We start from the raw sequence: 72,089 nt of genomic DNA, 5'->3' as shown, positions 1-72,089 counted from the left end.
GTGGTCTCATTTGTAAGATTGTAATACTAATACTCATACTATCTCACTTAGTTGTGAGGGTAAGATAAGACAATGACTATAAAGCATTTTGTATACCTGAACGTTCCACATGTGACAGATATGTTCTTTTTGCCCTGATTTCTAATTTCTGCAGCACCTAGTTTCAAGCTTAGATATGGAGAAATTTCTCCATTCTCTTTCACTTTCAATTGAAAGCCCTTTTGATCAGATTATCTTTATCTGGACAAATATGTTTTTCAGGCCCTTGTTACATGAACGCCAATCCTGTTAAAGAACCTGCCCACAGCTGTGATCCAGATTCTAAATCTCTCTCTCTCTCTCTCTCTCTCTCTCTCTCTCTCTCTCTCTCTTGGCTGAGGCAATTGGGGATGTGACTTGCTCAGAGTCACACAGCTAGGAACGTTAAGTGATTGAGACCATATTTGAACTCAGGTCTTCCTGACTTCAGGGCTCTTGCTCTATCCATTGTACCATCTAGCTGCTCCCTCCAAATCTTATTTTTTAACAACATCTTCTTACCTAATCTATTGGTCATTTCTCACATTTTACTGTCTTTTCTAAAGTCTCCATCTTCAAGTGGCACCAGGGAGGAAACCATTGTGGCTAGACTCTCTCCAGTTTCCTGTTCATGACTTCATAATTCCTAGAGATGCTTAGAAGAATGCTGTTCAGGTTTGACCAGCCTTTCTACAAGATGTACTGGATCCAAACCCCAGGGAGGTAGCTTGTCCCCCAGTGCTCATGCCAGTTTGACCTGTGGTCATTTCTCTTCCCCAGAGCCAGGAGGCCCCAACCACTGGAACTCATTTTTTCTTTCTGTGGTCAATGACAAATATATCTGTCCTGGCTGCCCCTGCCAGTACTTGCCTTTTTTTTTTCAGGGAGAAGGACTTGCTCTTCATTGATTCCTCTTTGCCTCCTAGGGAAAGATACTTAAATCTATTCTAAAATTCCAGGTTTATCAGTCCTTCTTTTTGCTTCCATTCACCATCCATTGCTTGCTTCCTTCTACCTAAAAAAGTACAGAAAAATGAAGAAGTCCTCAACCTCACCCCTTCTCTTTCTCTCAAGGCCAGCCTGAATTTTGTTCAAAAAGTTTTTACCAGATGCTAGAAAAATCACAAACCTAGAGTGCATGGTCCGAGAATTATCTCGGTTCTATATTCTGAGATTCAGATAGCAAAGCTCAGTTCTCTGTGGCTCACTGATAATAACTTCCTATTTCACTTCTGTTCACTATGTCTGGAACCTCTGCTGAGGGACTTCCTAAACGAGATTTGTTTTATCATGGGTTTGGGAGCTTTTACTCGGTTAATCTAGTATTCCTTGCCCAGATACAGATAAGCTGCAGTCAACAAAGACAATATCTTTATGTACAGAAGAGTTTTTCCTTTCCCCCTCTATTTTGTAAGAATGGAGACAATTTTTTTTATTCTTTGTTTCTGTCTTTGTATCAAAGGACAGCTGGGTGCCTCAGAAGATAAGAGTATGGGACTTGGAGTAAGGAAGACCTAACTTCAAATAGGATTCAAACATTTACTAAAAGGGATCCTGATCAGATCACTTAACCCATTTCCATCAATTTTCTCCTCTATAAAGTGGAAGCCATAATAGCACCTACCTCCCAGGACTGTTGTGAGGATCAAATGAAATGACAATCTTAAAGTACTTAGAATAGTGTGTGGCACACAGATAGAAATGGTAGCTGTTATTTTTAAATTTTTATCCCCAGTCCTAGGTATGTGCTTTGATTATGATAGGTGAATAACAAATGCTGCTTGGATTAGACTGAGTTGTTGAATATATTTTATATCTACAACTTGACAAAAGTTGTTAATTGTTTCAACTAGTTTTTTTAAGTTGATTTTCTAGGGTTCCCTAAGTATGCCATCATATCTGCAAAGACAAATAGTTTTGTTTCCTCATTGTTTATTTTTATTCCTTCTATATCTTGTTTTATTGCTATAATCATTAAAATATTGAATGATTTTTTTATTTAATAGCCTTTTATTTACAGGATATATGCATGGGTAACTTTATAGCATTAACAATTGCCAAACCTCTTGTTCCAATTTTTCACCTCTTACCCCCCCACCTCTCCCCTAGATGGCAGGATGACCAGTAGATGTTAAATACGTTAAAATATAAATTAGATACACAATAAGTATACATGACCAAAACGTTGAATGATATTTCAACTCAATGCTAATTACTACTGTGATATTGAATAAGAGTGGTGATAATAGACATCCTTGCTTCATCCCTGATCTTTTTGGGAAGGCTTCCAGATTATCTCCATTCCAGATAATGCTTGTCCTTGGATGAAGATAGATGTTGCATATAATTTTAAGAAAGTCTCTATTTATTCCTATGTTTTGTAGTATTTTTAATGGAAATTGGTGTTTTATTTTATCAATGGCTTTTTCTGTATCTATGGAAATTGCCATATGATTTTTGCCATTTTGTTATTGATATGGCCAATTATTCTGATAGTTTTCCTAATGTTGAAACAGCCCTGTATTCTGGTATAAATCACACCCAGTTACAGTGTAAGATCTTTGTGAGATATTGTTTGCTAATATTTGATTTAATATACATTATTATGATATTGATTATGTGAAGACTTCATAAAGAAACCCAGGGTGCAGCTCTTTCTTACTGCTTTCCTTTTCTTCTTTCCCATCCCCATTTAGTTTTCCCTCTTCCATATGCCAGTCCTCCATGTTCTTAGCTAAGCACAAAGGAACACAAATAGGCCACAGGTCTCCCTTGCACTCAGGAAGGACCTATCTTGTGTCTAACCTGGATCTGAGACTCCAGTCTCCTTCCCTCTGCCTGTTTCCCCTCTGCCTCCCTCTTGAGAAACAGTGGAACTAACTGATCTACATTTTATTGTCTTCTTTGCAAACCTCTGCCTCTACTAAGGACCCCTGACAGTCTTCAATTTCACACTTTTTCCAGAGGCAAGCTGCTTCTCAGAGGGACTTACCTTGTTTTGTTTTGTTTTTTTTTTCTTTTTATGATCATAAACATAACTTGAACAAAACATATGAAGAATCCGAAGAGTAATTTCCTCCCAATCTGGAAGCAGCCTAGCCTGCTCGCCTGATGCTGACTACATATGAAATTGATTCCCCAGAATTACTCGTATAATTCCCTAAGTGGTTGTTATGATGTCATGTTGACAAAATTATCTCAATCGGGTAATTTCTCCAGTGGTGTGTGCTAACATACGCCGCTGCCGCTCAGAGATGTGGGTCTGAACGAGGGCATGGTGGCTGAGCACCGGAGCAGGTTTTAATGCCCTCCGTAGATGAGTTATTCCTCTACGTTTGCTTCCTGTCTCAAAGGGTGAGCTCATTCCTGCCATTTGGAATTTGTTGTTTCCTTCTGGTTCAACTTGATTTTCTCCTTTGTGGGGAAAAAAAGTTCAATTCCCATTTACCAAGAGTGCACTAACCTCCTCTGCATCTTCCTGACCTGCTTTTCTCTAAAAGAGTTTATGACGCCCCCCAAAAGGTGCCCGTGGTGGATCCCCAGCTGCCGTGGTGCTGCCTCCATGCTGGAAGCCATAATATTAGCAGCTGGAGCCCTACTAAAATCTCTCCCTTAAGAGAAGAGGCAGGAGAAGGTTTCCCTAATGTGCTCAGGCTCTCAGTGAGCAGCGAGGGCCCCTCTGTCCCTGGTATTCCCTGGGGACAATACTAGCTGGGTCTCTGGTCTCTCCTCTGCTACTCCCATGACCCATGCTCCTGAATTGATGGCTGTGCTTCGGAGCTGAGCCGCAGGGTGGAGAGTGAGCTGGGGGTAGCTCCCAGGGAGCCTTAGGTCTGGACATACTGAGACCGAACACAGGAGAAGATGTATACTGAGGCTCAGCAAAACAGGGCCATCTGTGACACATCAACCCACTGCCTGGCTTTGCCCTGTCCAAAGCCTCAATGGCCAAGGTAGATCCCCTCCTACCTCGACCTCCTGCTGGAGTCTGACTGCCCATAGTCTTGGCAAAGGTGATTATGCTGTACACACCCATGGGAGGAAAGAAAGGTGTCAAGAGCACTGGAATCAGAGGAGCTGGGTTCAAATCCCAGGTCTGCCTTTTGCTGGGATTTGGAGACAATCTCAGGTTCTCTGGGTTATGGGTCTCATTCTTTGTAAAATGGGGGTGGTGATCATAATGGCTGATCTCAAAGGGCCCTCCGAACACTAAAGCCTCAAACCCTTGGCCATTGGTCTCTGGGACCAACTTCAAGCATCTATCCTGTCAGCTGTGGCTCCTAGGGTCCTTCATGTCCCAAAGACAATGACAATGGCCATCCAAGCTTGGCAAAGCACCAGTTGGGCATTATTGCAGGTGATGCTCACAACCATCCTATCCGGTTTGTAGATTAGTAGATGAAGAAGCCGAGTCTGGGAGGGTCTTTGTGGTTAACAGATCACAATTGTCAGAGGTGGGATTCACCCCCAATTCTTCCTAAAAGCAAGTCCAGTATTCTGTGCCTTATCCTATATCACTTTCATGTCTGTTCCCTAGCCAAGAAGGGCTGAAGTTTATTATGACCAGAAATCAAACAATGTAAAGCTCAGAATCATGATCTAAGCCGATTCCCCCAATGTCACTTGCCTGTATTACCTTGAGCTTCTAAGTTCTAGATCTAAGTTAAATAGATGAAACTATGTTTCTGACCTTCCTCACTCACCTCTTCCACCTATAGAGCCAGTATTTTTTTTTAATGTGCTTAAAACGACTATGAACAGCTAACCAGATTTCCAAGACAGCAACACTTTTCTTCTAAAGATCAATAACCACGTGAGGCAGCCTGTCTTTTTTCTCTGTTTCTGGCTGGATCAGAGGTATTGGAGAGCCATCTCTACTGGGCATCAGGCCCATCATGGCCCCAGACAGCAACTGCCCATCCATTGTGGGCAGAGATCAGGAAGGCCATGAGATGACATTCACACTCACTCAAGTGGTACCACCCAGTTTACCTGAAGCTTCAGACAGTCCAACAAAGGTTTTTTCCATTGCCATTGTGAAAATCTTCTCCCTAGGGTGATCAAAGCTACTGATGGCTTCCTGCTATCCCAGAAGCTTCCCCATAATTATCCTGCACTTGAGAAGGCCCTGGGGGTGATATTAGAACCAAGCAGGGATTTTCTGCAGAGCCCCTTTCCCATTCCTCTCTGAAAGTAATAATACAAATAGCTAGCATATGTAGAGCATTGTAAGGGTCCCAAAGTTCTCCCATTTGAGTCTCACAACAGCCCGGGAAGTAGGTGCTACCATAATCCCCACTTCCTTCCCAAAGTTACCTAGTTAGAATCTGGAGTAGGATTTGATCTCCAAATTTAATGCCAGAGGACTGTAGCTCCTAGAAATCTGGCTGCCTCACAAACACAAAATCATTCAAGACAAACTTTCCAGAGGAGCAACATAAAATATCTCAAATCCTTCTCCCTTGTCCGCTTAGAAATATTAATGGGAGTTTCATTCCCTTGGATAAATTGCTACTATACAAATTTCAGCTTCCTTTGTAAATGATTTTATTCAGGTGAATTAAATTAAAATTCTGGGTCATAACTTTCTTTGGCTGATTAAGTGATGGATCATAGTTCAAGCTGTTGGAGAATTTGGTTTCTTCATCTTTTTTTTACAAACAAAGAAATTGTTCTGAATTGCAGTATATATATTTACTTTGGTTACATTTCTCCAAAGTCAGACTTCAACTGTTTACCCAAAGTTTATTCTGTAGAAATGATTTCTTCTAAGAGAGAAAAGCTCCTCTCCTGGTCTTCTCTTTTTTCCCTAAGGAGAAGAGGTGAGTAAATAATGGGTTTCGGCTGTTCATTCCCAACAAGCCCTTAGCTAATGTTCTTTAGATGATAAAGACTGGGTGTCCTAAACCAGTTTTCTCTAGGTCAGAGGTATCTTGTCATTACTGAGCAAAATATACATCTTTATATTTTCCAGGGTCTTCGGGCTTTTTATTAGTAAAATCAAAGATCTCACAAGAAAGGTTTCCTGTATTGTCTTGGTCTTATAAACCATGAGCTCCAGGAGAAAGACAGTTATTGTCTTGCTTAAGATCACAGAATCTCACATTTCAGAAGCCAGCACTGTCTGTAGCTCATAGAGTGAGCTCCTTGCCCATTAGAAACCCCTCTGGGTTGAGTCCCCCCTGCTCTCCTGGGCTAGAGGAAGAAGGGGCTCAGTTGCCATGAGAGGAGCCAGGGCTGCCCAGTGGAAAGTTCATTTGATACAAGTCAACAGGCACACAGAGTGTGACAGAGTGGATTGAGAGCCTACCTCCAAAATAGGAAATTCTGAGTTCAAATCTTTCCTCAGACACATGCTGAGTGTGAGATACTTGACCACACACACACACACACACACACACAAACAGCACACACACTTCAGGCAATTCTCTAAGATTATAAATTACACAACCAACTAAATCTGCATTTGTGAAGGGAGCATCTTCCCTGGTAGTTTGTTTAGAAGACACAGCAGAGAGAATAGTAGGCCCAAAGTCGGGAAAACTCATTTTACTGAGCTCAAATCTGGCTCTACTTACTTACTAACTAACTTTGTGATCCTGGGAGGATCACTTCACCCACTTTGCCTATTTCCTCATCTGTGAAATGTGGTGAAAAGGGAAATGGCAAATCACTCCAATATCTTTGCCAAGAAAACCCCAAATAGGTTCATCACTGAAATGATGAATAATTACAATGTTCTTTACACTAATGAAATCATGTGACTCTCCTCCATCCTCCTGTTCCATAAACAAAAGTGATGGAATCTATGCTAGATGCTAAGAGAGAAAGAGATAAGACAAAACTGTCCCTATCCTCAAGGATCTTGCATTCTATTTTGGGGGGAACAAATATATTATAATGTTTTAAAAGTTTGAGAGATATACTTTCTGGGTAATTGATCATTTTATCAATCATGCTATCATATAACTAAAAAAAAGCTCTAAGTGACATTCTCCAATGTCAAAAATCTGTCATGGAACCTGTTCAATGCTGATATGCCCTTGGAAGAGTGGTGTTCCTCAAAGTGACAACCATTTCGATTAGTTAGCCAGGAAGGGAAGAGAATAAATATGATAATGAGCTGTGAACCTATTTTAATGAGTGGCTGAGGACATGACTTTCACCATGCCATTTACTTCCAAAATACCCCTAATATATAATAAAATAATAATATAATATAATACAATACCCAAAACCCTCCTCAGGTAATCTAATAAAATAATTTATCCCAATCAAACCTGAGTAGAAAGTAATGGGATCTGGGTTAAATCTGAACCAGATTGAGGAGAAAGTTAATCCAATCTCATTATCAGCGTTGTCTTTTAGATGTTTACTTGGCCTAACAGGGAATCAGGTTTCAGAAAGGGATAAGTCCTGTGTCTCCCCACAATTAAAAAAAATAGTTTTTAATAGTTACTTCTCTCAATCTACTGAGAAAAGTAAGGAATCACAGAATTTGAAGGCAATAGGAGCTCTCTGCTACCACCTAGTCCAGCCCACACAGTAATGGAATCCTCACTACAAGATGCTCTATGCCAAATGAGGATCAAGTCATTTTTGTCTACATTACAGCCCTCTATAAATCATTGTCATCATCAACATCATCATCACCATCACCATCACCATCATCATTATCATCACCACCATTATGATGATGACAATCATCATCATAATCATTTCAGTTCCTGAGAAGCTGTCACCTGGCCTCTGTTCAAAGGAAAAGGATGACTTTTCCAAAGCCCTTGAAATTTTGCAAAGCACTTTTTGTACATAATCTCACTTGGTTCCCATTACAACCCTGTGAAGAATTATTCTTAAGGGCTGTCGTCCCCATTTTACAGAGAAGGAAGCAAAATAGCAGGGTTCTAGCCTCCTCAGGCCCATGGACATCATAGGAAATGCCTTCCAAGACACACTTCCCATGGAACCATAGTTCAGGGCAATGTCCAAATTCACTGGAACTTCAAAGTTGGTCAAATCTCCAATGTATAAAGGAGCAGGAATGTTTAGCACTGGAGAAAGAAGAAGGATGCCAAAAGTTCCTACTAGGCACAATTCTTGGCTTAGATTAAAAAAGTGAGATGTAATAAAGGTAAGCCTAAAATTCTATACTTCAGGCCAAAAAAGTCAATTTGATAGGGAGTAACTAGAAATTATGATTATTATTCTTCATTATCATCATCATTTTCATTGAATTATTGATAAGAAAGATGAGTTTGCATGAACACTTTCATTGAATTATAAAAATCAATAATTTTACTTGTTCAATATTCATCTGACATGAAACATTAAAATAAACAAGGGAATGGCTCAGGTCTAAGATCATTTCTGTCTAAACTTAATTAAAACAAAAATAAGAACAAAACAACTAATAACAACAGTCATAAAAGGATTAATTTAAAAGGCCTCTCTTGGACATTTCACAACCTGAGTCCTTCATATCTTTCCAGTATTCTCATACCCTGAGGTACCGATGTAGCATGATGGACATATTGAGCCAGAAGTCAGAAAGCCATGAGGTCATGTGAAGCTTCAGCTGAGTGACTTTGTATAAGTCATTTAACCCCTATCTGCTGCCTCACTTTTCTCAACTATAAAACAAGGAGAATAATATTATCGACCTCCTATAACTGTTGTGAGGATAAATGAGATAATATTTGGAAAGGGCTTGGCTCAGTGCCTGGCACACCATAGGCGATTAATAAATGTTTTCATTTTCTTCTTTCCTAACTTACTCAAGCCAAATCAGTAAGCCTTTAATAAGTGCCTACTATGTGCCATGAACCATCCTAAGTTCTAGAAATATAAATTTAAGCATACATAAGTATGAGCCATTTTGACTGTCTTCCTTCCCTGCCTGGCCCTTCCCTCTGTCTGGAATGCTCACCCTCCTTTAAGTTTCTCAGTTTTCCTTTTTCTTCTGCAGCAGATCCTATGTAGCACTCTACCATTTCATCATCCCCTCTGAAACAACCCACTCTGGATGGATCTCCCAGAGCGTTCCATCCTTGTCATCTCCCCCTTTGGACTGGTTACTCCCTGAGGGTGAGGGCTTTTGCCTAGTATCCCCAATCCTTAGGGAAACAAGAACTCTGGCTCAGAGGAAGCATTTATTAAATGCTTGTTGGTTGATTGATGGATGACCCCTAAGTTGCTGTTCAGTGCTAAAATTAAATGCTGTATGTCTAACCAAGGTGACTTTCTCATTGAAATCTCTTCCAACTTTTAGAAGCACTCAATAAATATGGAAATAAATAATTAATGACAATTCTAATTGACAGCATTTAGAGAATGTTGTAATCTTCAGTGTAGACTGGGAAATGATTTGAGTTCATACCTAGAAAAGGGTCACAACACTGAGGTATACATAAGGGGTAAGAGAAGTAGGCATTCTGGTAACAACACAATTAATTTACCCAGAGTCCCAGGTTATCTTCTTTGGATTAGCTCTCTGAACTAGTCATCATTGTGCATATTTATATAGGTCTTTAACATCCACAGAGCATTTCCCAAACATCATCTCCCAGCTACCCTGTGAGGTAAGACACCATTATTACCCCCACTACCGACGACTGAGCCAGAGAGATGAGACTTTTCCAGCATCATATAGATAATAAGTATCAAAGCTATGATTTAAGCATAGCTCTCCATTGAGATTACATTTTAACATCCACTAAAAGTAACTCCAAAGCTCTTTCCAGGTTCTTAGAGAACCACAGACAAGTTACTTTAATGCTCTAAAGTTGTACCAATTCTCATATGATATGCAGATCAATATAGGATTTATGCTTTCCTCAGTAAGAACTCCCAGAGTGGAGATTCTCTCTAACAAAACAGATCATCACCTGCCTGTGGTTCTGTTGATAAATAGATGTTAAAGTTGACTGAGCCTCAGAAAGGTTTGAAAAGTTGTCTACAGCTTGTAAGAAGCAAAGATGAGATCTGAGTGATGCAGTTTGGCTTTTCACCCACCACTCCAAGCTGCCTCTCCGCTCCTGAAGGGACCCAATGATAGCAACACCTCTAGGGAAGTTCTTCATCATCTACAAGGGATTCTCTTTCTGCCAGGAGGATATCACGGTATATCTGAGTGTCGGTGATATTATGTGATTTCCATTTCATGACAGAGTTACAAGAATCCCACCTACCATGTATTCACCTTCTATTGAGCGTGGACATAGTTGTCTGGCATCTCTCCATAGAACACGAGTTCCTTGACGACAGGACCTGTTTTGTTCTTTTTGTAGCACGCCACTTAGCACAGTGCCTGCCACATAACAGGTATACCAATGGGGTCTAGCCTGGCTAAGGATCGAAGCCATTTCTCTCAGCTCTTTCATGGACTTTCATGGAAATTCATGGAAAGAAAACCTAGATTTTTGACTGAGCCCAAGGAGCAGCATTCAATTCGTTAGGTGCTAACAATAGCAACAAATTACACACACATACATATGTATACAACAAGTTATATGGATATAATGTGTTTATATATACAAGAAATTATTTGCACACACATATACAAATGTATATAGAGAGATATACATATGTATATATACAACAAATTATATATATACACACATACATATGTATATAACAATACATATATTTATGTATGTACATATAATTTGTTTATATACATAACATTATATATACATATATAATTTCTGTATATTATACAGAAATATATGTATAATTTATATATGTATGTTTACACACATGTAACATACAATACATATATTATAATACATTACACATTGTATCTATAAATGCGTGTATGTATGTATAAAACCTGCCTGGAAGTTGGGAGGCTGTCTTGTACTTTTCTGTATGGAATAGGGAAGAGAAAAAGGAAAAAAAAGAGGAAATCAGTGATTAGCACAAACTGTGATCAAATCTGCATCACCTGCAACTGGTACTGGTTCTTTCAATGACTATTCCTTAAGGAATAAGTATGGGAGATTGAGAAACATGTTTGAAGGACCATCCATAATACTTGGGTTGCTACCAGTTCTAAAAGTGACTTTTCAATGAGTGGAGATGAAGTTCAACCATCCAAAACACACTTTTGCAGCATGTGATGAAATTATTTATTCATTTCCTTAAATTGCAGAGCATTCATAGCCAAAACAAACAATCCAGTTCCTGCTGACAGGCAGCTTACATTTTAAAGGAGAATAAAACACAACAGTAGATAAAAATGATAGGCATAAGAATGAGGGACACCTCCCGCAGAATGTAGTGGCTTCCTCCATGCTAAAAATTCACACTGGAGATAAGACTGTGAATAAGGGAACATTTCAAATATTTAAGAAAAGTAATTATTCTCAAATGCCCTTAAGCATGTCATGGGGAACATTGAAGGCTGAGTAAGAATTAAAATTTAAACGTTCCTCAGACTTTTGGGACATGCCTTATATTATTTTTATCTTAAATCATTCTTCTTTATTTGTGGAAGGAAGTTTGAGCTCATACAAAAGTAAAATTGCACTACACTAAATTGATAAATAATTTGGACTTTTCATAAACTTAGAAAGTCCTTTATTCCTGCTAAAACTCATTTTAAGTGAATTGAGTCTCCCAGTAAACTTTGATCAATCTTTCTTAAAGACCCACAGTAGGGTTGTAGGCATGGGTGCCTAGAGTTTGGGGGATGACCTCCATTTGGTTTGAACAGTTGTCCAGTTTGGCCAATATTTGACCTAAATCCATGATTACCATGGAGTAGATTCATTTTAATGCTGCTCTCTTGGGCACAAGGAGATGAAGCCTCTGATTTAACGTTCCTGCAACAAAATCCACCTTTAAAGAATTTTAAGGAAAACTTGCTATGTGATAAATCATCCTGGGATTTCACAAAGCTTTTCAGATGGTAAGGACCACTGTTTTCCTCTTCTGAAGTCCACAGAATCTGGTGGGTAAATACCTTGGTTCAGATCCTATCTGAGATAGTAATGACTATGGCCATGGGCAAATTGTATCAGCTCTCACTCAGTTTTCTCTTCTGTAAAGTGGGGGTAATGATACCTACTATCAAGAGTTGTTGCACAGATCAATTCAAATTAAATAATGATGTAAAAGACTTTGAAGATCTTAAAGCACTAAATTAGTTGTTTCCTAGGTATTGTTAGTTCTCTAAATACTTATTCTTAGTAATCCAATTTCCTAGGAGAGGGCTCTCAAAAACTCTATTAGAAGCTCTGATAAGAGCCTATTAAAAAGGTGAGCTTTAAGTAAAGCCTCTAGCTAACTCAGTAAAGGGATCTCCCATGGTTTTGTCTTGAGCTCCAACCTTCCTTCCTATCTCCTTTCCTCCTGTCCTGTCCTCCTTTCTTTCTTGATGATATCATCAGGACCCATAACTTCAAATATTTTTCTGAAAATGACTTGATCCACTTAACTGCTTACTGGACAGCTCTTCTTAGATGACATCTAGGTCAGGAGTCTCATCAGTAGAAAAAATATATACATATATATATTTATATATATATATTAATATAATATAATAATATATGTATATTAATATATATATCATACACACACATATATACTTGCTCATAAATTAAATTATATATATATGTGTAAAATATTGTATGAATACATACATATACATATAAATGTATAAAATTTAGAAACAATAGAAAATTTTAAATATGAGATTAAAATGAAATAATGGTTTATGATAGAATGTTACAGGGTCCAGTGGAGTTTATTGAGTAGGGGAATGACAAAACTTTACTTTGGGGAAGTGGAGAGGATGGATTGGGGAGGAGAGAGACCTGAGACAGACAATGAGAAGATATTATAGCAGCCTAGGAGGGAGGTGATGAGTGTCTGAATGAGCATGAGTGGAGAGAAAGGAAGTACCTAAAAAGGAGTTGATGGGAGGTAGAAAGGACAGGATCTGATAAGTGATTGGATTTTTGGATAACTTCTAGGCGTAAGCCAGGATGAGACCACAGTTAAGAATCTAGGAGATCAGGAAGATGTTGGTGCACTCAACAGAAATAGGGGAGCTTAGAAGAATGTCAGTTTGGGGGAAAAGAGAGTGTCATGGACTTACCTCACTGGAGATATGTATGGAACATCTTATTTAAAATGTTCTAGCTAACTGGTGAACCATGTCTGGAGCTTAGGGCTCAGTATCTAGATCTGAGAGTTTAGGGCTTAATATCTAGATATGGGAGTATCTGCAAAGAGATGATAAAGCCATGGGCACTAATGGAGTCACTCGAAAGAGCTTGTATAGAGGGGATCTGGATACCATTCCAGTTAGGGGGCTGAGCATGGATAGACACTGACAAATGGTCACTAGACGGTTAAGTTAGATAGCGTGCTAGCAGATGGCAGTGTCACAGAAACCCAGAAAGCAGAGACTAACAGGAGGAGCTGATGATTGCCAAGAGGAAGTCTGAGAAATAACCATCATTTCGGGCAATTAAGAGATACCTGGTGACTTTGCAGAGGACAATTTCAGTCCAGTGAACAGTCAGCAATAGAATTGAGAAACTGAGAGAGGCTGAAGTTGATTGTGCCCCATACAGACATAACCAAGGTCAGAGGAGGAAGGAGTTTGGGTAAAAGATGAAGCATGAGTAATTTTCCCATGCTTGCTCATGCAAACTGATACTCACTACTCTTTCCTCAAACCAAAAATCAGGTGTGTGGTGAGGGGGAAGTGTAGGGTGCAGAGAAGACTTGGTCCCCAAACCACTGTCCCAGAGCACAGAATCTCCAGCTTTGTAGATTGGGGGGGGGGTGATGGAAAGGGATTAGAAATGTACCCATTTAGCTACGACAGCTAAGTCATTTTAGAATATAACTAAATAGCTAATATCAGTGAAGGTCAGCGTGGTGGTCAGGGAGCATGAGGGAGTTTTGAAGGGAAATGTTATTGCTTTAATAGAAACAAGTTCCAGGTTGACTGTGATGGGAAGGAGGAGATGGAACATGGCCCATTTCCCCATGCTCTTATTGGTGTATCTCCTACCAGTTGGATTCAATTCACAGCTTCTTTGGAACTTACTGCCTGCAACATCTCAAATTTGACTCTCCTGACTCTTTCTCTCCTCAGTCCTGACACTTGGTCCCCTTTAACCTTTTGTCACTCCTATCTTTCTAAAAGTTCTGGTATCTTGCCTTTCTTCCCATTAACTCAGCCAATACTTATTTCATGCCCTCAGCATTTGTTCATAATCATTCCCATCATCATTATTGTCACAATTATTAATATGGAGCTTTAAAGTTTACAAATAAAGTTTGATCCCCAAACCCAAGCTCTCTTCCTCTCAAATAAGAAAATCTGTTGATATTGAAAGAAGATGCGAAATTCCAAGGCAGGTTGGTCTAAGATGAGGGGAGAAGAGAGCCCAGCATGTGCTCAGCTTTCACAGGCATCCCCAGGTCCTGTCGTATTTCCAAAGATCCAGAACTTCCTCAATCTCAACCTGTTAAAAAAGGTTGTGAGAAGGCTGATGTGTAATGAAAGGTTGACTAATTTTCTTTCTTTCTTTTAAAATTTATTTCCTTCCTTCCTTCCTTCCTTCCTTCCTTCCTTCCTTCCTTCCTTCCTTCCTTCCTTCCTCTCTCTCTCTCCTTCCCTCCCTTCTCTTTCTTTCTTTCTTTCTTTCTTTCTTTCTTTTTCTTTCTTTCTTTCTTTCTCTCTCTCTCTCTCTCTCTCTCTCTCTCTTTCCTCCTTTCTTTCTTTCTTTCTTAATTTAAGGAAGCAGGGATACAATGTAGATGACCTCAGGAAAACTCATTTAGAGCTTATTTTCCAGGACTCTTGGGTTCTATGATCCGGTTTGATCTGATTAACTGTTTGATGTGCTGAGCAGGCAGACAAGACTTCTCAATTACACTAATGACTTTCTCTTTGTTCTTATTGAATGACTACATCTCTAGTTTCTCTTGCTCAATTCTTTGGTGATATTGAAACATAGGAAGAAATGGACAACAGAGATGACAAATAGAATGACATTTGTAGCACTTTTTTATTAATGAACTAATGTTGTGAAGGATGTCAAAAATGCCCACCACATCCTCGAGTTGGAAACCAGAATGGCCCCAGGCCTCCTACCATCTTGGTTACTTTGTTTAGGGGAATATAATGTATTCACAAAGGGGGTGGGAGGAATGAGGCATCCCTGTGTTTACAACAATGGGTTTCAGTCGATTGATTTCAACATGTTTTTATTTCTAATCTCAACAGGAAGTCTGAGGTCATTGATAAAGTGTTGGCACTCATGCTCAGATGGAAACCATATCTTTGTATCTATCTGTCTTACTCCGGACCTAGTCCATGGTTTGAATTATTAATATTGTAGAGGAGAGAATGAGCAAGGTGATTTAAGTGGGGATGCTAAGATCCTAGCCCACAAAGCCAGCTGCACTGAAGACAATGGAGGCTTATTTCCAATACTGACAGGTGAAGTCTAGGATACAGTGAAGTGATGAGTTTCTCAGTAAAACCACAGCAAAGGGAAAGAAAAGTTTCTATTAGAATATAAAACCTGAGCGGCAGATCTCAAATCCCCCAGGACTAAGTCATCCATCGGGTGGAAAAATCTAATTCTCTAAGCAGACCAATTCTCAGTTTGAAGAAGGATGTTGGTTCTGTGAGAGGCAGGCACTTAATTCTAACTTATGCACAGTGCCCTCTTGTCTACAAGCCTGCTCAAACTGCCCCATGAAATAGGATTATCCAAAGATCCATAAGACTTAGCATAAAGGCCTAGGCTGGTAGATCGACTAGAGATTCATGATGTCTCCATTTTTTATCTTCTGCTCTTTTTATGTATTGAACAAAAAGGCCAATAAGATACCATCCCGGCCCTGCACGGTTCATTCCTTTCTGGGTTACTTTAAACCTATTGCACTTAGGGTAGGGCTGAATCAATCTTTCATGAATATCTCCCCTCATAGATTGCACCTCCAGCCAGTTCAGGTCTCTAGAGAATTCTAAAAAAGAGATTTATCAAGTAACAAGTAACACCTCAGGAAAAAGAAACAGGGTTTTTAATTGCTTTGTGTGCTCCGTAATTGGAGTCAGGCACCTTCTTGAGGCACTCACTGCCAGGAGGAGTGAGACCCCACTTGGCCCTGCCTAATTAATCCTGTGATACAAACCTTCTGGCTTCAATTTTCACATTTCTGTCTCTTTTTAGAGGTGATAATAAAACTAAAAATTTATGTTGGTTACTGTATGACTATAACCATGCCAGCGGAACACAAATAAAGCCATCTGGACGAAGGAGACCTTGTCTTTGCATTTTGGGATGTTCTGCGGTGGGAGGGGCAGGGCCATGCTTTGTGATAACAAGAAAAGGGAACAGGGAAGGAGGAGGTCAATTCTTTCTCACAGGTTGGGGGACTCAGTGAAGCATATGTCTCCTTTCTTGACCAAAAATAATCTCAAATAATTTCAAAATAACATCGGACACGGTAGAAGCTCAACTCTCACAAAAACGTACTAGAGCTTTTAATGAGCAATGAATTGGCCTTGACAAAATGTCAAGGGACAGTGCCTTGTAACCAAATAGTCAAGTGGCTTTTCAATAGCTGTGCAACTGGACTAGGCAACGTGGACAGGGTCATTTCCACATCCTCAGCAACATCCGTTTGACCACTGGAGGAGGCCTTAAGAGTCCAACTTTCTTGAAGGTTCTATTAGCACATAATTAAATCTCCCTGGAAAGTTCCTGGCAGACATCAAAGTCTCCAGTTCTATGTTAATTAAGTGTCTGAATAAAATCTATTTAGACTTGGAAAGTCTTGCAAGTATGGAACCATGAAAAATGTGCTGGATTTGGAGCCAAAGGATCTGGATTCAAGTCTTTCCACTAGTGAAATCTTTTTTGTGCAACTGAAGTCAAGCTACTTAAACATCCTGGTGCATAACATGAGGGCATTGGTCTATGATCCTAGAATTTAAACAATGAATAAATAAAATAAAATGATGGAATTACACAAGATGAACTCAAAGGCTCCTCTTAGTCTTTTGTTGATGGTCAAGCCCAGAATAGCATGAGTGTCCACTATTCCCAAGTACCATCTTCTTTCCCATTAGAGCAGAAAGTAACTTTTGTTAAACTGGTCTTTCTACCCTGTGTGACAGAAACTCAATTGCAAATCTCTAATGGCTAAGCATGACAATGTGATGTTCCTATTTTAAAGACAGCAGATGATTAAGGGAGTTACATATGAAAATCTAATAATATTGTTAAGTAATAGTTTGTAATTTCAAATAATTTCCTTTTGCTTTACAGCAAGCAAACAACTTGTGCTATAGCTTATATTTTCCCATTGAAACTTCATCAGCAGAGCAGTTACATTACTGAAAACTTTCAAGTCTCATTACTTTTAAGTGACTTCTTAGGGTTTAATTCACATTTAATGTCAACTATTTTTAGTTCAGAAAAGCAGAATTATTCTACATAAACTTTTTGTACAGGCATGTTTTCTACACAGAGGTAATGTGGAATGATAGGCAGAAGTCTAGAATTCAGAAGATGCAACTTCACTTTTTACTTTGTGTGCAGAGTTCCTAATACAGTCCCCTGCACAGAGAAGACTCTTAAAGTATTCGTATTGTATGAATGAATAAGCAAAGGTCATTTTATTTCCGTGTCTTTCAGGCAACTCCCTTGGACTCTATACTAAACAAAAGGCAGGGACTCATCTGTGTTAAATTAAGAGAGTACCCACACTGGGCATTTTCCCCAATAAAACCACTGGATTCTCAGATTTGGGGTAGATGTTCCCTGGAGGGTTTAATTAAAAACAAAGCCAATGATCACATGAGCTGAGAGGATTACGTTCTGCTTTACAGGAGGTCTTATAACAACAAGATGACATGTCTTATATCCATATGATGTTTTGATGACAATGAACTAAATTTATTTTCTAATTTTATTCTTTTTTTATTCTTTATTAGATTTTCCTCACCTTGGGACATACATACAAATAGTTTTAAAAATTATGGTGCTACTTGGTGTCTACCAATCGTATAATTAATTTTCTTCCAATTCTAGCAAAAACATCTTTGGAGAAATTTGTGCCAAGAATTTAGAATGAATTTGAAGAAGACAATAGGTAAGTCCATCTTCTTCTTCAATGGATGTCTTCTCAAACAGTTATATTCATTTTTAATCCCACGATATAAAGCCAAAAACTCAGGCAAACCCTTTCCCTAATGTTTTCAAGTACTTAATGGCTGAAAACAAAACAAAACAGAAGAAACTGCCACTTTTCAAGACTTTTCTGTATCTAAAGAGACATATTTGGCCTCCAGATTGCCCTCCACAAATTGTCAAAAATGCTAATGTTTTATAAAAGCATTTTGCTAGATATTTTTACCATTGCTAATACAATACAACTTACTTTTCTTGAGTATTCTTCAGACAGGGCAGACATTGGTAGGAAGTGGACATGGTAACTCCTAATAATGATGAGAAATGAAAAGCATAAAAGGAAAGAAGGGTAAAATGGAATGGCTATAAAGAACCAAGCACTTGCCAGGGCTGGGGAAGGCATAAGAAGGGACCTGACTTGAACTACTCTTGTTGGAGGTCAATATGTCTCATTCTGGCTGAATCCTAATGAGCTGTTCACCCCTTCTTTCAGTAACTCATCTAAGGAGGAAAATGGAATGTCATGTGACGACTATTGTAGTGTACAAGCTTCTGCTAAGAAAAGGCAATTTCTTTCCTTCCCTTCTTATGCTATGTGGGAATATGGGGGAGGGAGAGAGGGGTTGAGTAAATTAATCAAATTAGCCCTCCTACCTAAAGAAAGTGAGAAAAGGCTATGCTCTTCTACCTTGAATCAAATCAATCAAAGGCTTTTCTACTGAGTGTGAAAAGAGATGGCTCTGATGAGCTGTTGAGGGAGCTGGAAATAACAGTGCTCAGGGAGAATGTCTGGAGTAGCAGAGGGAACCTGCTTATATCCTAGGCACTGTGTATAAACCATAAGGCTGTTTGATCCAACATAGGTTGGAAGTGGGTGAACTTCTGTTAGTAGAGAGGACCGAGCCATCTCTGAAAAAGAATCGCATGGGAGTGAAGGGAGAAAATCTCCCAAAATGTGCCCTTGTCTCCTTCTTCTATACTCTCCCTCTGCCTGGTCTGAGGAAGAGCTCTGGACTGGTCCACAGCATTATAGCAGTATTCCTGAAAGAGGGAGAGATTGGGAGCCAGAGATAAACTAGATTCACTGAGGAAGAGCAGCTTGAGGACTATACAAAATACTCTGTGAAAAAAAAAAAGTACCATCCTCAGAGGGAGCATCTAGAAGACTCCAGCAGAGACCAACAGGGCTAGGGAGTTACTCCTTTGCCACCTAATCCCTCTTAGCTTGACCCTTTTCTTCATATGAACTGCTAAGAGAGTGTGGACAATTTCAGAGGAATGCTTTTGTACCAGATGTTCTAATTCTAATGACTGTCACTAATACAGTACATTAATATTATCTTAGTAAGTACCCTTTCCCAAAAGCTACTTTAGTCTGGCTGACTGATGAGCTACCCACAGTCACACATAGATGGGGGTGGAGGACAGGAAGGCATTAGAAAGGACACCTCCAAATTCCTTAAAGCTAATTGTAAAACCCTGAGGGTTTGAGCAGTTGAACATTGGGTTCTCAACCTGCTGCTGAGAGGAGGAGTTGGGACAACAGCTCCCCGCCTGCTCTCCACACATTTCCACAGAGGGCTTTTCTCTTGCTTTACATATAAACAAACTTCCTCTGAGGTCTCAGTTCCCTGCCATTTTGTGAAAGGAAGATGACTCTGGGGTCCAGAAGAGCACAAGGCTTAGCACCGTCTCTCAAACTGGAAAGCTTTAGCTTATGGATTCCTCAACACACTTTGATGCCCTAGCTCAGGATCAACTCCACTGTTTGCCAAAGCTCTTTGTCAAAAAATTGGCCACATGGTAATGGACTTAGGGTGCCAGAGTAATGGATAAAGATGATGTCCTTATGCACTAAGGAGTCATAATGAGGATTGGAGAAGAATGAAGAATCTACCGGGACAGAATACTGCCCTCCAAAAGCAGGAAGAGAGAAAACTAGAAAAGGGAAAGAGACCATTCTGAGCAACAGGAGTTCTAGGGATATACAAAAAGCGCTGGCTGTGTATCAGTCAGTTGTGGATCCCAAACTGAAGCAGCAATGGCCATTCAGAATGGGGAGTAAGCCCTCGATTTGGAGTCAGTGACCCGAATTTCCATTCTGCTCTCTTGCCTCGTACTTGTCTGACTTCAGGCAAGTTCTTTCCCTTTTCTAGGTCCCAGAGTCTCTTTTGGAAAATAAAGGGATTGCAGGAGAGGACCTCCAAGGTCCTTCCCAGTTCTAAATCTAGGAGTCTAATCACACTTCTACTACAAATGTTCTGGCATCTGTTGGATGTGAGAATAAACAGAAATGCCTTGGCAGAGAGGGCACTCATGTGACAGGTTAAAACAGTGTCAACCCCAATTAAAACTCTATTGTCTACCAGCTAAATATGCACACAAATAGTTTCCCCAGGAACAAAGTCAGTTTTGCCTACTTATACAAGGAACTGAGGGATCTGGGTCTTAGGGTACCATACTGGGAGTGGGAGCACTTGATGCCATGGAGGAGCTAAGTGCTGGAATGGAGACAATTGCAATTGTCATAACTGATATTTCTAACCTCTTCTTTTTTCTCTTATTCTTTCAATTCTCCAATTTGTCAACTGATCTGTGACCTCATCTATGTGTGTATTCCTTCCAGTAATGAGGATCTCAGCCTTGTCCATTCTGGGTAGTCCTTGGGCATGGCCGTCCATCATGGTAGAAGAAGGTGAACAAAAGGAAGGTCAATGCCCTGCTCCAGGGGCCACCTTCCAATTTTCTTGGCATGGAAAATTGGTCTGTCATTTGGAATTCAGCTGTTGGTGTGGGGCAAGGAAACAGAAATTCAATAGACAATGTCCTATCCTGGTTGTGACCTGGCTCAGGGTAGATGATGCAACTGGTTTAGCATCGGTGGTGCGGTGGTTAGGTAGTACAGCTGAGTTGAGAACTGAGAAGGAAGAAGGGACACCCCTCCTTCAGTTAAATGTTTATAACTGTTCAAAAAAGGCTTAAAGCTGGCCTAAGGAGAGATCTCTTTGAACTGAATGAGATTTGCTCTGAACAATCAGGTGTACTCCCTGTCTAGCACCAGAGCTGTTCAGGGACAGTGGAGTGCATTGTCTGTCAGCAAAGGTGTCTAGGCAGCCAGAAAAGTGCCAAATCATAGCAAGAATCACAGCAGCAATGATAACAGTAAGAGCCATGTCAGCAATGACAATGGTAGCAGAACCAAAGACAACAATGGGAGAAACACCAGCAGCAACCTCAACAGTGTGGCTATCAGTCTGGCCCCAGAAAGGGCAACAGCAGGACCAATAGCAACATCCCCAGGAATAGCAGCAAAGCCAACAACAATGTAACTATCAACAGAAACAGTAGCAGCATCCCCAAGAACAGAGCAAAGTCAACAACAATGCAACTATCCATAGAAACAGTAGCAGTATCCCCAGGAACAGCAGCAAAACAACCATGGAACTATTAATAGAAACAGTGGCAGCATCCCCAGGAATAGCAGCAAAATCCATGACAATGTAAGTATCCAGTCCACCAGCAGTACATGAAAAGTAGCAGCATCCCTAGGGACAGCCAGAACAGCAGCCACAAAATAACAATAATCCCAGAAGCAAGAGGAACACCTGAAACAATAACCCCAGCAGCACTGGTTACACCAGTTACAAAAATAGCAACCACAGCTGAAACAGTAAGAATAGCCTCCATAAGGGCAATGGCAGCAGCAGCAACAGTAACAACAACAGCCACAAAACAAACCTCTCCAAATGATACAGAATGAAACTTGTTGAGAATCTAGGGGTTTCATTTAGGGAACAAATTAGAACCTTGTGGGAAGAGGAAAAAGTCCACAACATCCCGGTCTTTTATCATAATTGTGCCAAGGATGCCTTCAGTGAACCTACAGAGGTTAAACTTTTACCATTGTCATTGTCAACATCATCGTCACCAGGAGATAGTGTATTTTAACTTTTACAAAGCACTTTACAAGCATCTTCTGATGATCATCCTCATGATAACCTTGAGAAGTACATACTAATATCAATAGCATTTTCTAGATGGGGAAACTGAGGCAGCCTGAAATTAAGTGACTTGCTCATGGTCACACAGTTAGCAAATGTCTGAGGCAGGAATTGTAATCAATTGGTCCTCTCTCCAGGTTCAGTGCTCTTATACAACTCAAACCATAATTATTTATTAAATAACATCTACTATTCTTATTCTTATTCAATTAGAAAAGGTGACTATTTATTCCACTTGTGCAATAGCCCCTAGGATCTTAAATATAAAGGAATAGCAGGAGAGTAACTTGTCCTAGAGTCATTTCTAACTGAACTACAGCATGGCTGTGAAAAAGGTTGAAATGATGATTTAAAAATAATAATTCAGAAAACATTAGCTAATCGCCTATTCTGTATATTACTGTGGGAGATGAAAAATATATACTTGACTTCTTAGAACTTACAATCTAGTGCCTATATGGCCAAATATCATGTAATAGTCTGTGAGCTCAATTCTTAATGTCACTCTTCTGGTTTCATCTCCCAAGAGTCTCTTATTCTGGAGTGACCGAGTCCTCATTCTTAAGAATCCAACCTCACTGAGAGCAGCATCATTTCATTGGACTTCACTTTTCCCATCAATAAAAGAAAGCCATGGCCCTTGAGTTTCTTCCAGCTCTAATTCTATGATCTTATGAATTTAAAACAATAAATCATTCCAGCAAACTTGGGTTGTGCTGAAGATAAGACCACCTCTTCTCTCCCATCTGTGGGGAATGGTCTCCAATGAAGTTCCCTCTTCCTAAAAAGGTGGGCTGGTGCCTCCTGCTTTTGCCTGAGTGAGGCAAGTGATGGATGGAGCAGGAGACAGAGAGATCAAGAGCTCGGCCTCCACTTGGCTCCCCTGGCTTTCATTACAGCTTGACTCTCTTCCCAGCAAAGCTAGAAGAAACCAAAGTCGCAGACCATCTGAACTCTGTCCAAACTTCAGTTGTTTCTGAATTTCTGGTTAGAGGCATAATATATTAATGCTCTACCACTTTTATTGTGTTCCCTTTAAAATTTATATTAAGTAGATTGCTACATTATGGTAATGTACTAAATTACCTAAAGCAAAGTAATACGATGATTAACTAGCCATAAACATTGGTTTATGGTCAGTTTGTAAAGTATTTCGATGATTAACATCATACATTTCCATATCAGTTGAAAACTGCAGGATGAAATATCTGTGGATTGACTCGGGGCTATTAAGAATAATGAAACAGTAGTGGAACTTAGGATCCAGTTACATTTCTGCAAGTAAACTTGGTTTTCTATCTCCTTGCCAAGTGCCTGGGAAATTCATTACTTTCAAAAGAAATGCCCTGGGCTCTCGACATCTGTCCAGAAAAGGGGATGAACATGCACATTGCCATGTGTGGGAGAGCCATGGGAAAGAAAGCTGACCCAATGCTCTTGGGGTTTCTCCCTGAGGTTCTGTGCTATATGTCCACAAAGGGCTGACTTGGGTTCATATTCATTCATCTGCCTTTTGTATATTGTCAGCTCTCCGAGGACAGGGACTGATCCACTCTAGTCTGTGTCTTCCCAGTGCCTAGCTCAGTGCATAGCACATTTAGTTATTGTTGTATTGCTTCATTCAGGGTATACTCTTTGTGACCCCATTTGGGTTTGGGGGGCACAGATAGTATAGTGGTTTTCCATTTCCTTCTCTAGTTCATTTTACAGATGAGAAGGTAAAATGACTTGCACAGCTAATAAGTGTCTGAGGTCAAATTTGAAATCTGCTCTAATTTATTCTAGGTCCATTACTTTTATCCACTGTGTCACTTAGTTGCCCTGCCAAGCACATACTTGGTTCTTAATGAATATGTGATTATTGATTGGTTGGACTTTGGTAAAATTCAGTACAGTGGAGGAAGTTCTGAATTTAGAGGCAAAAGACCTGGCTTCAAATATCAGCTTTGCCATTTCACTTCCACCTTTTTAGACAAAGAAACATTCTAGATCTCAATTTCTTGTTAAAATCAGAGTCATCCTAGGTGAACTCCAGGGTCTTTTCAGCTCCAAACATGGAATCAGTCAGCATGATTAAGGAATTGAGTTCTTGGTTTATACCCCGTTTGATTTCTCCAGGCAGCCATCCTGTCCTCCTCAGTCTTCCTGGAGGGGCCGACTCCATCATCCTCTTATCCACAAGATCAAATTCCAGTGCTCACCTAAGTCATGGTTGAGTTGATCTGTGTTTGGAGAATTTTTTCTGAGATTGTGAACATTGTAGGTCAAAACATCTTAATTTACTCTCTTTCTTGACCCCCAAATTGCCAGACTATAGGAAGAATAAACATGGACACATTGCTCCCGGTGCCTGGGCTAGTGTGCTCCATACCAATTGAGAAGCTCATGGACTTGGTCCAGGGAGAGGGCCTGGAATGGCCTGGGCAGGTCTCCACCTAAGCCATCTGCCATAGTTGGCTGCCTTGGACCCAGAGAACAGGCATTTTGTGTATTTTTGGACAGTGAGGCAGCTGTCTCATCACCACCACTCCAATTTCCAGGGACAGTCTTTGGCAAGAAGTTGGAGAGTTTACAAAATATTCATACCTGATGAAAATCACTTTTAGCTAAATTGTGTTTTTTTTCTTGCACAAAAAAGAATTGTGACCATTGCATCACTGCTGTAGACCCTTCTAACTTGAATAGTCTTTCATGCTGCTAGGATCTCCAAATGGAAAGGGACCTTGCATTCCATCTAGTTCATTCCATACCAGAATACAATTTCCCTCTAAAGAATATACTTCACAAGTGGTCTTTTAGCCTCTGAAACTAGCTTATGGTGACTTGTTTTGCTTTGGTCCTATACCTGTGATTTAATTGGTACAGGGACTCCTTAGCAGGCAAATCCCTTCAGCCATGAAGCTCAAAAATTGCTTTTGATTCATTATGGTCTTTGGGAGCTGTTTGGGACACTGGTAAATTAAGTGACTGTCCTGGAGTCATCCAGTCATTGTGCATCCAAGGCAGGACTGAAACCCAAGGACACATTAGTACTCTGCCTCTCTGAGTTGGTTTGTAAGGTATTGATACTCCAATCAGCCAGAAGTGGGGATGAATCAAACATATCCATTCCTATATAGATCTTAATGGCCTTCTTGTGTCTAGGGGCAAACACACTCCCATTTTTTCTTCCCATTGAAGAAGCAAGAGGCAAGTGCACAAGCCTACTTATTGGCTTTTGATAATTTCCGATAAATGAGTAAATGTCCCCTCTTCTTATTAGAGTACAAGCTCCTTGAGGACCAGGTGTGTCTTGCTTACTTATATTTGTCTTCCAAATGCCATGTTCAGTGCCTGGTACATAGTAAGCACTTGATGATTTTTTTTTACATTTTCTTTGTATTTATGCAATTTTTGTGATTGTAGCAAATCAATTCCCCTTTCTGGGCCTCAATTTCCACATATAGAAAATGACCAGGTGCTCACTTGGAAGCATGGAGACTAAAATGGGAACAATACAGAGAAGATTCTGGTCTCTGGGCAAGGATGGCATGCAAATTCATGAAACGTTCTATAGGATCTGTACTAATAAAAAAATAAAATGAACAAATTGGACCAGATGACTTTGGGTCCTTTCTGGCTCTAGGATTATAATCCTACATCGGAAACTTTGAGAAATAATTTCCACTGTCTGTGTCTCAATTTCCTTTTCTGTAAAATGGAGAGGTTGATCTGGATGACCTCCAAGTTGCCATCCAGGTCTAAACATCTTACTATTCTCTATTGGGAACACACTCATGTATATCTGTATGCATATGGAAAGCATCATTTGCATGTGTGTGCATGTATATGCATAATCCCATTTGTATATGATCCAAAGACCCGAAGCTATGGCAGACAACATGACCACTTCCTGTTCTGTGTGATTCTGGTAGTGTCCAGCCTTAGATCACATGGGATTTCGCCTCCAGCTCCCCAGTTTTCTGCTGCCTTCATTAGACTACCTGGCAATTAAAACTGGAAACCATTTCAAAGCCCTCTGATACCTGTGAGACCGTAATGAGGCAGAGAGGCTTGGGGGTAAAACGCAAGGAACCAAAGGCTGACGTTGGCGTTCTCTGATCGTTGGGGAGGGGGACAAAAGCGGAAACCTCAAGACTGCACAATCTGAGTGTGGAGAGACCCATTAGGCAGTCGGGCACACTAATATTCAGGACATTAAATGGCTGGCAATAGCTCTCCCGTGCTAAGTGTAATCTCACTATCTGTGGGAAAAGAGAAATCTTCTGCATCATATAAATATATTTCCATTTTCAACTTTGCCAAGCAATTCCCCGTGTGGAGGGAGGGGCGCTGCCTGGGGATTAATGACCAGCCGAGGGTAATGACTCCTGGCCCCGTGCGAGGCCATCAACGCTTCTCAGTTGGTTATTAATCCCCAGGAAACAGGCATCAATCTGTCAGGGCTGAGCCAGCATTTACTGCCAAGGAGTGTGGCCCGTGAGTGCCAGCAGCCGGCTTCTCCAAAGCAGGACCCCTCAGAAAAGTACAGCCTGTCCCAAGGAAGTGAGCACCCTGGGAAGTAGAGTCAGATGAGCTGCCCATCACCTTCTGTCCCCCTGGCCCATAAAAGGCTTCACCAACTGCCTCTGGGTAAATGATCCAAAATCTTGGGAAGACCAGAAGTTTCTTGAAGGCAGGGGCTTCATACCCTCTCCCATAGTCCCTTTCAGATAAGCTCCAATACACTTGACTGATTTATCTATTATCTCCTTATCTTCAGAAATAAACATAACAGGCAGCTACAGTCCATCATTGCCAAGACACCTGAGGTAAATGAGATGAAAGAACTTTCCACAATCTGATTTTAGTGGTACATGTGACTCAAAACAGAATAATAATGATGTCTATCATTTATATAGCACTTTAAAGTTTACAAAGGGCTTTAGAAATATCTCATTGGATCCTCACAATAACCTAGGAGGGAGGAGCTGTTATTATCCTCATTTTACTGATGAGAAAACCAAGGCAGATTTTCCTCAGGCCACCAAGATAAAACGTGTCTAAAGGCAGATCTTTTTGATCCTGGACCCAGTATTCTAACCACTGGCCCATCTACATTCCTGATTTTCTCTTTCATGCTCTATCTGGGACAAAAATGGTTCCCCAGAAAGATGGTTGATTTGAAGGGTAGGTCTCTCTTTTATTTTTAATTTAAAATTCAATTGATTTTTTTTGTCTTACTGCATTTATCAATAAACATCCTTCCTCTCTCAGACAATTATCCAGTCTACTATATACCTCCTAGTGGCAATGGGTCCTACTGCACAGAGCTCTCTCTATAGTCAAAGCAGGTTCAAGTCTAGTCTATGACATATATAGTCTCTGTGACCATGTACAGATCACTCTACTTCAGCACTCTAAGGAATCCCCCAAGATACTATGTTTCCAAGAAAGTGCCAGACTTTATTATTGAAAAGATTCCCTAGATGGGGGATTTCCCTGGACCAAATAAACCACAAGTTTTGTCCCTGTCCTCACTGCCAGGCATTGGAACAGTTGCTGAGGAAGAAAAGACAAAAACAAAAAAATTCTGCCTCCAGGAGCTTCCACTCTAGCTGTAGAAGGTCACATCTACATATACACAAAGAATAAAAGGAAAAGTCATTCAGTAGAGTGACCATAACATCCACCAAGGCAAGCATCAGTGTTTCCACTAAAGACTTTACTATTGTCTACATGTGGTGCTTCCCTCTTAAAAGCACAGAATGACTTTTTCTTTTTTTCTTTTTTTTTTCTTTTTGTTTCAAAGCAGCTTGTGAATATCAAAGAGGATGGTTATTTTCTGTAAAATGTTTTTTCTCCTTAAAGTTTTCAAAGGATTGCTACAAATAGACCAATTAAGCTTATTTTCCATTAGTGATTGAACTAAAAACTCCCCACTCAACCTTGCAAGTATGTTAAATGCCTTGAGCAACAGGGTTATTGTGAAGATGCTATTTAGGGCTCACTTCAGTGTATTCAGAGGCAAGGTCTGGGGTTTATAGTCTAAGCAAGCTTTTAAAAGTTTTTTTTCCTTTCCATACAAACATATATATATATATATATAACATATAATATATATATACATACATACATACATATATCATATATGTATATGTATGTATATATATATATATATATATATATATATATATACACATGTATATGTGAACGAGACAGAAAGAAAAAAAGGAAGGAGGGAGAGAGAATGGAGATGTAGATGCAGAGGCAGATGGAGGGAGACATTTGGATTATGTGAAACTCAGATTGTTCTGCTGATTCATCTACCCCAGTGTCCTGGGTTCCCTCATTTCCTGGTGGAATGGAAAAAATATGAGGCTGGAGAAGGAGGAGGCTGTAATGCTCTGACTTTATGGTAGAGTCATTGGCTATCTCTGAGGCTCAACTAACTATAGTAGGGAGAAGATAGGCTTATGTCTCTCGTCTCACTTAGTTTAATCATTCAGTTTTTTTTTTCTATTACAACTGTAAGGATTGTGTTTTAACAAAGAGCCTCTTTTTCTTGAAGCACAGGTCAGTCATCTTCTGCATGAGATCCTTCCTCCTCCTCACAACTGCTAGTGTCCCTCTCCCCTTAACTTAATTAACTGTGATTTATTTGTATTTGTTCTATTTGTATTTATTCTGTTGTTGTTCAGTTTTTTCAGTCATATGTAATTCTTCATGTTCCTATTTGGGATTTTCTTGGCAAAGAAACTGGAGTGGTTTGCCATTTTCTTCTCCAGCTCATTTTACAGATTGAAAGAACTGAGGCAAGCAGGGTGAAGTGACTTAGCTAGAATCATATGTAAATGTATGAATGTGGATTTGAATTCAGGGTTTTCTGACTCTAGGCCCAGTGCTCTATACATTGCACCATCCAGCTACCTCATTCATTCTGTATATACAAACATTTTCTGGGTACTCTCTAGGTGCCCAATAGTGTATTTAAACTTAATTCCACATACATAGCTTTGACACCTTAATATAGCATGAAACCTGTTCTCATGGTCCTGAGAACTCACTGGAAAGGATAGAAAGATGAGAGGTTTAGCCCTAGAAAGGAAGAGTGCTTCTCTAGCCCTGCCTACCACTCTTATTTTGTGAAGATGGAAAATGTCCAGAGAGATTGATTTGTCCAAACTACTAAGTGCCAGTGGTAGGATTTGAACCTTCTTCTAACTCCACAAGTCAAAGGAGGCTTAATAGAATCAATAATATTAGAAACCTGCCTTTAAGTAAAGAAAAAACTGGGCCCAGTTCCCTGGTCTCAATTTCTCAATCTGTGAGAAAGTTGACTTCAAAGTGTCAAAAGATTGTTTTAATTGTTTATCAAGAAAAAAATCAACTACCACTGGCTATTAGGCAGCAGTCACAGGATGTCCTATGCCTGACAATGAATCCTGAGTCCCTGGCAAAGCTAAGATCACACAGGAGGGGCCTCATTGGGTTCTCCCCCATTTGCTATTTTCCTTCAAGATCAGTTCAATCCCCAAATCTTCAATTCAGACTTTTCTGGTTTCTTCAGCTGTTATCTCCTCGTTCAATTACTTTAAAAAAAAAATGTATGTATATGGCTATGTACAATCCCATTCCCTATTGAATGTAAACTCTTAGAAGCCAGGGGTTGTATATAATATATATTTTATCCTTGCTTTCTTAGCATCTGGCAAAGTACCTGGCATTTAGTAGGTCCTTTATGAATGCTTATTGATTGATAGTGGGGAACCCTAAAATTTAAAGGAAGCTTCAATAACCAACAATATCCCCAGAAAGTCAGGGCCAAGTCCCAGCTCCGGGAAGAGATTCCCGATTTCATCAAATTTTGACGAGCATCAGTTCAACCCAGACTTAGTATGAGGAATGATAGCCAAGAGAGCCCCAAATCAAGTACTTGCTCTAGAAGGAAAATAATACAACACTCTTAAAGTTTAGGGAAGGATGGAGGAGGGGGTTAAAGAAAAACCTTTGCCAGTTGAGTCTTAACTCACAAGTTGTTAGAGGGAACAAATAAGATAGTGTTTCGCAAACTTAAAATGATACATAAATTACGAGCCTAGTCAAAAACCCCACTGTCTGAACATCAGACTCAGTTTCTCGGGCTCGGAGCTGATACTGCCCTCTAGCTACTGCTTCCTTTTATTTGTATCCAAAATGACAAGAAACGTTTCCCAGAATGCTTTTCGAGCACTCACCTGCTGTTCAAGGACGCTAGCCCTGCTGAGAGGATGGAACGTCTCTCTCCTCCTCCTTCCCTCCAAAACCATCCCAGCCTGAGATGCCAGCTCCCAGCTCTCTCTCCCTTTTCTGACATTCAGTGTTTCAAACGGGAGGAAAGCTTTCCTTCCCATCGGATTGTCACTAGCCCAGCTCGCCGACAATCACAATGGAAACAAGTTCCCTTCGCAGCGTCTCCGGCTTTCACATGTTTTTGCATAATGAAAGGGCTAATAGAACATAACAAATCCTAAACTGTTTTCACAAGGAGTAGGGAAAAGATGTGTAAAAGGATGCTCCGTCTTGCCTCCTTCTGTTCACAATGTAGCGAAATACAACAAATGGTGTTCTTGCTCTTTCTGTCTGTTTCCCAATCTGTTTGGAGAGTAGCCACCCTCCCGAGCCAAAGCTAATATCTGACACTTCCTGACATCGTGAAAGCCTCCATCTGCCGAGCGTGGGCCCCTGCCCTTTTGCAAGACGCCTTGGCTCGGTCTCCGCTGAAGCTTCCCTCGGAACGCAGGGATCCCTTTTGGGGGAGCCTGGCGATCGCCTAACAAAAGGGATCGCGGCAAGATCCTGGGCACCTGCCGTTCCAGCTGAAGAGCGCGAGGACGTCGCCGGGGCCCTTCTCGGGCGGGAGCGAAGGTGCTGGCTGGCCTGCGATCTTCATTTATTTTTCCAGCCCCTGTCCCAACACACACACACACACACTCACACACATACACACTTCTGCAACACACACACACACACACACTTATACACACATACATATATATATACACACTCATTACACATATACACACACTCATGTACACTAATACATACACACATTCATACACATGCAGACACATTCATACATACACTCATTTAGACACACATATACACACACACATACATATATACACTCATCTACATAGACACAGACATATACATACACACATACTCATACAAATACACATTCACACACACTCATACACACATACACTCAGACACATACCGATACACTCATACACACCACACATACACACACTCATATATAAAGAAAATCAGCTACCATTGGCCATTAGGCAGCAGTCACAGGTGTCTCTACCTGACAGTCCTGAGTCCCTGGCAAAGCTAAGATCTCCCAGGTGGGACTTCATTGGGTTCTTCCCCATTTGCTATTTTCCTTCAAGATCAGTTCAATCCCCACATAAGATTGTTTTAATTGTTTATCAAGAAAAAAATCAACTACCACTGGGGGGATATTTTCACTGACAAATTTGGGAGAAGAAAATGTGTGTGTGTGTGTGTGTGTGTATGTGTGTGTATGTGTTTGAAAATTACAAAAGAAAACCCATCAACTAATTTCCTATTTCAGGAAGGCATCCATATACACATACACAATTTGGAAAACATTACAAATCAACAGCATTTTTTGCCTACCCTCTAAGTGCTGGACAGTATTGCCCTAGATCTTAGGTTAATGAGGTTGCCTTCTCCATTGGCAAATCAGGGCACTGCCAGGGTAGATAAAAAGACCTCTAGGGTTAGCAGAGGATGGCCAGCTCTTCTTGACTGCTTGTCCAAAGCTCTAACCACTGCCCCCAAAGAAGACAAAGGGGTCTCAGAGTCAGAAAGAACCAGTTCACTCTCACCCCAGACATGTCCTGGCTTTGTGGCCTTGTCCAAATGACAAAAATGACTTTTAGGTCCTGAGGATGCTCTAAAATAATTAGTGGTAAGACAAGCACAAATTTATGTTTCCTTGCTGTTGGAGAAGTCCCTGTAACAAGGAAGCCACAGGTCTTGTCTAAGCCAGTGGACTCAGTCCTAAGGCCTGATATAGAGGCCAGGCATCCTTGCTCTGGAGGTGTCACAGCTCCAAGGCAGCATCACTCCACTGAGGCCCAGAGAGGAGAAGGTCGCACAGCCTAGATCCATCACCTACTGGGCACTTCTGCTGCCCTACATCTTCTCCAGATGCTCTGGGAATGAGGGAATGAAAGAATAGTATAGAGAGAGCAGCAAGGGATCTGAGGCAGAGCACCCAGATTTGAACTCTGGCTTCCTTAATCTCTCCTTGTATGACCCTGGTTTGTGCTAACAATGGACATCATTTGCACAGCATTGTAGGTTTGCAAAGCTCTTTACAATGATTCTCTCATTGAATTCTTATAACAATCCTGCATGGCAGTACTATTATTTTGACATTTTACAGCTGAGAAAACAGAGGGACACTAAATTCAAATACCTTACTCAGCTCACAGGTAACACAGTAAATGTCTGAGGCTGGATTTGAATTCAAGGCTTCCTACTCCCAGCCCCAGCATTCTTTCTGCTGAGCTACCTAGCTGTCCATAGGTGTATACAAAGAGCATGGGACTGGGAACCAAAGACCTCATATCCAATCCTGCTCCTCTGTCTGCTGCTTATGGGAACTCAAATTACTAAACCCTCTGGGCTCAGTTTTCCAATCTGTGAGACAAGAGAGCTGGACTTGGTGGTCCCTGAAGCTCCTTTGAGTGAATCCTGTTATCCTAAGTCCTTGAAATCCTTCCTCATCTATAAAATGGTGACAACCAGACTTGGACGGATCATCACACAGAACAGATGGGGCGCCAGAAATGGGAGCTATCCCAAAGGGTCATTGTTCTGTCCAACACTCTCATCTAAGAGAGGAAGATGAGGAAAGAGTCGCCCATCAGTGTCTAGGGTCACTCCAAAGATCTGAGCCATCCTCCAGGCCACAGAAAGGAGACACTGTGCAATTTCCTTCATGTAAATGTCACATGGGGGAGCATTCAAAGGCTCCTCTTTGTTTTATAGCTTAGGAAATGTGGGGCAGAAGGAAGAGACCTGAGATGCAACAGGAGAGCTTTCAGATGTGTACATCAGGTCACCTGGAATCCCTTACCAACTTTATGTTTTATGAGCTTTGTCTTTTTGGAAAAGAGAAGTAGACTGGCTTTTTGAGGAAAAAGCTAGAATGGTAGAGGGTCTATTGGAGTCAGAATTAGAATGACTTGGTTCATTCTTTAGGATTATTGAGACTTTACTTTGTTGGTGCCTCAGTTTCTGCATGTGTGAAATGAAAGTATCGATGCTGTAGTATTTACCTCCTTATGGAGTTGTTGTCAGGAAAACACTTTATAAACTATTAACATGAAATAAAGATGGCAGGATGAATGGCAGATCCATCCCAATAAACAATTGTGGCTCCAATAGTACCTGACATGAAAATGGGAGTCAGGGCAGTTCTGGGTACAGGCTGTTCATGGAGTCTGGATTTCAGTCTTGCTCCTGACTGTTACTAGCTGACCTCAGGAAGGTACTTCCCTTAAAGCCTCAGTTTTCTTACTTGTACAAGGGTGATGATACTTGCGGGCTTGTAGTGAGGAAATGACTGCAAACTTTGAAGCACTCTCAAAATAGGAGCTGGAATCATTTAGTTCTTGCTGTTAATATTATTTATTACTACTGCGATGGCTATTTATTGCAATCACTATTATTTATTATTGCTATTGTTATTATTTGCAATGACACATGTTGGTCACTTGATCTTGTTCAAGGCACTTGACCCTGATATTTTATTGCAAACAGAACCAGCCAGGGCTGCGACCACTTTTTTTTTTTATTATTTAATAGCCTTTTATTTCCAGGATATATACATGGGTAACTTTACAGCATTAACAACTGCCAAACCTCTTGTTCCAATTTTTCACCTCTTACCTCCCCCCACCCCCTCCCCTAGATGGCAGGATTACCAGTTGCGACCACTTTTCACCAGCCTTGTCGTTGAATGACTTTTACTGTACCCAATCCACCATCTAACAGGGATGATTTACCACCACTGAGGATATTGGAAAGAAACCGAATGCAGCCCCACAAGGTCTGAGCAAGACTGTCTTTGATTTGGATAGCTAACAAAGTTAGCTGGGCAGTGTAATTTGGGGAAAGGGCTCATAGGCAGAAGGGCTGGGGTTGAGACCTAGCCCCCAATTTGTTACAACTATGAGGAGGCCAAGGCAGCTGAGTGGTGGAGGCAAGGAGGCAGCCCTGAAAGCCACAGTCTTCTCCCATTCTGGAGTTCTTTGCAGCCAAAGTGTGAAAATTAGGAAATTTAGTTTCATTGGTCTTGTCTATAAAGACTAATCTACAAGGTGAAAGGAACAGCAAGTTCTATGTGTCTTCCCTGGGATGCCCTCCTGTCTCTGTAGGAGGCTGATGACTCTGGTCTCTACCTACATCTCTTTCCTTCTGGTGTGCAAGTTACTGAGGAAGACTCATGGGTCAGCTCACAACATGAGCTTTCAGGACACAGAGAGCCTTAAATGTCTTAGGAAGGAAGAGGTTTAACAACTTTGGCAACACCTTCATGTGCTTTCCCAGCAAGGTTCAAGTGGATAAGACATTTTTTCTGGAGGAATGGGTCCTGGATTTGGATGCTTCCATTTATCTGAATGAGTTCTGGGACACTGCACAAGTTATTTGAATTCTATTGAGTCAGCAACTCTTTAGGACTCTAAGTTGTCTAGACAGCATAGACCTGCTCTAGTAAAGGAAACTTCCTTACCTGATAGTTCCTTATGCTCATGAACTTTGCCTCTGGGGCCTTACCATCTAGCACAAGTCTGGTCTCTAGTCCCTCACCCCCATCACACCAGCTATGAGAAAGGAGCTCCTACAGCCCATTTTTTTTTTAGCTTCTTTGCTGTATGGGGGACGGAGGAAGGATTTTACAAATGGAAAGTGCAGACTCAGTGAGTCACTCAAAAGACCATTTGGGGACAGTGAATACCATCATCTGACTTGTTGCTGTGCCCCAACTCTAGAACCAGATTTGCGTCCAGGCCTTGTAGTTTCCCGGAAAGAGACACCCTCTCTGGGAGCTGGTCCAGTGCTTTCTCCCAAGCAATGGCAAATTCAGATAGGCACTGAGAGCCACTTGGGAAAATGTGAGGTTTTTGTACCCAAAATACATCATGTTAAATGGAGTTTAGTCTTCCTGGAAACTCCATGACTCACCTGGAAGTCATTTGGCATAAGTAGGGAAAAGAAAGGATCAAGAACAAAACCTGGATAAGAAAGAGGATAAAGAGCATCTCCTTTGGGAAACTTGTTCAGATCCTCCCAATTATAAGAACTCAAACCTTCATGTACTTGAAGAATGGAAGCTTCTGGAAATTAGAGCTATTTCATCTTGGTCTTTGCATTCCATCAACCCAGGCAAATAGTAGGTGCTTAATAAATGCACACTACATTGGTTTTCATGTTCCATTTTTATCCTCAGGAGTCCAGCTCTCCACAGACATGCCTATTGACCCAGTGGTCATGTTACTTTTACATGTTTCTGGGTTTCCAGGGACACACTAGGATTGGCCACTCTTATGTGCTGCAGTGGTGTGCTCACTATGCTAAAAGAGATCAAGAAAGACCCGTGCTTGCAGGCCAAACTGCTGGCAGGGACGGATGAGAGAGGATGCTGCAAAGAGCCACCCAGAGGAGGATGTCTGCAGAGATGTGATCTTCATCTCTGCAAAGAATATGCCCAAATTTGGGGAGGAAGAGCTGCAGGGGAGCACTGTTCGCTCACTCCCAGGAGGGTCAAGTAAATGGATTTGACTATAGAAACCTAGTTTTTTTTTTCAGGGTAACACATTGCATTGAAAAATGAAAGCAGATTGCTTAATTTTTTAGAAAAAATATGAATAAATTATGCAGACCAGCTGTTTTGAGTTGGAAAGAACTTTTAAGTGTTGATTAAAACCTAATTTGTTTTGTTTTCTCATGAAACATATGGGACAAAAATCCACAGGAACCGGGGTTGGGCCCAAATGATGTGGGACAACCTCAGCTATGTGCATGTTCCTTAGCATTTTCCAAAATAAATTAGCCACAGGACACCTGGGGGCTTGGGCTTGGCTTTGGACACCCAAGAATTCCCATTGTCCTGAGGACTTGGAATCATGGTGGACTCTTAAGGAACAGGAAGGGTCACAAAAACATGAGGGCAGAGTAGAGGAAATTCACTTCTCTTTGTCTTCCAGAATCACAGAATGTCCAAAATGGAAGAACCTCAATGGGCGCCCCTGAGAGGTGAAAGCAGACCTGGATACCTCAAAAAGTGACATGACATGTGGGCAGAGTTGAGTGAGCTGAGGCTGAATTTTGGACATGTAGACTCTTCGGCCCCTCACTTCTCACCTCTCAGCTTCATGCTTCCCCTCAGTCCAAGGAAGCCCTAGCCCAATGCCTCCAGGTAGCCCTACCTATAAGGCAAATGTACCAGGAGCCAGAAGCTTTCCTCATGAGCATCATAGGAACTCTTTGTGCATTGTAAGTGAATGAGATATTTTAAAAAATCAAAAATAAGCTCTTATAACCAAGAGTTTTGCCTGGTTTTATTTTTATAATTCTCTTCTTTTCTCCTCTAACATTTATCTATCCTCTCAAGACGAGTGAGCTTGATATTCTATAAGTACCCACAAGGCAGGCTGTCTCTCAAAGAGAAGTCCCTCACCTCAAAGGACACATCCCTGGGCTTGATGTTTCCTGGAGGAATGGGCAGGGCAAGCATCTCACCATGCCTTCCCAACCTGGGCTCTGCGTTAGTGGAGACTCATGTAGAGGCTATTGAGAGAGAGTTTAGGTGATTCAAATAATCTCTGCAGTGTAACAAACAAGCAAAAAAAGAAAAGAAATAATGAAAAGGGAAGCAGGGAAAGAGCAGACATTATTCACTGAGAGCCCAGCACAAGCAGCCTTAAAGAGTTCTGGGAACTTGTCAGTGAAGAACTGATTTGAGATGTCCCCCTGAGCCACTCAGAGGCCCTGGAACCTTAGGGAAGGAGAGGGACTGCGATTATTGTTGGGAAACCGGATCCCAGGCTGCTTGTAGGGCAGGCCGCCCAGGCCTGCTGCCATTACATGCGTCATCCCTCTAAAGGCAGGTGTGGTTTTCTTCACAGAACCTAAACATAGCACATTCTGGGGACAGATTGGACTCAAGGTTAGGAAAATCAAACAAAGCAATTCAATTCAGCAAACATTTATTAATCCAGGCCCCGAAGGAGGCACTTAGGAGGGAACAAAGATGAACAAAGTCCTGTCATTGCCTCAAAAAGTTAGGATAATAATAACCACTCACAGTTTTATAATCCTGTGAGATACACAGGACACCAAACTCACAAGAATCCTGTGAGGTGGAGAGTGGCAGCACTATTATGCCATGTTGTCGCTCTTCTGTTATTGTTGAGTCATTTTCCCAGTCATGTCCTATTTGGGGCTTTCTTGGCAAAGATACTAGAATGCTTTCCCTCTGAAGCTCATTGTCCTGATGAGGAAACTGAGGTAAAGTTGTATGAAATGAATTACCCAGGGTCACAGAGCTAGTAAGTGTCTGAGAGCCACTCACCCACCTCCTCCTAACTCTATTCAATGCCCCCTCTCTAGCATATCTGACTACCTTAGCTCACCTAATAGGCAGAATAAGATGGAGATACCAAAAGATAAACACCACACAGAATAGACTATTAAGTATTGGGCAGCTCAGTGGCACAGATAATAAAATTCAGGAAGACTCTATAAGTTCAAATCAATTCTCAGACACTTGTTAACTGTGTGACCTTGGGGAAATCACTTAACCCTATTTGCCTCAATTTCCTCATTTGTAATCACATCTAGAGAAGAAAAAGGCAAACCATCCCAGTATTTCGGCCAAGAAAACACCAAATTGGTCATGACTGAGATTCTTCTTTGAGTGTTGGATATTCAATGATACTCAATGCTTTGCATGTCCAATGGAAGGAGAGGTTATTTCCCTCACATGTACTAGAGAAAAGGAGTTGCTTGAAGAATATTTAAAACCACTTTTCAATGCTGATCTGGTGATGAAAACCACGATGGAAAATTGATTGAGTTGTTCGGTTCCCTCTTCTTATTTCCTTCTCTTTTCTCTATTGATTAGAATGTTATTTGAACCAGAAAGGAAAAAAAAAATGGTCAGTGGTATATAGAGGAAAGTAAAAAGATCATAAGAGAGTGCCTGGTTCACCTTGGGATGACTTTAAGTCACCTCCCAAAATGAAATACATCAATGCCTGTGGAGAGACTTAACAGAAGTGATCCATAGATCACTGCCAGTCAAAAAAAAAAAGCAAGAAAGAAGGCTGAAGAAAAGTCCATATTGCCCCAATTTTCAAAAAGGGGAAGAGAATCAATTCTGCAAATTCTAAGATCTATCAAATCGACTTCAATTCTCATCAAAATTCTTAAATGCATTTGTAAAGAGTCTGCTAATGAAGATCTAGAAAAGGCAAAGTGTGATCTCAAAGAGCTGATAAGGCTTCATCAGGAACAGGTCCTGTCATACCAACTGAATAAGGGATGATGTAGGTCCAATTTACCCAAATTTTAGCAAAATACTGGATAAATTCATCTTGTGTTGATCATCTGAAGGAAAAGTGAGGAATGTGTTAGTCAATAGCACAATGAGGTAGATTCTGGCCTGACAAAGAGAGAGACCAAAGAATTAATACTCCAATGTCATCTAGGAGAGCCTCCTCTAGTGGAGGGTCCTAGAGATCTGCATTTGGGGTTCTGCTCTTTCATATGTTTATTGCTAACTTAGATAAAAGTTTAGAAGGCATGCTGGTAAAAAAAAAAATAGAGCTGATCTAAATCTAGAAGTGGTAGCTTCTCTCCATGTATGACACAGAATCCAAAAAGATCTTGCTAGGCCAGATCATTGAAGTAAAGCAAAAAAATAAAAAATAAAATAGCATGAATAAATATGAGGCAGCTAAGAATAACTAAGTTCACAGGTACAGGTTGGGGGTGGGTCAAAGCTAGGCAGCACCTCCTCTGAAAAAGAATTGAGAGTGTTAGTTGATTGCTAGATCAACACAAGCCAACAGTGTCATTTGGAAGCCAAAACTTTTTCTGAGGCTGTGTTAAGAGAAAGATGGATTTGAAATATTAAGAACTCCACTGCACATTGCCCTGATCATACACTATGGTACTGGGCTCAGTTCTGAATTCCACATTTAAGGAAGGGCATTGACACATTGGAGAGAAATCCAAGGAAGGCAATCAGGACAATGAAGGACCTTGAATTTATTCCATTTAAATACTGACTTAAGAATATGTGATAGTTTACTCTGAAGAAGAGAGAAAGTTGAGGAGGAAATAAAAGTTATTGCTAGTTTTTGAAGAATTACAAGTTATATTTAAGAGGCAGGATTTAGTGGCTGGTTGTAAAGGAAAGTCAATAATAATTAAAGTTTGGAGGCCAAGTATCTAAGACCATCATGGTTCCATCAACAGAAAGGAAAAGCTGAAAGAAGAGAGTTTGGGGAAGAGTCTGCACATGCTTGGTCACAGAAATGATAGAAGTCAGTGGTTGATGTCCAGGGATTAAGAACGGAAATATGGAGAGTGGGGTAGGGCTATCGCTTTATGAGGGCCAAAGGTGGGGAGAGAAAAAGATCAATCAGAGATAATAGAGCATAAGGAGAGAGAGGTTTTATGGAAGCCAAAGGAGGAGCTGGTATGAAGAAGGGGAGAGGGGATAGCATCTAAGCTGTACAAGCTCAAACAGAATGAAATCTATAGCAGAGACCTTTATTTTGGTCCTTAGAAAGCCTTTTTAACTTTCAAAAAACATTTCCAATTGGGCGATGGAGATAGAAGCCAGATGTAAGTGATTGAGGAAGAAATGACCGGTGAGAAAATAATGAAAGCAAAGAATGAGAGAAAAGAGATGGAATTATAACTTGAAGTAATAGAAAGATCAAAGGAAGCCTTCATTTATTTATTTGCTATTAAAATAGGGAGATCCTCAAAAGGGGGTACTAAGAAACAGGAAAAGAAATGGGGGGAAAGAGGAAAACTGGAAGGAAGTGAGAGGTAGAAAAACAGATGGTTGGAGAGATAAGGAAGGATGGAGGGAGAAAAAGAAAGATGGAGGCAGGGAGAGGGAAAGAGAAATAGAAAGAGACAAGAAAAGAAGGAGGGAGAGGGAGAAGGAGAGGAAAATGAAGAGGGGGAGAGAAAGACAGAGACAGAGACATAGATAGAGATGGGATAGGGGTGAGAGTGGAAGAATCTTTCCTCTTGCCCTCCTTGAAACAGGGATTGACTTCTAGTTATTTATGGCAATTATAATATTCTTCCAAAGTTCCCAATAGTTGGTACGCAGCATCAGTCACCAACACCAGGGCCTCCACTCCTTTGGTCTGCCTTGTTCCACAACTGCATTGCTTCAGATTACGTAGTCAGCAAAAGAACATGTTTTGAGCTCGTTTCCTAAACTGCCTTCACCAAATAAAGCTGTATTGGCTTTACTGGCCTGACTGATTTTTTACTGTCACATCAGTTTCATGCAGAATTGCAGCCGTACTGACAGTGTCCTGGGATGTGGAGATTTACAGTCTGTCCCAAAGTAAGGGAAGTCCAGAAGAGAAAGGAAACTGATGATTCCCATGACAGTGCTTAACTATTTGATGGAATCAAGCACACTACAATCCAAGCCAAACAGTTCTGTGTCTCTTAGCAATGAGGCTCTAAATACAGTTTCATCTCCATGTTTTTTTTTTTAAAGATTATCAAATTTTTGTAGTCCCCCAAAAGTTATAAATAATAGCATTGTAAGACGGGAAATTAACTAGAATGCTCATTTTGTATATATAAAAGTTTAACATGATGTCATTTTCCAGAGTGTGTGTGTGGGGAAATGAGGGGAGTGGAGATCAACATCATAAGAGCAAACATGATGCCATTTTCCTTGCTAGTTTCTCCAGGAAGTAAGTAGTTTAGAAAAATGTATTTTTAAAAATATATATAAATTCGGATGAGATCTATATATTAAAATCATTTTATCTCAATATTTCTATAGTTACATATAAAGCTCTACATGCATATATGTATCAATATAGATTAGATAGAAAGAGTGACAAAGAGATCAACATGTAAATAGACAGAATGATGGATTGACAGACAGACAAACAGGCAAACAGATTGACAGCCTGACAGACAGATGAACAGAGACAGACAAATTGACGTGTAGAAAGACAGATAGACACAAATATATATATATGTATATAGAGACAGAGAGAGACACACACAGAGACAGACAGACAGGCAAAGACACACACACACATCTCCTATACACACTTGTATATGTGTACATAAATACACACACTTTTGTGTGCATATATGTGTGTGTGTACACATGTGTGTGTGTGCGTGTGTGTCTTGCCCAGGGTCCCACAGCTGGTAAGTGGTTTTCCTCACTCAAGGACTAGGGCTCTCTTCATCAGTCCCACCAAGATGCCACACACACACACACACACACACACACACACACACACGTACCTATGTACATACTGATACATCCATATTTGCAGATTTATCATGCAGTATGTATGCATATAATCTATTTCTGTATACATACATACATATATGTGTGCATATATTTCATGTTATATGTATATATATATATATGTGCTCCGATATAAATAGGTATATATTTTTATATGTATATTGTGCATTTGCATAAAAGCTGTATGTTTGAACAAAGTTTTATATAGAATGGTTGACTCAGCCCGGGCCTATGGTTCCTCTCCAAAATTCACCTCCCCTGGTGATTTTCTTTCTTTCATAAATGAATAAAACTGTTGGACATATGTACTTAGCCGCCCTGATTTGAAAAAAAAAAAACACCACCTTCCGTTTACCCAAACAAAATGCCAGGAAACATGAGAGGGGAGAGAGCTGCCACCCAGGGTCTGTCGCTAAGCAACAGGACATCTCTTGCGCTGTAACCAAATTACCAGGTTCTGCCCCTCCCCCACCCCTTGCCCACAGCCTCTCCCACTGGCCTCAGTGTTTCTGGGCACTGCTGCCTTAAGGCAGTCTTCTTTGTCCTGCCAAGTTCATGGGGTTTGAACTTTTATCTCCAGATTATGCAGATAGATCAGTGGAGAGCCAGTTTTCAATAAAGCATCCCAGGAAGCAGCTCCTCCAACGAGAAGGGCTGCGAGAGCACACGGAGCCAACGCGTGCTTTTTGAGCCATCAAAGGAACGGAAGATTGTTGAAACTTGAGATCATCCTGACTCATACAGACTCTTCGTGTTCACTTTTTCTTTTCCCTTCAAGCCCAGTCTTGGCTCCAGATATTCCCAAAGTCTTGTCTCATTCGTCCCTTTAAGGAAAAACAATCTTTCCTTCCTGGAGCCCCTTCTAGCATCCTGTCGGCATTCTCTTTTGCATCCCCCAAATCCTGCCCTGTGTCATAGATGACTGGCACATCACCTTATCTAAGAGTGAGATCCTTGGAGGTAGGATCTAGACTCTTTCTGGCACAGAACAAATGGTCGTGTCTGTATCCCCGGAACTGAATGGGCACGGGATCCAGTTAAAAACGGTCTCATTGGGATTTCCTTCTTCACATCAACATCACTGAATGCTACATCATCGAGGAAATGACTGTCTGAAGGAAGTCTTGAGGGGATGCTGAGCATCCAACCAGTGCTGCAAACTTCCACTCACCAATATGGGGGCTTGTTAATGTGTGTATATCTCTGTGTGTGTGTGCATGCATATTTGGGTGCATGCGTGCACACAAGTGTGTTCTTGAGGCCGCCTTTGTCAGCATGTCCATGTGTCAGGCACCCAGGACTTCTGGAAGCTGGCAGAGCAGCCCCTTTGTGGGATAGATGCCATCTCAGCAGATGGATGTCAGTGCAGGCCTGCCAAGGAATGGGGATGTACATGGCGTTCCCCTCCGAGGGGCACAGTCCTATCCAGGAGCATCCGTCTGTGTCCCTGGATGGTGGAATCTTCCATTCCTGTTCCATTTCGGCCCCGGCCAGATCGCTCCAAACAATGTTTTCGGAAGATGATTGGTTTGAGCTTCGGCGTGTTTGCCTGGGCGTTCCACAGAAACGAGCGGGGTGGAAGCCATAATTATGGCCTTCCAAAGAGCAGAGATGCTTTTGTGGGCCCCGTATTCTCCTCCTGGACGGCCAGCCGAGCACAAAAGCTGTATCTCTGGCAGTTGGAAGAGGATTTCAGCTGAAAAGAGCCTGGAGGGTCCCAGCTGGCACAAAGCAGATTTCAGTGTGGTTTTCCCATCTTGGCACAAGGAAAATGAGTTTTAATCAAGAGTAAAGAATCGGTTCCATTTTACAGAAGAGAGAGACATACCTACAGACACAAATGAAACCAGCCATATAGAGGTAGAAACACCATGACTCCAAGGCCGCCCATGGACCATAGGAAAAAGAAACCACCCTAATGTGCCCAGTGACAGAGACTTACACAGAACATAGGAACACATGGAAACAGGACTAGTTCTATACTTTGAGGTCTTTGCTTAAAATGCCAATCTGCTGTTATTACTCAGACAAATTTCATAATCTTTCATCTTGTTTTGTTTTCTATAAAATGAAGAAATTAGGCTCAATGACAGCTGAATGATCCTTCCAGCTGCATATATATGAGCCTGACATCTTAGGCTCTGGGCCTTCCCTTCTCTTGCCATTTTAAACACACCTCAAAATTATGCATTGATTGCTATCCACCTCACTTACCTTTGGAAACTGTTAAGAGTACCATTTGTACTAGGTGGGCTGCCTAAAGTTGCAGGCTTTCTGGTCTAATAGAAAGTTTATGAGCTCACTCTATCCCTCCTGACAAATGGACAGACAGTGTAATTGCCAGGTTTCTGTTGACAAAATTAGCAAAGACCTAATCTCCCCCTCCTTCTACACCTACCAGACCAGCCTTTAACATGATACCAAACTAAATAATAATAAATCAATAAGAAATAAATAAGCTTGGGCCTCTTATATGCCTCTTAAGTAGAGAGACCAATGGTCCCATTTAATAGATGAAGACACTGAGGCTTAGAAAGTTAACATATTTTTCCTATAGTCAATGCTTGTCCCCATTAGCCTCTAGCCTATCTTTCCAGTCTATGACTGCCCTCCACTCATGCTACAATAGACTATCAATCCAAAAAAAAATCTATCACCTCCTTCAGTGCAAGAACTGATGCACCTGGAGGTTGGCCCAGTGCCTTGTAGATGTTTTGTTTGATTTTCTGTGTCTGTGAAATCATGGGTGCCAGGAACTTCAGCAGATATGCAGAGGTCAAATCACACAACCAGAATGCATCTGAGCAGGATTTACATGCAATTGGTTCTGACATTTAGATTAGGTCTTCATCTCTTCCCTTCTGCCAACTAATGTAGGTGCTTCATAAATGCTTATGAGTGAGTGGAGTTGGCCACAGTCTCTCTCAGCTCTTTCCACGATATCCATTTCACATAGGATCACATTTACTCCTTATTTATTCCTTTATACCTAAGCAAATAGGTGCAAAAAGGTGAAATGTGGAGTGAGCCTTTTAAGGCTGAAAACATGATGCTGACTCAACCAAAAAAAATGCCTCTAACATTGAAGAATCAGAGAAGAACATCTTTTTAATTAAATGAAAGCCACTAACTCATTTCCTTCTGGCTTGGGGAAATAAAATGTTAAATAATAATAATAATAAAAAACCCTAAAAGGAGAGTTTCTTTTTTGTTTTATTTTATTCCTTGCTAATAGATGCTTCATGTCAGTTAAATGAAAATAAAATAGAGGGGGGAGACCTCCATAAATCAACCAATCCAGCAGAATTATGTTAAAAAAAATGGTCATGTTGTTACTGCATTCATTGACGGGAAACTCCATTGGAGATATCTAGTCCTACCACATCACTAAATTAGAGGAAAAGAAGAGATGATTTGACACCAGAATGGACACATCATATATAGGAACAAACCAAAGTTGCTGGCAGCCTCCTATGGTCAGACCTATCCCTCACCGGCACCTGGACACCAACAGTCATCTTATTTCCTGCAAAGTCTCCCACTTCCTCAAAACAAAACAAAAAAGAACTTCATATTAGTTTTTGTTGTTCATCTCTGCTGCATATAAATGTATAAACACATGAATGCACAGTATTAAAATACACGTATATGTATATATATGAATATACATGAATGCATATATATATACATGCATGTTTATAGTATCTTGCTGTAGTAGATAGAGAGCTCCAGTTGTGGAATCAGAAAGGCCTCAAATATTTTAGTAGCTATGTAAACCTGGCTAACTCACTTAATCTCTGCCTGCCACATTTTTTTTAATGGGTAAAATGAGACTAAAAATAGAATTTAACCCCACAGGATCATAGTGAAGATCAAATGAGATAATTAGCATGAAGTTCTTTGCAAACTGTAAGTACTACATAAATGTATATTATGATTACTGAATGTTCAACTGCTGTTTCTGACAAAAAAAAAAAAACTTGTTGTATGAGCCTAAGTAACTGACTAGAGGGAGTTTCCCCACGAGGAGAGGAGATCCCTAAAGTAAAGAAATCATGAATCTGGTCAAAAAACAATTATAATATGTTACACTTTTAGGATTTTATATAACAATAGTTGTTATTGTTACATGTTTAATTCTTTGAAAAAAAACAAACTTTGAAAATAATTTCCTTGCTTTTCTGGGTTACACTACAGTTTTCAGAAAAGTCTAATTACATATAAAGGAAGCTATGACTCCCATCTGTAAAGCCTGACATTGCCCAAGAAGGAAAAAAAAATATTCATTTTCCAATATGGCGCTCTTCTTAGCAGGCTATAGAGGAACAGAATGCAGATGTTACCTACAGAGAAGCATCTCTGATTGGTAATAACTCTTATTTAAATGTCTTGCTCTTTCATTTGTTCCTTTTATTTGCAAAAGTGCCAAGCTTCCTAGTCTCCCTATTAAAAATAGATTACCTTAGCCAAGGAAGAAATTGGACACATTCTCAGCTTTGTCTGCAAACATGCAGAGAAAAAATAGACTAATGGAAGCAGCATGATTCTTCATTACGGTCCCCTCCAGGTCTTGAAAAGCATCCAAGGAGTTATCTCATGTTTAATGTTGAAAGTCTTCCAAGGATCCCCTCACACCTCCCTCCCACTTTGAAGTGGTAGCTTCTCACCAAAGTGTCCATTCCTTGAATATGGAGTTAGGGGCTCCTGGGAAGCTTTCCCTTTAGTGAATCCTGTCCAAGTTCTGTCCAAGGATTGAAAAGGATGAAGGATGGCTCCTTCCTTTCTCTAGGGTAGAATTGCTATGGGGAGGCTGGACACCCATCTCTTCACTGCCCATCTTTCAAGGACACCTCTGGCCCACGCTGGAGGAAAACTCCCAGTGGCGCCAGCCATTGGCGCCAAGTGCACATCCTCCTTCAGTTCCAAGGAGTGGAAGTCTTCCAAGGTCTCTCTATTGTCTCCCCACTCACACCATCACAAATAGATTCCTTCTTTATTCCTGAAAATTTTCCAACATAGATCCTCACAAGTTGGAGAAAATGTTTGCCTTGAAGAAGTAATTTTTTAAGGACTTTGTGACTTTTTCTTTATCTTAGTGTTTGTCTCTGCAAATTTTTTTTAATGGCTCTGACCTGAAATCACTGAAGTGAAAGAATTTACTTTGTATTTTGTATTTGTATCATTTCTGCAGACACAGTAAGTATCCTGCATATATTATCCATATCAAATAAAAAGAAATATTTACATATATCATTTAGGGGTAACACACTCCATTTCTTTTCCAAAATTTCTTCATGTCACAGAATCAAAGTGTCAAAAGTCAGAAGTGACCCCTGGGGACCTCTGAGTCTAATCACTACAGATGAGGCCCTGAAATGCTAAGTAAGTTGCCCATGGTCCTAAAGATATTAAGAATTAGGGTCAATCAGAAACTGAATTCTAAGACTCCATACTTCTCACACTGCCACCCTAATGCAATAGATCCACTATATTCAGTAACATGTTCCTATATCATACTTATCTTAATGTCTCTAGCATGTTACATATGACTTTGTCTTTGTGGGCAGATTTCCTACACTTAGCCAGATGGTCTCTGGAAGTTTTCCTATCTCACTTTAATCTTTAACTTCCTTTCAGGATTTAACCCAAGGTACTATCTCCCACATCAAGTCTTTCCTAATATCTAAAATGATTAGTTCCCACTCCCCCACATATTTTGTCTTTCATTATTTGTGTGTCTGCTTACCCCCAATAGACTACAACGTGTTTGAGGGGGCTCAGTTGCAGAATAAGAACAAGAATCTACGTACAGATCCAACCAAGCAAACTTTACTTCAGAATATCTGATAAATGATCATTTAGTCTCTGCTTGAACCTAGAATGGAGGGAAATCTCTCATCTCCCCAGGGGCAGCCCATTCTACCTTGGGTAGCTCTCATTATGAGTTCTTTCTGGCATCAAGCTCTATCTCGGGCTCTTTGCAACTTTGACACTTTGCCCCGGCTGCATTAATTGTGGTATGTTATTATAATGGAATACTATTGTGCTACAAAGAAATGATGAGCAGGATGCTCCCAGAGACACCGGGAAAGACTTCCATGAGCACATACAAAATGAAATGTACTGTGTACAAAGTAACAGAAATGTTATAAGATGATCAGCTACGAATGACTTAGCTATTCTCAGCAAAACAACGATCCAAGACAACTCTGAAGGACTTATGATGAAAAATGCTTTGCATATCCAGAGAAACAACTGATATGTTTGAATATATATTGAAGTATACTTTTACTTTTACTTTATTTTTCTTGAGGGTATTTTTTGGGGGGAATCTATGTTTTCTTTTACAACATAACTTTTGTGGAACTGTATTACACAACTTCACATATGCCTTCTTATTTTACATATTACTGGGAAAAATGTTGAATGAATATTTCTTTTTTAAAAATATGAATCCTTTGCAAGCAGGAGCTATTTGACTTTTCTGTTTGGATCCCCGGTGCTTAACACAATGTTCTGCACATAATGCATGCTGATGCTTCATTCTTTCACTTACTCTGTAAAGAAGGTCAACACATCTAGGGCTGGTTCTTACTCCTTCTATTAGATCTTGAATGGTACACACATAAAACTTGGTTAGTTCTCTGCTGTTTAAGGACTTCCTAGATGCCTTCTGAATAAAATGTCAAGTTCATAGTCTGACATTCAAGGCCTTTCAAAATATGATGCAAAAAACTTTTCTAGTCTTATAGTATTAAATGGTTAATAAAGAAGTGTTTATTGATTGATTTTGTGTCCATGTCCAAGCAAGTACAAGTAATTAAAAAAAAATCTTTCTTGATACTTCAGTAACAAACCACTAATACTGGGCTCTTTTTTCTTCTCAATGATTTGTTTTTGTGTTTTTGTTTGTTTTGTTTTGGTTTTTGCTGAAGCAATTGGGGTTAAGTGACTTGCCCATTGTCACAAAGCCAGGAAATGTTAAGCATCTGAGGCCAAATTTGAACTCAGGTATTACTGACTTCAGGGCTGGTGCTCTATCCACTACACCAACTAGCTGCCCCCTTCCCATGTTTTTTTTTTTTTAAGTTAATTTTGATAGTAAAGGATCCTAACATCTACTTATTCACTCACCAAATATTCTTGAACTGCTAACAGATGACGGAGTAAATGCTGATTCAGGGGATGAATTCACCACTGGTGATAAATCCCCAATTAAGTTACCCATGACAAAGATGAGTACATGTGACCCAGACAGGTTAAATGTATTAAATCCACAAATAATCAAAAAATTATCTGTAATGATAGTTTCTACTCTCCTCACAATCAAACTTTTTTATGAGAATTATGAAGTCCGATCACGATTGACTGATTTAAATATCACCAATTATTTTTTGCAATTGCCCAAGTTCCATTGCAGCAATGGAACCTGGAAGGAGAAGGAGAAGTGATCATTTGGAAATGGATGAATACATACTAAGTTGAACCTGGCAGCTTCCAAGACATCAGAAATTGTATGAAGTAACAGTAGTTTGGCTCCCCAAAAGGATATTTCCAAATTACCGTAAGTACTGCAAGGAGTTAATTTGGATCATCAACTATCAGTATAAATATATGTTGTTAATGAGGTTTTCGCTTTGTTTCTCAATGAGGTATTCTTATTGTAGCCCCCAACACCAGGATTAATACCAGGCTCACACTCATTTCTTTGAGACCAAGTGAATTAGCAACAACAACCAATGTGAAAGACTTGCCATTTCCCCCTATTACTCAGCTTCCCAGCACCTACCATGTCTGGGCACTTTCCATGTGCCAGAAGTTGCAGACAGAGCCTATTCACATTTTTTTTTGTCTGATGTAGACACTTTTTTCATCAATTATCATTAGCCTGACATTTTCTTTTGTGTATCCCAGTCCTCTAAAATGGTTAAAATAACTTTCTCTGTAGGAAATCAGCAGAAAACTTATATATGATAAAATAAGATCGTCTTCATTAGTACATGATTCTGTGCTTCCATGTTACATCAAGCTAAACTGTCCATATGGTAATCAATATATTTATGTTAATTGCTAATTTTCATGTCTCGCAACAAAGGTGTAAATTGTGGTGTCGTCTGACCTTCAAGGCCCCGTGATGCTGGTTATGCTTTTTTCCCCAACTAAGTTGTGCAACTGCTAAAATTAATGGCACCCCAGGGCTATTAGATTATGCATGAATTGTCACTGAAATGAATGGCAATGTTGGAGAAGGAGGGAAGAATAGGGATTTCGACATGTTCCCAGGGAATGCTGCCAGTTCCCTGATAAATGAAACGCTGCCCAGTGAGAGGATCACTAATTAAGGCTATCAAAAGAGGCCATGCACTTTACCCATCCCAAAGCTTCAGCTTCTATCTTGAAATCTTCTTTTAGTGTATAGAAGTTGTGTCATCTCCTGTTTTTTTCTGGGCGTCCTGAAATAATTTCTACCTTGATAACTGAATTTAATGAGGAAAGAGGAGTTCTTGAAGCAATCATGAGGCCACCATGGCAGTCTTCTCTTTCATTTAGATTCTGTCTAGTAGAAAGTAAGCTCCATGAGGGAAGGAACTACTTTCTTTTTGTCTGTTTCCTTCAAGAATCAAATTCCCCACCTATTAGTCTCTCTTTTCACAATCATCTCAGAGCGATTTTGTGCATGATGATAAACGTCTAACAATTTAAAATGCTGTTGGTTCCACAGGGACTGAGACATTGCACCTTTTCACTTGGTAATAAAGGTCTCTTTCTCTCTAGACACATTCAATTGGTCTAGATTGAATTCAATCCTAGAGGCATTTGGACTCTAATAAAATTGGTTTAGGTTCCTTTTTCTTATATTCTTTGACACCCTGAGACATCAGAATCATTAACTTAAAACTTAGGTTTGAACTCACATCTTGGGTTTTCCCTAGAAGAAAGAGCAGAAAGATGCTTGATTTAAAATGCAGTTATCAGGTATGGGACAGATATTCATTTCCTAAAAATAGAAGAGCTAAGGACAAAACATTCTCAATTATACACCAACTGAAGAAAACAGTTTTAAAAGTATTCAGGAACTTAAGACTTCTGCTACTGTATTCTCCTGGGGGAGGGTGGAAATTTAAATCTCATTAGAACATAAAGTAGTTTGCAAGGCTGCAGAACAGATGTTACCACATTTCTCCTCATCTTTATACTACCTTCTCAGCTTATCAGAATCAAGAAAGTGGTTCCATACTTCTTACAATAGTCATCTTCTCTGATGAAGAAACCTCTAAGCCCAGTCAGCACTACCTGTTAGGCCCAAGATCTCTAGACCTCCCAAAAAGGTAAGGTCACTTCAAAGTCAAGACATAGCCATTTTTAAAGTCAACATTCAGTCTCTCAGAACCAAGTAGTGACACTAAAGTGGAAGAGGCAGCCAGAGAGAGATCCAAGCTCTAACATTCCTAGCAACAGTAACAGCAATAACAATGATAATAATAATAAAATCTAAGAATCAAAAGCATAAACATGATAATTTAATCCATAGGAGCTGATGAGATCGCCAAGCAAAGTATATAGATGCAAAAGAGAAGAAGACTCAGGATAGAGCATTGGGGGATAATCATGATTAGCAGGTGTCCTGGATGAAGATTCAGTGATGAAAACAGAGAAGTGGCTAACAGACAGGAGAAAAGCCATGGGAGAGCAAAAAAAAAAAAAACACAAAAAATGAAAAGATACTATCAAGGAAAAGAGAATAATCAATAGTATCAAGACATGCAGAGAGGTCAAGAAGGATAAACATTGAGAAAAGGTCACAAAATATGTCAGGAAATGATGAGTAACTTCCAAGATAAAGGTTTCTATTGATTGATAAGTCTGGAAGTCAGACTGCATACTTAAGAAGATAAATAGAGAAAGAGAAGAAAAACCACTCATGGTAGGTAACCTTCTCAAGGAGTTTGGTCCTACAAAGAGAGAAGAGATAGGGAATGAGAACTAGCAGAGATGGATGGGCCCAATAAGTATTTTTTGAGGATAGAGGAGTCATGGGTAATTTCCCAGGCAATAGAGAAGCACACAGTAGACAGAGAGTGATGGAAGTTTAGTGAGAGAGCTCTAGCCTACCATCCTGCAGAAGATGTGACTCAAATTCACCATTCACAAAGAAGGGATAATCACTCTTCTTTAAGATAATTTAAGAAATCATTCAAACCCTTGAGGAGAATATTATCAATTCTCAATCTCAGTCTTTGGGGTTTTACTGGAAAATGTGTTTAGATCCAGCATCATAGCCAAGTCTAAGAGAAAACCAAATTCCATGTGATTTAAACATGAATTTTCCTTATTTCAAAAATTGAATTTCAACCTTTCTGGAATGAATGTCATGACAGTTTTAAAAAATGCTTTGATTCCTTGAAACTATATTATGTTTTCAGACCAGTAAGAGAAGTGTGAGTAATGACACAATCACCGTTTGGACAAATGAAATTGGTTTTCCTAGAACTAAAAATAACTTCAGAGATGGATGCAGGTAAACTGTCTTGATCCATCCTATGGCCATGCTTAATCTCAGCCTATGATCTCTACCAAAATAGGGCACATTGTGTTTAGATTTTATGTGATACTTTTTTTTAGATCTCTCTATCTTCCTGTAAATTTTCCAAAAAAAGTTTCATCCAATACTCTAATAAACTCCATCTAGCTATTTTTATATTTTATAGATTCCATTGCAGTTCCCAATCTGCCCAGTGTAGTACTTGGCATTAGAAACATGTAATAAATGTTTTTTTTTAATTCATTCACTCATTCTTTTATTCAATCAGTTATCCATTCTGTCCATCTATCACCCATCACTCTTGGGCAAATGTCTCATACATTTCTTTTCTTCATACTACATGGCTTTGATGATGTCATAAACCTTACTTGGACACCTTCCTCATATGTTATCATTGCCCTTTGGTTCACTTGACATTTTGACTCACTTGAGATCATGAAGTTTCATGATTTGTAGCCATATAGAATCACTAGGAGAATTCTGATTTGGAAAAGTTTTTGTTGTTTTGGAACAGTTTAGAACTATGCAGTTTTCTAAAAACTAACCCATTCAATCTTCTCCTTCTTAAGCTTGAATACACTTTGCAGTCTACCTGTGATCCTGCTCTGAGGTCTATACAACAACACCAGCAACAACAATAGCACCAATAATGACAATAACTAGAAATTATATAGAACTTTAAGGGTTGCACAAGATTTTAGAAATATGTCATTTAATACTCACAACAACCCTGTAAAATGTATGTTAGTACTACCCCTACTTTATAGATGAGAAAATTGGAACAGGAAAACATTAAATGACTTATTCAGAGACTCACTAGCAAGAATCTGAGCTCTGAAGACTCTTTAGGCAAAGTTTGCCTGATTCCAGATGCAGTGCTCTACCCACAGAACCACCTAGCAACCCTTTAGATAGATTCATTTAATAGGCTTCCCAACCCACATGTAGGTAACATTATGTATAATGGCCATTTTTTCATTGGATTGTTTTATTTTCCTTCTATGAAGTAACATAAGAATTGCTTTGATTATTCAGTAAGACTCGGGGATTCTGAGAGTTAATGTCTCCAATGAAATCTGGTGATTAGGGATATGTGGGAAGCCCACATTAGTCAGTAATGTCTTTCCATTTGGACTTCAGAGGTAGAGCCAAGACAGCAGAGCAAAAGCAGGAACTCACCTAAACTTTCCCCCAAACCACTCCAAATTCCTCTAATAATGATGCTCAATGAGCATCAGAACACCCAAAAAGATGGAATAGACCATTTTTCCAGCTGAAGGTAGCTCAGAAGCTTGCCAGAAAAGGTTTGTGACACTAGATTGGGAGTCTGGTGTGCAGTCCCAGAACAGGCCCCTGTATCAGCAAAGCAGGACCCTGTTGCTTTAGCACACTAGATCTTACAGCTACAGTGGAACAGGAACACTGTTAACAGTTCCAAAGCAGAAAAGAGGACTTGGGGACAGGGTCCTAAAAGGATCTCTGAAAACAGCTTCATGGGACCTTTAAAGCTTGGGACAGTGAACCTTCCAACCTGGAAGCAGAGATCTACTTTAACAAAAAGTTAAAAGCCAAGTACAGGCTAGAAAAATAAGCAGATAACAAATGAAGTTTCCGACCATAGAAAGTTATTATGGTGATAAGGAAGATCAAAACATAAACTCAGATGATTGTAACAAAGTCAAAGCTCCTACATCCAAACCCTCCAAAAAAAAATTAGAATTGGGCTCATACCATGGAAGTGCTCAAAAGGGATTTTTAAAATCAAGTAAGAAAGATAGAGGAAAAATTAGGAAAATAATTCAGAGGTGCAAAAGGAAATATAAAAACTAATGAGGAGAAAAATGCCTTAAAAAGCAAAATTGTCCAATTGGGAAGAAAGTACAAAAAACTCAGTGAGGAAAATAAGTCCTTAGAATTTATAATTGAGTAAATGGAAGCTAATGACTTTATAAGAAATCAAGATATAATCAATTAAAATAAAAAAATGAAAAGAAAAATATTGTGAAATATCTCATTGAAAAAACATGTGGCTTGGAAAATAGATCCAGGAAAGATAATTTTAAAAAATTTGGTCTACTGAAAATCATGATGCAAAAAAGATCCTGCACATTATTTTTTTTTTCAATAAACTATCAAGAAAAAACTATCCTGCCGTTCTAGAAACAGAAGGTAAAATTCAAATTGAAAGAATTTACCAATCACCTCCTGAAAGAGGTACCAGAATGAAAATTCCCAGGAATATTATGACCAAATTCCAGAAATCCCAGTCAAGGAGAAAATATTGCAAACATCCAAAAAGAAACAATTCCAGTACAGTGGAGACATAGTCAGGATAAGATAAGATTTAACAGCTTCTACAATAAAGGACCAGAGCTTGGAAGATGATATTATAGAGGGTAATGGAGCTAGGATTGCAACCAAGAATCACCTATCCAGCAAAATTGAATATAATCCTTCAGAGGAAAAGTGGACATTCAGCAAAATAGAGGATTTTCCAGAATTAATGATGAAAACACCAGAGTTGAATGGAAAAAGATGATTTTCAAGTACAGAACTCAGGAGAAGCATAAGGAGGTAATCAGGAAAATGATATCATAAGAGACTTAATTAGGTTTATTTGTTTACATTCCTACATGGGAAGATGATACTCATAACTTATCAGCATTTTCTCATTATTAGGGTAGTTTGCAGGAATACATACATACATACATACATATATTCTACTTACATACACACACACACATATATATAAAGAGCACAGGTGTGAGTTGAATATGAAAGGACAATATCTTTAAAAAATGATGAAATTAAGTGTGAAGAGAGAAATTACTATGAAGAATGCAAAGGAAGAAGTGGGATGGTTTTAATTATCTACCATAAGAAAGAGAGAAAAAACTTTTTTATAATCCAGGGGAAAAGGGGAAGGAGAAGGTGAATAAGTAAAGCTTACTCTCATAGGAATTGACTCAAAGAGGAAATAATATACACACTCAATAAAGTTACATAAATCAATCTTATCCTGAAGGATAACATGAGAAAATGAGATATGGGAAGGGGAAAGGTCATAATATAGAGGACATATTGGGGCAGGCAGGGGGCACTAGCAAAACACTTTGAAGATGAGCAGGGTGAAATGAGAAAGAGAATAGAATAAATATGGAGACTACAGTTAGCAATAGTTATTATAAAAATAATTTTGAGGGAAATTTCTCTTATAAGACCTTATTTCTCAAATATAAAAGGAACTAAGTCCAATTCATAAAAAAAAAAATAAGAGCCATACCTTAATTGATAAATGATCCAAAGATATTATCTTTGCCCAAAGGGGTATAAATTCATGCGTATCCTTTGATCTAACAATACCTCTATTAGGAATGAATACCAAAAGAGATTTAAAAGTGGGGAGGGGGAAGGAAACAAAGGGCCTATATGTACAAACTTCTTTGTAACTGTTCTATTCTCAGGGCAAAGATTGGAAATTGAGGAGATGACCATCAATTGGGGAATGGCTGGATAAATTGTGGTGTATGATTGCCAGGGAGTATTGTTCTATGAGAAGTGATGAGCAAAATGTTCTTGGAAAAATACCTGGGAAAAAATTTACTTTTTCCACCAATAAAGTTAGGCACAAGAGACAATGGATAAGAAACTGGACTGTCAAGCTCATCCAAATGCATCCAAACCAGAGAGTGAGTTACAAAGAGCAAATGAGATATGGAAAGGGGAATTTGTAAATCAAAAAGGAAACTTTAGCTCCAAAATCTCATGAATTTGACTATGTTCTGACAGAAAAGGGATTCATTGGATACGATGTAGAAAGCGGAAAACATCACTCGTAACCTGTGGTTTGTTGCCTTTTCCATCATTCAGCTAATCAGCAAAAACCTATTGCCCAATCCTTGTCTGTATGGCATTGCCTTGGATTCAGCTTTCCCTTCAGAGAGGAGTTGCAAAGTCAAACTGCATCCCAGGAGCTCTTCTTGAACATGTTTATAAGTCTGGGAAACCTATAAGCAGCAGAAAACTGCCAGGAGTACATATTGAGATGGGCAAAAACACATTAACTTTTTTAGAAAAGAGATTTCAGCAGGACAAATATAGCATTTCATAATTGTACATTTTTTAAATGTGATCAGTTAGAAAGGGTGGTAATTTTAGTAGCCCCTCACACCATGCCATCATTATATTAGACTACCCACAAACTCAATTACAGTACACAGCCTCGAAGTGAGGTCCATTAATGCTGCAGACCAAGGACGAGTCAATAGTATTTGCACAGGAGGTCAGGGCTAATGAGCATGTGAGATCTTACCCAGAGTGCCTGTTGTTCAGAAGTTAAGCAATGGACACTTAAACTTGCTGCAGTTTGGGAGGATATGATAATTTTGAATATGCTAAATGGATGAGGGAGAGGACTCAAAAGAAAAAAAGAGAGAAAAGATAAAACAAAGGGAGAAGTAGGAAATGATAATAGGGAGATAAGTAGATGAAAAGAGAAAGAAGGAAGAGAGATAAAGAAAAGGAAGGAGGAAAAGAGAGAGACAGAGATTTTTTTCTTTGTCCTAGATCAATGTATATTTGATTTCTGACCTCATCCAATAAGTAGTATTATTCATTAATCTTTATTTAAAATCCCAACATCCATAGCTAAGTGCTAGAGTTCAATTCAAACACTCTATGTAAATATAAAGCAGAAAAATAGAAAAATCACTGAGAAGTGGATAGAAAGCTTGGAGTCAGAAGGACCTGGATTGTAGGCCTGCTTTAGGTCCTTACCAGTGATTTGATGCTAGTCACTTCATCTCTTGCCTCCTCAGATAATTCTTTTAAGTGGCATCTAAGGCAATCACAGCACGGTGGAGGGCTGCAATGGTAGCGAGTTCTCAACATAGACAAGTCTCACATCCTTCATACATTAATGTCATTTAAAAACACCCTGCTCTATTTTGTAGATTTATTCAGTCAACAAGTAGTTACTAGATACTTAGGTACCAAATTTAGCATGCTGAGTGGAGGGAAGAGGTCAAAGGAAGGAAAAAAAAACACTTTGTGCTCAATGAACTGACATTCTAATGGGGGAATACAATATGTAGAGTAATAGGTACATGATGGATCCATATGGATTTGATGGAGACTAGTCTTAAAGAGGAAGCCCACTGTTGAATCTTGAGGGAGGGACAAGACTCTGGATAGTGGAAACAGGAGGGAGGGAGAGTATGAGGGAAATACAATGCAGAGTTGTGGATATGAGACATCCTGTATTGTGTGTGTGAAATATCAAATGGACAAAAGCAGCTGGAGTATAGTGTGTGTGTGTGTTTCTCTGTGTGTGTGTGTGTGTGTGTTTCTGTGTGAGTGTGTGTGTGCGTGTGTGTGTTGGGGGCCAGGGGCTGAAGTAATCTGTAAAAAGACTTGGAAGGCTTGAAGGGGCCACGATGTGAAGAGCTTTAAATGGCAAAGTGACCCTGCTTTCAAGGAGTTTACAATCTAATTAAAGATAGGCATTTACACAAATATTCCAGCAGAGTGAGTTCAGTGTAAAAGAAAGGTCTAGTGCTCTGTGGGAGCACATGAGGTGGGAAGATGACTTTCACCTAGGTGCCATAGCATCAAGGAAAGCATATAGAAGAGATGACCCCTGAATTGAGCCTTGGAGGAAAGGAAAAAATTTAATGATGGCATGGAGCCAGTGAGGCTTCCCACCCTGATGGACAGCATGGACAAGGAGGGAAAAGGGAGGAAGAGCACTGTTTAGCACTGCTGGGTGGCAGGAACGGGTCAAAGGAAGAGAAAAACTGCTTTGTACTCAAGGAACTCATAATCTGATAATCTGATGGGAGATACACAATGTAGAGTCATAGGTATATATCAGATCCACATAGAGTGGATGGAGGGTAGTTTTAAAGAGAAAGCTGCTGGGAAAGTCCAGTTTAGTGAGAAAATAGAGCAGGTAGTGGAAACTATGATCTGATGACTCTGGGAAGGGGCAATGGAGGCAAGTTATTGTGGGCCTTGGAAATCAGGTTTTTTAATAGTGAAAAAACTGGGACAGTGGAACCCAAAGACTCTTTGTGTAGTGACATGGAGGAAAAATAGAGAAAGGAAAGAAGAGAGCTAGCAAAAAGAATTAAGAGACTATGACAACAGCCCTGCAAAGAAGAGGCAGAGTTTACCTGGGTGGTTGCAATAAGAATTAAAAAAGAGGGGAGACATATTTGAATCACCAGCGTCTAGCACAATATCTGGAATATAGTAGTTGCTTCAGAAATACCTACTGGTTTATTGATTGATTATACTGGAGAAGCAGATTTATTAGGACTTAAGGGAAAGGAAATAGTTCAAAGTGCAGTGTGTATAAGTCACAGAGGTTGTCAGTTGAATGTCAGTAGGAAGAAAACCTTATAAAGAAGGAGAATGGACTACTTCAAGCAGTAGGGTGCTTTTCCTCATCTGAGGTTTTTTGGCCAATGCTAAGTGACCCCTTCAGTAGGAATTCTAATAAAGGGGCAGATTGGACTCATGGGGTTCATCCCTGGAAGGCTTTTTGTGATTTTGACCAAATCCTCTCCTGAAACAAACAAACAAAAAAAAAAAAACTACTACTAGAACATCTACTAAGGCTGACAGTCTTCTCCTAGTATCTACACAGCTGCCCATTTGAGACAATTTTCATTGAAAAAATGGTTTTCCTGACATCCAGCATACACATGCTTCTTTGCAACTTCTATGTACTGATCCTGCTCTTCTTCCTTCTGGAGCCAAACCAACTAAGTCCAGAACTTCTTTCATGTGCTAGCTTTTTGTTCACACTGTGTACCACTCCATCCTGCCAGGCACCCCACCTCCCCAGATTAGACAAGCTATTTATCCTATGTTCTCCCTGAATCATCGCAAACTGGTTGGAGCAGCTGCCTTTAATTGTTTGGGATTATTATAGGGAAACATACATAATACCGTGACTGCTAAATCTAACCCCATCTCTCTCTGTCTCTCTGTCTCTGTCTCTCTCTCTCTCTGTCTCTCTCTCTCTGACACACACACACACACACACACACACGCACACACACGCCTTTTAGAGCCTGACTATTGAGACGAGAGCAGAACCAAAGGTGACTCACCCCAAGTACCCAGGAATTCTTCATGCAAAGTATCTGAAACAACATATTTTTCTAGAAGGTCCCCCAAATGAGGCTAGAAATTGATCAGAAAGTGAAAGTGCACACACTGATTGGCAGAGAGAATCTACCCCTTCCTCATCAGCAAAATGAGGGATTAGGACTTCTTGTGCTCTAAAGCCCTTCTGGCTGTAAGTCCTATGAGTCATTGACCTTAAGGTCACTCTGAAGAGGCTGGGAATTGGCTGATAAAGGGAACAAGATGGCAGGACACTAAAGCCCCTATTTGTGCCTAATCCTAGGCCAGGTAGAACCCTGAATGCTCCACAACTATGTCCTCAAAGTAGAAGCTTCATCATATTTTATCAAGAGGAAAAAGTTCCCAAGATGGACCTGAAGGTGAATTGTAGGTCAAAGACCTGCCAAGATCAGTCTGAAAAAGCTGGAGACACTTACAGGATGATGTCCACAGCCTGGCAGAAAGACCAGGAAAATCGGGGGCCCTGGGCCTGCATACAAAAGCAATGTGGGAAGGCTAAAAACTAGAGAAATCCCAGAGTGATTTTATATACACATACACACACACACGTATGTGGGTATATGCACATATATACATGAATACAAATAGATGCATGGATGCATCCTTGTGTGTATATCTAAAGCTTTTAATGAAAAATGAATTCATGTTTGTCTGAATCCTAACATTCAATCTCTGTATTTCAGCCTTACCCCAGAGCCTTGAGAGGACTCCTTTCCAAGGCCAGGCCCCCTCAGCAGTCATTACCTGGACTTACACTCAGTGCGCACCCAATAAATATTTGCCCCATTGAATCCCAGAAATTCATCCATGAATCTGTGTCTGTCAATCTAGAGCGGTTTGAATAATTTATTGGCTGAGTTAACCACTTCAATTAAATAAACAACAGCCACAAAAAAGAAAACTTTTTTCAGCTCTAATTATTTTTGGCCAATTTAACTGTAACTCAGCCTCTGTTAAATTAGCCACAAGCCCCTAGAACGTGTCTCACACAAGCCCTGAAAGCCTCTAATTTCCAGCATTTCAGAGATGAGTTGATTCCTCGCATTGCACTCTGCAGCCTTTGACATGGTTGGCCATCCCCTGCTCTCAGACACCTCCTCCCTGGGTTTTTCTCACCCTACTGCCTCTTATTCTTCTGCTCCCAAGCTGGCTGCTCCTTCTGAGCTTCCTCTGCTGGATCCTCCTCCCCCATGTGTGGGTGTAATGAAGGGTTCTGTTTCTTCCTATTCTTTTAACTATGTCAGCAGCTGGCATGGGTTCAATTAACCTCTCTGTTTAGCTGACTCCCACTTGCATATATCCAGCCCTCGTCTCTCTCCTGAGCTCCAGGTCAGCACGGTCAGCTGCTTATTAACCTTCTCCAACAGGATGGCCCATAGGCACCTCCGGCTCACTGTACCAGACAAGATAAAAACGCCTAGGTAGAGTGTAAAATCATGTGTTCTTGAAAGACAATGTTGCATGAAATGAAGGAGGTGACAAAAGGAAAAAAAGTTAAGAAAACTCTCATAGACCCAGATTGACAAATTGTAAAAGATCATTTTCTTTTCTACCACAACCTTCCCTTCTCCCGATTCTTTTTCTTTAGTGAGTGCTTCCAATCTCTCACTTGTCCAGATTTGCAACCTGTAAGTGAACCTTTATCATTTTTCTATTCTCCTTCCCGGTCTCTCCGCTCTTTCCTCATTTCTTCTTTTCAGTCTCTTTCTCTCTCTCTTTTTTTTTTGTCTCTCTGTGCTTACCTCTGTTTCTGTCTGTCTTTGTCTGACTCTGTTTCTCTCTGTCTCTCAGTCTGACTCTGTCTCTCTGACTGTTTCTTGTCTCTGTCTCTGTGTCTGTCTCTCTCCCCCATAGCTACGCACATGATCTACCTAAAGCCCACAGCTGACCATGTTGTTCCAGTAACTTCTCTTTATCTTTAATATGAAATACAAAAAGCTGATTTGGACATTGGAAGCCCCTCCTAGCCCTCTGCCAGTTTATCTTGCCAGAGTCAATGCCCAGTACTTCCCCCATGCCCTCTACAATCCATTCTAGCCCAAACAAATTTTTTTTCTATTTCTTGTACAGAACAATCCATCTTCTGCAGATGGCCAGGCTTCTCAGAAAGCTTCCAGTGTCTTTCCTCCTGATCACAACCTCAAAGGTCTGTGGTTTCCTTTAAAGCTCAAGTCAAGCACCACTTCTCCTAGGAACTTCTGATCTCCACCCCACACTCACGTTCCCTTGTATATTTTCTATTAACTTTCCTTGTGTGTTTTATTTCCCTAATAGAGTGTTGAATTTTATCTCTGCACCCAGCACAGTGCCTCCTCCAGTGCTCACTGATCGCCTTTTGAAAGAATGGTTGGATTCCATATGTCCAAAAGGCGAGCTAATAAAGAATACTTGGAGTAAGAATGGAGCTGTGTCTAACCTTAAGAGCATAAAAGTACTTTTGCCTCGGAGTCAGGAAACCCTTGGTTCAGGCTTGTCGATATTTAACAGCTCTGTGACCATGTGACAGTACCTTGACGTCTCCCAGTCCCATCTCTAAAACTGCAAATTTTGGAGGACCAGGCGATTCACACGGCTCGAGGAAGTTCTCATATTGACAGTTCCCTTCATGGATGAAATTGCTGGCCCTATCAAAATCAACAAGCCAAAGTAACTCCACACCATGGTGAATCGACGTCTGCATCTGTGGGGGTCTTCCTGGCTCCTCTCCCATCCCCTGCCTGTCACACCAGCTGTCCTCCCAAAGAGCCTATTTTTAGAATCTTCTTGCACTTTTTTACTCTTTACCTTTCAAATGACAGTTCGATCTCTTAAGATTTTCTCTCTGATATTTGTGAGATGTGTTCATTATCTTGTCAGAAACCCATTCCTTGGGGGACATTTGAGAACCGGGGATCTGTCTATTCAAAAGGATCCTCGGGAAGTCAGATGTCTTTCGAAAATGAAGCAAAAGAAAACCCAACACTTCTTTGGGTTTATGGACTTTCATGTCCCTTAAACAATGCAATTGATAAAGCTTTGGCTCTTCCTTTATCCATATTTAGTTAAAACACTAAAGTACAAAACCTCAGTTGATCTGACTCTCCGACAAGTCCCGGCTAATGGATTTGCATGAGGATTTGGAAACATTTGCCATGGGCTCATGTTGGCCAGCATTTCACAGACTTCTGGAGTATGTGGATCACTGCTAGGCCTTCACGCTAGGTCTGTGCCCTGGCTCCACCCCAGATCTCACCTGCACTTAGGGGATGATTCATTGGGCAGAATTCTGGTTTTGTTCAGTGCCATCAGTAAACAATTGATTTGTATCAAGAACAAAAGTATAAGCAACATCAGATTATAAACATTAGCAACACCAGAGAACTATCCACAGACCACTTGGAGACAAGCTATAAATATTGTCTCATTTCATACCCTACACAAACACTTAGATTCCCTCACAGCCCCATGGCTCCCAGCAGGTCTGGCCCAAAGCTATTGAGAAAAGATAATGTTCTTTTATGGCCATGTAGAGGTGACCTTAGTTTGCAAAGTTGCCTCCAATTTAGCCCAAGCTCTGGAAGGTGTGACAGAGGAAGAAAGTCTCAGAGTACATATTCATCAAGGGGAACAATGGCAAGAGCTGGCTCTGGGGTCAGAAGGATTGGACCCAGGTGCACCTTTGATGCTTGCTACCCTAGGATAATGCACCAATCAGTCACCTCCAAAAAACTCAATTTCTTCAGCTATCAAATGAGGGTAGAATAAATGAAGTCATTTCAGGTTCTAAATCTAGGGCCCATTCTATGATCCATTACCTTGTGTCTACCGTCTGAGGACCAGCTGGGCCAAGATGAGGAAACTCCTTCATGGAAGGTTGGCCATCAGCTGGGGAATCTGCTGCGCCATAGGCTCTTCTAAGCATTCCAATCTGTGCCCTGTGCTGGTCACACATGGAATAGAACATCCACAAACAAATATCATAAAGAGGAACTTCCCAGGTAAAATTAAATCTGTGACTTCTCTATAATAAATTATCTTTGACACTTAAAATAATTCACACAATCTGAGGGAGGACTTGAACCCACATCTTCTTGCCAGCCTGCTTTGTGTGTGTCTCTCTCTGGTTAGAAACTATCACTCCTAAGCCAGACATGCTCCCATCAGGCATTGCATTCACTGCTTTGTCTCTGTCTAAGTGTAGGAGTGGAGAGGTGCCTGATTGTGCAAACAGGTGATGCTGGTGCCTGTCACTCAGTGGGAGATGCTTCTGATTAGGGTTTGTTTTTCTTTTTTCCTGTCAAACACAAGCCATATAATTTTTCCCTTTTTCTTTTTCCTTTTTTTTTTTTAAATTTCCTTCCTCACAAAAACATCTGCTGTTCAAATCCACTGACTTGGCCAGTGGAGGGAACTGTTGTTACACAAGGATTGAAAAATTGCCAGAAAAGCTAAGGTTGCATGGTTCAAGTCAGTTTAATGAGCATTTACTAAGCACCTGTTGTGTTCATGGTTCTTTGTTATAGAACACAATATGTTCTATATATACAAAGTGACTTTGGAACTTGAGATGCCCAGGCAGACTAAAAGATGATAAATGATGAGTCTTTGACTGGCATAGCAAAGATCACTTTCATTAGGAATGAAAAATTTGGGGTCCAGATCCCAACTCATTAACTAAGGTGTATGATTTAGAGCAACACACTTCATCTCTGTGCCCCTCAGTTTCCTCGTCTGTAAAAGTAATGGTGTGGGTTAGCCCAGAGTCCACCAAACCCCCAATGTAATTGGGAAATATTAAACAAAACCCTTAAAGATAAAACAGGAATAAAGATAATGTTAAGATGTGTTTTTATAAGTCAATATGTGACACACAAGGAACTTTATATATGTTTTGGTGGCAGCCATTTCTATTGAAGTTTGATAACCCTGGTTGAGATGTTCTTCCAGTTTCCTTCCAATTTTGAATAATCTAGTCCTGTGGTATATTCTACTACTGAATGCAAAGATTGGAAATTGTTCCTAGCCCGGCCTTGGTAGACTTTGTCCTATGTCCCCACCATATCCCTGTATTGTCCCCTACTACTAGCCTCCCTTTCCTTACAAAGGGAGGAACAGGACAAGAAGGAGCAACTTGAGGATTCAGGTATGACTTCCCAGCTGAGAAGAGGCAGCCTCCTGATGCATGAATTTATTTGACATAAGATACCCCAGAAATTCAGAGTTCCTTTTCAGAGTAGAGCATTATTTTCCCTTATTCTTCTCCTCCCTTTAGAAAGCAAGAAGAATGGCTGCCATTTGTGGAGGACTTCAGAGTTCATAAGATATTTTGTCTATGTCCAATCCTACCAATAATTTTAACAACTCCCATTTTGCAGATGAAGGAAATGAACGTTTGCCACGTGAAACCTTTACCTATGGGTGCACAGCTCCATGTGTCTTGTACTTGATGTACTTGAACTCATCCCTCTGAAATCCAAGTTTCACACTTCTTTTACGACATCATTCTAGATGCCAAGATGATTTCTTTTTCATTTCTGGGGCACAGCAATAACTGATTTAGAGCTAAAAGAGATCTCAGAGCTCCTTTAATTCAGCTCCTTGAATTTGAAATCGGGAGAATGGAAGCCTAGAGAAATGAAATGATTTTCCATGGCAATACAGGCAAGAGGCACAGTAGGGTTTGAACCCAGGTTCTCTGATTCCACAGTGAATATTCTTTCTACCATAGCTGAGATAAGAATCTGCATCTGAGCAAATGCTTTCAGTCAGTGAAGAAAAAGGAACCAAGGCAAAAGCAGAAAGTGTTGGAACAAGGGAAAGAAAGAGCCCTAAATGGCACTCACAGGTTTGAGGAAGATCCTTGCACAGACACTTGATATTTATGTGATCTTCCATCCTTGGAGTACCTACTTTTGTGCCAGCTCCCATAGCTCTCCAGATCCAGCAAGGGAAGTAAACAAAGGGAGGAATTCATTGAAACTTTCTTTTTGCAAATAACTGTTACATAAATGAAGCTAGAGCCAGTCCCATAGCCCAGATGAAAGTGTGTACTCAGACAGAGTGTGGGCTGTGTTGTCCCATATCTTCAATCGAGGAAGCAGTCTTACTGTCCAAACTTAGGGGATATGAGGTATCAGTAAATAGGAAGGGACCAGAAAATAAGTGATCTGGACTATAACAATAGCAACAATAGCAACAAATGCCAGAGGTTTAAGGGGCAAGTCAATTCTCCTAGAGCCTCCATGTGGATCATAGCATCTGAAGGAGTTGCAGGGCAGCCTTTGCTGACACAGGTGTTACAGACTGGATGAGATAAATTGGAGGCAGAGGGAAGAGAGGTCAGACAAAGCAATGGCCTCTCAGTCAGAGAGGTCAGAGAACAGCAACTACCTCTCAGTCTCTTTGTATCATCCTCTCACACAAAGACATCCATTCTGCAGGTCTGAGTTGGAGCTCTAGCAGCCACTGTTAGATGGCTCCCATGAGACAACATAGAAGTAACAAAAAGAAAAAAAAAACTCAATATAATATTATCACAAAGTAAAGCAGCTACAAGGATGCTTGGAAAAATTAAAAGGAAAAATGATGTTTAAAAAAAATCTACAAAGGGATTGAAACATCATTGTCATTATATAAAGTAAGAGCATGTGATGAAAGAAAGAATTCTAGGTATACTATCACCAGCACCCTTCCAAAACTAGGAAATAACAAGAAATCTCAAAATGCTCAAAAGAGAAATAAAAATCTAAATAGAAAAAAAAGATATGAACAAAAGTTGGATTAGGGCTGTCAACATAGACAATAAAGAATGTGGTGTAGAAAAACAAAACACAATTTACACACAAAGAAACATTCAATTTATAATGAAGGATTTTTGTAGAAATACAGACTAACATTTAGAACTGAAAGTGATGGAAAAATTGATAGAAAAGAATAAATAGGTAAAAAAAAAAAAGAAATAAAAAAACAAACCAGTTCTATAGAAGTCACCACATCTGGACTTGAAATACGAATAAAAATCAGAGTATAAATGGTTATTGTTTTGATATATTTTCATTTACTTTATTAAATGTATATTTTAATGAACATATTTTAGTGAAATACATCTTAGAATTTTTTATTTAATATTTATTTCTTAAAATGTTGAGTATCAGATCCCCTCCTTCCCACCTGTACTTCCTCAACATTAAGAAGGTAAGCAATAGAATGTCAAATGTAAATGTGAATTCATGCAAAACATATTTCCATATTAGTCATGTAGCAAAAGGAAAAAAAAACAGTAAAAGATACCAAATAAAATGACAAAAGGTTTCCAGGGTTTTGTTTGTTTGTTTGTTTGTTTTGTGTGTGTGTGTTTGTTGTTGTTGTTTGTATGCTTCAATTTGTATTCAGCATATATCAGTTCTGTCTGGGGATGGATACCATTTTCCAGCATGAGACCTTTATAATGTCTTGGATCATTGTCTTGAGTAGAATAGGAAGTTTTTTTTAATAGTTGATCATCCTTACAGTATTGCCACTACTATCTACAGTATTCTGACTCTGTTCACATCACATTGCATCAATTCATATATGTTTTGCCAAGTTTGTTTTCTGAAACCATCCTGATCCTCATTCCTTATAGCACAATCATATTCTATCATAATCACATGTCATAACTTATTTAGCCAGTCTCCATTTTATGTGTATCCCCTTGGTTTTCAGTTCTTTGCCACCACATAAAGAGATAAACTTTCAGTATTTTTGTAGAAATATATCATTTCCCCTTTTCTTTGATCTCTTTGGGATACAGACCTAGTAATGGTATTGGTGGGTCAAAAGCTATAAACAGTTTTATAGTCATTTGGGCATAGTTCCAAATTGCTCTCCAGAATGAATGGACACACTCACCAGTTCAACAATGTGTTAGTGTCCCTACTTTTCTACATCTCCTCCAGCATTTGTCATTTTACTTTTCTGTCATGTTAGCCAATTTGATATGTAGAGAGCCAGAACTCTAGAGAAGTATCCTTGAAAGAAGTATACTTGAAACAAGGTGTTAACTCAGTGGAATAAATGAGACAACGGTTATCTACTTTACATATACTTGGTACTTAGCATGATGATATAATAGTTCTACACTTGATGTAATTGTAATAGGGTATTTAAACTGAGGACAGGCCAGCCACCACAAGGGTCTCTATCTTGAAGTCTCTTCGAGTCTGAGCTCCACCCTCCAGTCCTCTGTCTTCTCTATCTCTGAATCTGTCTTCCCTCCCAGATTTCTTAACTCTTATATACTCTATTACAAGTACATCATCATAAGTGTCAATCTTATAGAATAGATGTCAACTTGTAGACCTATACTAAGTACTAAGTACATGTAAACTAGGGAATCATTATCTCAATTCCACTGTTAACACCTTGTTGTAAGATTACTTGTTTCAAGTACACTTGGCCCTCTACAGATAAGTGTGAGGTGATACCTCAGAATTGTTTTCATTTACATCTATCTAACCAAGAGTGATTTAAATATTTTTTTGCATAAGATTATTAATAGTTTAATTTTTTCTTAAAATTGCCTGAGTCCTTTGATCATTTCTGTAAATATTTCTCCCTCCCTGCCTCTCCCTACTTTCCAACCATCCTCATTTTACCTGCAATAGTGTTGCTTGTGCAAAATAATAGTAATAATAATTTCATGTAATCAAAATTATTTATTCTACTTTCTGTGAACCTTTGCATTTCCGATCATAAACTATTTCATTATCCATAGTTCCAATAGCTACATTTCCCCTTGTCCCTGTAATTTGCTTATCATATCATTTACCCACCTTGATTTTATTTTGGTATATGCAATGAGATGTTGGTCTATAGCTAGTTTCTGTCAAACTGCTTTCCAGTTTTCCCAGCAATTTTTGTCAAATGGTGAATTCTTGCCCCCAAAGCTTAGATCTTTTGGCTGATTAGACACTAGTTCATTATAATCATTTACTACAATGTATTGTGTTCCTACTATATTGCACTAATCCACTACACAATTTCTTAGCCAGGATCAGAAAATGCTGATGAATATGATTTTGTAATATAGTTTGAAATCTGCTATTCAGACCAACTTCCTTCACTGTTTTAAGGAATTGATTCTCTTCATATTCTTGATCTTTTCTTCTCCAAGATAATTTAAAAAAAATTAGGTCTAGAAAATAATTTGTGGTAGCTTGATTGGGGCATTAAATAACTAAATTAGCTAAGCTAAACTTTCTATTATATTTATTCAGCTATCAATGAGCAATTAATATTTCTACAATTGTTTATATCTGTCTTTATTAGTGTGGAGAGTATTTTATAATTGTATGCCTACAGTCTCTGAGTTTGTCTTGGCAGGTAGATTCCCAAGTACTTTATATTATTTGCAGTTATTTAAAATGGACTTTCCATTTCTTTTTCTGGATATTGTTGGTAGTATACAGAAATGTTGATTATGTATGAAGAGTTATTTTATATCCCACCCCTTTGCCAAAGTTTTAATTGTTTCAAGTAGTTTTTAGTTGATTCTCTAGAGTTTCCTAAATATATCTTCATATTATCTGCAAAGAGAGATAGCGTTGTTTCCTTTTTGTCTGTTTTTATTCCTCCAATTTGTTTTTCTTGTCTTATTGCTAAAGCTAGAATTTCTAGTAAAATATTACATAATAGTGATGATAATGGATGTTCTTGTTGTACTTTGATACTAATGGCTTATTACGGACAGCTTTGGATTTTAGACAGTTTAAAAAGGAATTATTTATTGTTGTGCTTGCTAATATTTTGATAAAAATGAGTATACTATTTAAAAGAAAAACTTCATCTATTTAGATAATCAAATGATTTAAATAAAATTTGTTCTTGCTATCAATTATGATTATAGTTCTCCTAAGATTATAATATTAGCCCTGCAATCTTATTATAAATTCCATGTGATCCTAATATATGATCTTTATGATAACACTTTGTTTGCAATTTCATTGATAGTATTTTATTTCAAAAAATTTTGCATCAATATCCATTAGGGAAATGGTCCATAATTTTCTTTCTCTATTTTTGCCTTCTTTGGGGTTAGATATCAAAAGAGGTTGAAGTGTCATAAAAGAAATTTGGTAGAACTTTTTCTTTACCTATTTTTGTGAATATGTAAATAATATTGATATTAGTAGTTCCTTAAATATTTGATAAAATATATTTATTAATCCATTCGCTCAGGCAGTTTTCCATAGAAAACTTTTTTTAAAAGATAGGGCTACTTAAATATTTCATTTTTTTATAAATGTGAACGGTTTATATATATATGTATATATATATATTTCAAATATTGATACATTTCACTTAGATTATCAGTTTTACAGACATATAAATTGGCAAAATAACTCCCAATAATTGATTTAATTTCATTTTTTTTTTTTGGTGGTACATTCATCCTTTTCATTTTTTGATATTGGTAATTTGAATGTCTTCTTTCTTTTTAAATGAAATTAACCAATCATTTACTGTTTTTTTCTTTTTCTGTAATATTAATTCCTAGGTTTGTTTATTACTTCAATAGATTTTTACTTTTATTAATTTCTCCGATTTCAGGATTTTTTTTTTTTTGGTGTTTAATTGGAGAGTCTTACTTTTTGTTTTTGTTTTTGTTTTTACAATTACATTCTCAATTCATTGATATATTCTTTCTTTTTTATTGATGTGTGTGTGTACAGATATAAATTTACCCCTAAGTGCTGCTTTGGCTGCATCCCACAGATTTTAGTGTATTATCTCATTGTTATCACTCTTTTTAATGAAATTATTGATTGTTTCTATGATTTGTTCTTTGACCCAATCATTTTTAGGATTAGATTATTTTGTTTCTAATTAACTTTTAATCTATCCTTCCATGAACCTTTATTGAATTAAATTTTTATTACATTATGATCTGAAAAGGATGCATTTAATATTTTAACTTTGCTGTCTTTGATGGTGAGCTTTTTATGACCTAATACATCGTTAATTTTTGTGTAGTTGCTATATACAGTTGAGAAAAATATAGACTGTTTTCTATTTCAATTCATTTTTCTCCAGAAGGCTATTATATCTAGCTTTTCTAAGATTCCTTTAATCTCCTTAATCCATTCTTATTTATTTTTTGATTGGGGAGAAGAAAGATGAGGTCCCTTACTAACATAATTTTACTATTTATTTCTTCCCTTACTTCACTCGACTTCTTTAAGAATTGGGATGTTATAGTGTTTGGGGCATATATATATTTCATTTTGATTTTAGTTCATTGTTTATGGTACTTTTTAGTAACTTGCATTTTCCATTTATTTTTGGAATTTATTGTTGTTTTTTTTTAAAATTGGGTCTATTTTTTTATTTTATTTTATTGACTTTGTTTTGTTTTGTTTTGCTGAGACAATTGGGCTTAAGTGACTTAGGACTGAGGTCAAATTTGAACTCAGGAACTCCTGACTTCAGGACTGCTGCTTTATCCACTGCGCCACCTAGCTGCCTCTGTTATTTTATTTTGATTTGTCTAAGATCATTTTTACCCGTCTTTTTTTACTCCTGCTGAAGCATAATAGATTCATCTCCAGCCTCTTATTTTAATTCTGTGTATCTCTCTGTTTCAGACATGTTTCTTGCATATAACATATTATTGCATTGTAGTTTGTAATGCATTCTGCAATCTATTTCTGTTTTATGCATGAATTCATCCCACTCACATTAATGATAATGATTACTATGTATTACTAGGTATTTCCCTCTACCCTCTTTTTTTCTGCTTATCATTTTGTTTTATTTATTCTGTCCACCCTTTAAAGTTGGTTTTGCTTCTGACCACTGCCTTCCCTTAACCATCTTCCCTTTTGCCACTGCCTTCTTTCTCTTATTACCTTCCACTCCAATTACCTGATTGGGCAAGATGGATTTCCACCCATTTGTGTGTGTAGGGGTGTGTATGTGTATACCAATATACATATACAAATCTCTGTCTCTGTCTGTCTGTGTCTCTTTCTCTGTCTCTCCCCCACTCCCCAAATAGACTTGAGATGGAAAATGCCATCTGCATCCATAGATAGAACAATGAAGACAATATGAATTGAAGCACAGCATTTCCACTATTTTTATTTGTTTTTCTTCCTCATAGTTTTTGTTCCCTTTTGATCTTATTTTTCTTGCACAACATGACAAATATGGAACTATGCTTAAAAGAAGTGCACATATTTAGCTTATATCAGATTGCTCGCTGACTTGAGAGGAAGAAGAAAGGGATTGAGGAAGAAAAATGTGCAGCACAAAGTCTTACAAAAATGAATGTTGAAAACTCTCTTTATATGTATTTGGAAAATAAAATTCTATTGAAATTTTTTTTTAAAAATTCTTACACTATCCTAGGCATATAGATATATAAAATCAGTGTACAAATCAAACATTTACTGATCATAAATAATAGTTTTAGGACTTCACATTCACTTATGTGACCCCATATTGAACCCCAAATTTAAGAAATTAGGTTCTAGATTATAACCTTCCAAACACTTTACTCCTTTAACATGGTAACTGCTAAGTCTTATGTGGTTCTTGATCTGAAAGTCTGGAATTTATCTATAATATTTATTGGAGTT

The 72,089-nt window shown here is 39.4% G+C and overlaps 1 non-coding gene and 1 pseudogene across 1 annotated transcript; one reads left to right on the top strand and one right to left on the bottom strand.

The window, feature by feature from the left end:
* Positions 1 to 25,646: 25,646 nt before the first annotated feature.
* LOC111721203 lies at positions 25,647 to 25,749 on the top strand. Its single transcript, XR_002770523.1, has one exon. It is a non-coding gene; the product is annotated as a U6 spliceosomal RNA (small nuclear RNA).
* Positions 25,750 to 46,381: 20,632 nt separating this feature from the next.
* LOC111721202 lies at positions 46,382 to 62,200 on the bottom strand (annotated as a pseudogene).
* Positions 62,201 to 72,089: the final 9,889 nt, after the last annotated feature.

This window comes from Sarcophilus harrisii, chromosome 5, assembly GCF_902635505.1.
Source record: "Sarcophilus harrisii chromosome 5, mSarHar1.11, whole genome shotgun sequence".
Taxonomy (NCBI): domain Eukaryota; kingdom Metazoa; phylum Chordata; class Mammalia; order Dasyuromorphia; family Dasyuridae; genus Sarcophilus; species Sarcophilus harrisii.
The sequence above is the reverse complement of the archived record's forward strand: the minus strand, read 5'-3'. Positions and strand labels throughout refer to the sequence as shown.